Below are 72,089 nucleotides of genomic sequence, written 5' to 3' on the forward strand. Positions count from 1 at the left end.
TGAAATTGATTTCAACTTGTAGTCGTGATGTTGTTTTCTGAGATTTTAAATTATATTTCTTCTTGTGATTTTTTTTTTCTATATGGAACTATGAGAATCTTGGATTTTTACCGATCTTGTGTTGAATTACAAGAATCTAGGATTTGGTTTGGAACTTTTTCTTGTTAAAATTTTAATTTCTGCATTGTTTTAGCTTATAGTTCGAGATCCTTCATTCGAAGTTTTTTTTGTTATTTTTCTGTTCCTGCACTGAAATTGATTTCAACTTGTAGTCTTGATGTTGTTTTCTAAGATTTTAATTATATTTCTTCCTGTGATTTTTTTGTTTCTGTATGGAACTATGAGAATCTAGGATTTTTACCGATCTTGTGTTGAATAACGAAAATCTAGGGTTTGGTTTGGAACTTTTTCTTGTTAACATTTTAATTTCTGCATTGTTTTAGCCTATAGTTCGAGATCCTTCATTCCAAGTTTTTTTTGTTATTTTTCTATTCCTACACTGAAATTTATTTCAACTTGTAGTCTTGATGTTGTTTTCTGAGATTTTAATTATATTTCTTCCTGTGATTTTTTTGTTTCTGTATGGAACAATGAGAATCTTGGGTTTTTACCGATCTTGTATTAAATAATGAGAATCTAGGGTGTGGTTTGGAACTTTTTCTTGTTAAAATTTTAATTTTAACATTGTTTTAGCCTATAGTTCGAGATGCTTCCTTTCAAGATTTTTTCTTATTTTTCTGTTCTTTCACTGAAATTTATTTCAACTTGTAGTTTTGATGTTATTTTCTGAGATTTTAATTATATTTCTTCTTGTGATTTTGTTGTTTTTGTATGAAACTATGAGAATTTAGAATTTTTACCGATCTTGTGTCGAATAATGAGAATCTAGAGTTTGGTTTGGAACTTTTTCTTCTTTAAATTTTAATTTTTGTGTTGTTTTAGCCTATAGTCTGAGATCCTTCTTTCCATGTTTTTTTTGTTGTTTTTCTTTACCTGCACTGAAATTTATTTCAACTTGTAGTCTTGATGTTGTTTTCTGAGATTTTAATTATATTTCTTCCTGTGATTTTATTATTTATGTATGGAACTATGAGAATCTAGGGTTTGTACTAAAAGTATAATGAAAAATTAACTAAAAGAAACTTTTCACCCCTTAAGTTACCTTGGACAACCCCCCTATTCATGTATATCTTCTATTTTAACTAAATGAGAGGTATTTTCAAATAAAACTCTTCAGGGGCGACATTACAGGGATAATGCACCCTCCTTTTTGCTCTAGTGTAAAAACTGGCTGGCTTACAGGATATTTCACTCCCCATTTGCACTACAATTCTAATTCGGCTCGTCTTATTTGGCAAATCTCATCCTATTTTGACAAAATCTTGCAGGGAGCTAGCTGGGACCATAAGCTACCCTAAGGTTAAATTTGGGACCCTAGATCACTGATTTGATGGAATTTTGCTCAAACAAAAGGATAAAGAGTTCGGTCAAAATGGGGTGTCTACAGTACCCAACATGCGCCAATCTCGCATGCCATAATTCCGCATTCTCGTTCTTTCGGGTTCTCTGTCCAAATGCGTCCTTAGCCGACATCATGTAAACAGAGTCTACTCCTTTCCCCTCCATAAGAGGAGTGTCCGATACAGATATCAAGTTCCTCTTCATGTCTGGAACATGGTAGACATCCTTCAATAAGTTGAGCTCTCCACTAGATCAGGAAACATTACTTGTGTGGGTAATAAGCAATTTCATATCATTCGCTGTTTCCGACTGCCTTTGTATTCGGTCTTTATCATAAACTTTTGCTCATCACCGGTCATGTGATTCGAACATCCCGAAACAACTATCCAATTAGGGCTGGCAATTTCACCCGTTAAAATGAGGATCCGCCCCGCCCCGAATGGGGCGGGGGACGGGGCCTTGAAAAATTCCCCGAAGCGGGGATGGGGATGGAGATGGACCCTCCCCGCCCGTTTTTAATATGCAAGCCATTATTAATATCCTCTTACTTTAGTATTGTTTTAGTGTTTTTTAAGTTAACAGTAAATATTTGTTTATGCTAGTGATATAGGCACTACCATAACACAGCTTGTCTTTTTCTTTTATTGGGTGTTAAAAAGCTTTTTTGAGGTGATCATATTTGTGTGAGGCGGGGATGGGGCAAGGATGGGGATTAGGTATTCCCCGCGGAGCGGGGACGAGGATTCGCCGCCATCCCCGAAGCGGGGACGGGGAATACAACATCTGGCCCCGCCCCGCCCCGTTGCCAGCCATATATCCAATCTTTGGAATAGTCTATTCTTCCATCTTTGTTTGTGTCCACCGAACTAACGACATCTACGACTTCTATAGTCATAAGAGCAACTTCACACACTTCAGTTTGCTCTTCTGCGATGGAGAGAAGAGAACATGTACCACTCCTCGTCGCTATCAACCTTTTGGAGATCTTCAGTTGTTGCAGAATTACCTTCTTCATTCTTGTTTGGTGCACGGTAATCTCTGGGAAAGTGGCCCGGCTTACAATAACTGTAGCACTTCCATCTTTGTACCTTGTTCCCAGGCTGTCTGTCATAACCACGACTACTTGAGTCTCCCCCTTGATCAGAATTTCCTTCCCTTTGATATGATCTGGCCTTTCGCTTAACTTTCTGATTCTTGAAATTCTGAAACTTTCTTCCTCGCCCATCGAAGAGAACCTCCTTGTTCTCCTTTATCGTAGATCCAACCATCTGCTTAGCTAGGCTCTCTTAGTTTGCCAAGAGACTCTCCAATTCCACTAGGAAAGTTGATGCTCTAAAACCAACCACAACCAGACTCCTATTTTAGCTATAATTTTAAACACCAAATAAGATTGCAACGTAACTCTAAAGCAAATAAGGAATCCTATGTTGACTAGTACATAAGTCCTAAAAGTGTGTGCTCTGATACCACTTGTAGAAAACCAAGGATCAAAGGCAAATAGCTTTTGATCTACTTATTAAACAGAAAGAATTTAAGAAAGAAGCAATACCCACAAAAGACCAAAGGACAAATCACAGATCAGAAGAGAGAGATGGAGAGAGAGAGAGAGAGAGCAAGAGGGAAAGTTTACTATGAATATATTATTTCAAAAATTGAAACCATACACCACTTCTTCACTCACTATTCACGTTTTTACAATTTTCTCCTCTCTGGCGTGCAACCTATTCACCTCCAACTCAAACTTACGTTAACTCTTCTCTGTGCTTTTATAAACAAATAAAAGACATCCTCTTCAAACTCTAACTATAGAAACAATTCTAAACGGACTTGGACTATACTGAAACTAAGCCATTAGAATCCTAATCTAAATTTCAAAAAAGAAAAGAAAAAAAGAGTCCTAATCTAATAACAACTCTAACCACAAACTGAAATACCGGATTAAACTACAACTCTTATTCAACTAAACCTCCTAGTTTAATTAGGATTTACCCATGTGGGCCCGCACCATGCCACACCAAGCCGCCCACGTCGCGCCGCGCCTGCGTGTCCCTGTCCCCTCCTTCACAATATGTAGAGAGTCAGTGATGACTGTCAACACCCTTCAGTCTCTCATTCCTCTTTGAAATAATCTAGATTTGTCTCAGATCCAAATCTAAACATTAAAAATTGAGGCCAATCTATCTACAAGCCCACATCCAAATCCGAGATTTATATGGTGTGAGCCCTTATAGTCGAGTATTTTTTCAAAAAGTACTGTAAGGCTTACACCATTGGATGATCCAAATCGTGCATTTGATGGGCCACTCAGTAAATAGGTTGGTGTTCAGGACCGTAGGTAATGGCATATATATACATCGGTGGTCCTGTATATCTGCCGGTACAAGCTTTGGGGAAACCTCATTTAGTGTCGGACTATGGACAGCCCTTAATCCGTCGGGGCTTTCACTGGTGGATAATGGAACTTTTACGAGCGGTCATGACCTGGTAAAATCTCACTTTCTTGTATTGTGATCAAATGCGACTTACCTTGTTACCAAGCACAACTTATATTATTTCCAACCTCAACTTAGTCCGTGACCAAACTCAACTTACTTTTTTTTTACCAAACATGACTTGCCTTGTGCCCAAACACAACTTACCCCCATAAAAATGATTAACATATCTATTATTATGAAAAAAATCTTTAAGCCATATATAAAATCTATTAAAATTGGCACAATAGTTCAATAGATGAGACTAGTGGAAAGAGAGAGTAGGCGTGAAAAGGGATGTACGTGGCAACTTTTTTTATTAGGTAGATTACCGGTAGGTACCCAAGCCAGTAAAGGGGTAGAATGGCAAAACTTTTATTTTTCTTTTAGTGACTCTTAGTTAAAAATTTAAGAGAAAATTACATATAAACCCCCTGTGGTTTGGAAGTTACCAAAGACAACCCTCAACTTCCTGACATTTTTAAGTAGACCCCCTCTGTTCATGGTCTGTTAGTTTTACCTGACGGAATGACTAAAACTGACCATGAATAATATTTTGAGGACAGAAATACCCTTTATCACTGGTTTTAAGCCATTTGCAAAGGGATTAGGGTTACGCCATTTCCCACTGATATATATATATGAGAAAAGTGTTCCTGCTCAGATAGCTTATCTGAGCAGTTGCTTCAAAAACTCATGTGGCCCACATTTTGGGGGTGATCCAAAGCATTCATTTGGAAGGCCCTTCCATGGATAGGGTGTGTACCAAAAATCAGCCCTTTAGGATCATCCTAATCCTGCCATTTGTGGAGGGAAAAATGGTCAGAAACAGTGTCTGTCCATTTTCCCCTCCACCTTTGATTGGGTTAGGATGATCCTATAGGCTTGATTTTTGGTACACACTCTATCCATGGAAGGGCCTTTCAAATGAATGCTTTGGATCACCCCAAAAATGTGGACCACATGAGTTTTTGAAGCAAGTGCTCAGATAAGCTATCTGAGCAGTTGCGCAGGAACACTATTCTCTCTCTCTCTCTCTCTCTCTCTCTCTCTCTCTATATATATATATATATATATAATATCCATGCCATTGATTACTTTGTATCAATTAGTTATTTTTTCTATTTTTATTTGTAGTTATATATAAAATACAATGCCGAGGGAGAGGGATCAAATGTGGGAATATGCAGAAGAAGACGGTTCAAGAGCTCGTTGCAAGTTTTGTGGCGCAACATATGCTGGAGGGATTTCTCTGTTAAAGTACCATTGGGCACAAATCAAGATACGTGATGTTGCAATATGCTCGAGCGTCCTTGAATTTGTGAAGAACATTGCTGTTGCATCAGTGCGGGAGATGGAAAGGAAAGGCAGCAAGAAGAAAGCTAAGACTTCAGATTATATTATGAAATCATCAAGTTCATCATTCCCTAGTGGAGATTCGACACAAGCAGGTTCTTCTCCTCATTCCACTTCTTCTTTAAAAGGACAACCAACTATTACAAGTATGGTTAAGAAAAAGGAAAAAGAAGTGGTAGATTTATTAATAATGAAAAGTATTATTATGAATAATCTACCCTTCAACTTACTAAGGTCCGACGAATTTAAAGAGGAACTTGTTGCTATTGCAAATCATGGACCTGGACATGTTCCTCCTAGTAGTGAAACAGCGATAACAAAACTATTAGGAACATTGAAGGAACAAGTTGAAGAATACATTGAAGAGGTGAAAATGTCGTGGACAAAGACTGGTTGTACACTTATGTCTAATATTTGGACTGATGGAAAGAACTGCCCACATATTAATCTTTTAGTTGCTTCTCCAAAAGGGGTTATTTTCTTGAAATCAGAATGTTGTGTGGGAAAGGTGAAGGATGCCAGCTACGTAGCTAATTTCATTTCTTCTGGCATTGAAGAAGTTGGACCAGAGAATGTAGTTCAAGTTGTAGCTGATAATGGTTCTAATTATGTGGCAGCAGGTTATATAATAGAGACCAAATATCCAAATATTTTAAAAACTAATTGTGCAGCACACTGTTTGGATTTGATCTTGGAGATCTCTATAAACTGCCTTTTGTGCAACTTGTCATTGTGAATGCACAAAAAATTGTTAAATTTATCTATAAATATCATGCAACAGTGGATCTGATGAGGGTGCATACTAAAGGAAGAGACTTACAAAGGCCTGCAGTGACACGATTTGCGACATACTTTTTATGTTTGCGATCAATTTTAAAGCAGGAAGAAGGATTGAGATATATGGTACCATCTCCTGATTGGAGGAATTTAAATCAGGCCAAATCAGATGAGGGGAGGGAAGTTACATAATTATTACAGGGAGATAAATTTTGGCAAGATAGAAAGGAGATAATCGGTTCCATCGTACCTTTTATTAAGGTATTAAGAATGGTAGATAGTGATAGATCTACAATTGGATATTTATATGAATCAATGGACAGAGCGAAGGAAGCGATAAAAAAGTTTTATAGTGGGAGACTTGATAAATTCGTGCCATTATGGAATATTATAGATAAACGATGGAATGATAATTTGCATATAGTGGGAGACTTGATAAATTCGTGCCATTATGGAATATTATAGATAAACGATGGAATGATAATTTGCATAGCCCTCTGCATGCAGCAGCTACTTATCTAAATCCTCAATTATTTTATAATAATATGGTGAGCATGGATCCAGAGGTGAGGACTGGACTTGATAAAGTTATTGAGAATATGGTTTCAGGAATAGGCCACAGTAAAGATTTAGCCGTGGAACTCACAAGGTATCATGGACGGGATCCTAAGGTGTTTGGAGGTCTTGCATTAGCATGTCTTGATACAACTCATCCAAGTAAGTTTGTATTTGATTTATTTGATTTAATGACATTAATTTTATTAGAATGATTACTATTATTATTATTTTTCCTTTATGTAGTACTTTGGTGGGATATGTACGGTTCAAAACTTCCCATTCTTCAGGAGGTAGCTGTTAAAATATTATGCCAACCATGCAGTTCTTCAGCCTGTGAGAGAAATTGGAGCGCATTTGAGGCAGCCCACACCAAGAAGAGATAGATTACAGCCGGAAAAACTACATGACTTAGTGTATGTGCGGATGAACTTACATATCAAGAAGACCAGTGCAGATAAACAAATGCGTGATGCAATGCCAATATCTATGAAAGATTTAGAAGCATTTACCGATGGCGATACAGATCCTTGGGAAGGATTAGAATTTCATCCGTTCTATGCCAATGAGAATGAAGATCCAGGAGAAGGAAAACGAGAAGAAGAAGATGACTCTGAAAATGTTGAAGAATTTTTTATTTGATGCATATAATTTGTAATGATTTTAATTTGCGTACTCCGAGAATTTATTTGATATTTGGTTGTTTATAGCAATGCGAATTTTATAACTTTTCTTCACATTAATAGAATTTAAGGTTCTGGCCCGGGTTCCTAAATAAAGTTGAGGTTAAAAAAAGTTACATATGTGTGTGTGTGTGTGTGTGTATATATATATTTATAAATAATTATTTTTTGAATGGTTTTATCCCATTAAAAATTTTTAAGAAGTTTTTTTAATTTAATATTTTTAAAGAATTTTATTTTTTCCCTATAAAAACCCAAAAAAAACAAAAAAATTTAATATTTCCCGAGATTTTCCCTTGCCGAGAAATTCCCGAGATCGAGATTTGTGACATAGGCTGTCGGGGAGATAATAATTATATGGGGAGAGTATAATATTGAATGGACCGAGGAAAAGGAAATCTCCATGTCAGGTACGGTTTCGAACGGCGAGGAGCCTAGTCAAGTGGAAATTATTGGTACTTTATGGACCGTAAACGGCTAGACTCCAAAATAAGGTTTTGGTCTCAACTCTAGAGGATTTATGATGGTTGGTATGGGCCATGGATTGTCAGTGGGGATTTTAACACAATTTGATTACCGCACGAAAAGAGTCTGGCTAAGAGAATCACTAAAAGCATGTGAAACCTATCGAAGTTCATTCTTAAAAGCTTAAAAGCAAGTTGGTGAGCCTACCCTTGGAAGGTACAAATTATACTTGGGCGAACAATTAGTCTGATGTTATATTTTGTCGACTGGACCAAGTTCCGATATCCAAAGAGTGGGAGGAAAAACCATTTCAAAAATAAAGAGTAGAAGGAAAATTTCCCGATGATAATGCGAAGTGTCTCGCCGCACCCAATGTCTCTGATCATTGGCCAATCCTTCTCGAGATGCGAGATCATGATGGGGAACCTAGACCATTTAAGCTAGACTTGGCTCTTTTCGAGATTCCCGGCTTCAACAAAAAGGAAAAAAGAACGGCGGGGAAAGATCAAAGTAGTGGGTTGGAAGGGTTTTGTCGTTTGCAAAAAAATGATAATCTTGAAAAGCAGGATAAAGGATTGGAAGAAGGCTTATGATGAGGAAAACAAGTTCAGGAAAGAGATGGTATTGCGAACCATTAACGATTTTGATAGGAAGGAGGCGAACCACAGACTAGAGAGAGAAGGAAGAAAATGAGGAAAGAAGTAGGGCTGGCAATTTCACCCGAAAAAGCGGGGATCCGCCCCGCCCCGCCCCGTTTGGGGAGGGGATTCCCCGATTTGAAAGGGGAAGGGGAAGGGGAATATAAAAATTCCCCGGTGCGGGGAGGGGAAGGGGAAGGGGATGGAGTTGTCCCCGCCCCGCCCCGCTAATCAATGCCATTTTTTTGTAAATTTTTAAGTGTTTTTTTTAAAGAAAACTACTAGAAACTCTGTGGATCGGCTACAAGATTCCCCCAAACATAAACTTAGCTTGTCTTTTCCTTTTAATTAGCTTCTGAGAGCATTTTGGGAACTATAATAACCTTTTCACAGATGTTGAAATAATAAAGACAAGCTGAGAGCCTGAGATGCTGAGTGTATGCAATTATCAAAAAATCGTAGTGCCAACAGAATTTTAGGGTTGGATTGCAAGTTTTAATTTTCAACAAGAAAAATTTAGCTACTAGAAATTTGTTTCATGTCAGCACTAGACTGAATTGCAGTTAAAGAAATAAGTCATTTGTTGATTTTGTTCTCTTCTCCATTCTCATTTCTCATGCTCATCTGGGGGTTAACATGCTATACAGAATGAACTAATGAACATTATTTTGCGTGTGTGAGCGCCCACTTATGGACTTTTAAAGTTCATTGTGACTACTGAAATAGTTACTTTTTGCACATTGGCTGCCTGTTAATGAAGGTAATCCTGGTGCTCATTTCCTATTTATCATTCCATAATTTATGCAGAAAATTGCTGAAAGATGAGGTCTTGTTATTATTTATGTTTGTTGTCTCATCCATGCATTTCTGATTTTGTCCATCTGTTTGTTGATCACATGAATAGAATCATAGCATTCATCACAATATTGTCTGTAATGGACGTAGAAGAAAGAAGCTCTGTTTGCTGGTTTGGTTGGGTTCCAAAGAGGGGGCGGGGCGAGGATTTTGTCCCCGAAGGATGCGGGGAGGGGAAGGGGAAGGGGAAGGGGAAGGGGATTAGATATTCCCCGCGGGGAGGGGAGGGGGATTCCCCACCATCCCCGCAGAGGGGAAGGGGAAGGGGAGGGGGAAAATTCCCCGCAGAGGGGAAGGGGAAGGGGACCCCAACATCCGGCCCCGACCCGCCCCGTTGCCACCCCTAGAAAGAAGGGCACTAAAGGTGGAATATGAAGAGCTTTCGAGAAGGGAGGTGATCAATTGGCACAAAAAATTGTGCACCATCTGGCTCAGAGAAGGGCATCAGTGCTCCAAGTTCTTCCATAGATTGGCAAGGAGCAAAGAAGAATTAATACACTTAATTGCATTGTAAAAGGTGAGGAGCTACTCTAAGCTATGGAACAACTCAAGAGTTCAATCGTTCAATGCTTTTCAGTTTTCAAAGCTAAATAGAAAGGAAAGTATGCGATTTGGCACAAAATGGAGAAGTTGTTAAAGGCATAAATATTCAACGCCATCTTTTTCCGCTCTGGTCAGTGGCACCCGAACCTGTTTTGTTGGAGAGTTCAAGGGGTATAAGACATGGGGACCCCTTATTACCAATTCATTACGGTTGCGGAAGCTTTAAGCTCCTTGCTCTCCAAGGCGGAAGAGAAGGGCTTTATTGTAGGCATGGAGCTTAGCAATAATGCACACCTCTCCGTAGAGCGTAGGATCGCACTAAGTATGGCAGCATGGGAGAATCTGCCCAAGTATTTCCCATCCCTCTAAAAAATACCTCTAAGATGGCAAAGGGGATTGGAAGTTGCAAAGGACTTCTTACGGGAAGGTAATTAAGAACCTAAAACATCCATTGAAATGGAAGGTGTACAATGTGTAGATTGAAGGCACAAGGGGGTATCGGGACTGGAAGAATATGATTAAGGAACAAAGCCTTCTAGGAAAATGTCTTTGGAGATATGGTGACTAGGAGGAGGCTATTTGGCATAGAATATAGGGGACACGTACGCTCAAGTTGGGGGGAATTGGGAGAGTAGGAACCCAGTTTTGGGAAAAGGTTCAAGTGCATGGAAGTTCATTTGTGAATCCAAGTCCTCATATGAGTCTACGATTAGATTTAGAGTGGGGAGGGGTAGGGCACACACTTTTGGGTAGATTTGTACTTAGAGGAGTCCTTGTTGTGCTATGCATTCTCACACCTATACTGTCTAGCGACCGATAGAGGAACCAAAGTATGCGACTACTTAGGTGGGGCGGTGTGGGTTCTTATGGTTAAGAAGAAACCTCAAGGATAATGAGATCGAGAGTATATCTTTCTTTCTTTTTTAAATTGATAGTTTATTTCTTTCAGACATCTTTACAAGAGTTGGGACCAGGAGTCCCAGGAACAGAACAAAAGATACCCTATGCTATGATCTTGTACATGCAAAAAACTTCCTCTAAACCTCCGCATTTGCACTTATGTCCCCAAAAAGAACTAATCTTCTAAAAAGTCCTGAGAGCTATGGGAACCACCCTCCTTTCAAAAAACTCCAGCAGCAACTCACCTTTAAATGGCTCGTCTATGCCGAACACTTCTCCAACTCCTCCATGATATGCTGGATTTGGAAATTCGGCATATTAATGAGGAGTTCCTCCGGAACCCGCTCCAAGAATCCAGGGTTTTTTCTGCTAGCGATCCTATCTTCCACCATCCGGATGCCTACCACCTTGTTAGCTTCCCAATTCAGCTTCCTCGCTGCCCTTTCTTCATTCAAAATCAATTTGAAGAAAGGGTGTTTATACAACGGCGAGTGGGTATCTTTGACTGCGCCTGTGCCACAGAGGCTGTACAAAGTGAAGGGGCAGGCTTGAGTCTCTTGCTTAGATGATTTCCACTGCTTCCGGTGAAGATCCCTCGACATCTCTTAGTGGGTTGGGTCATTGATGGAAGCCCTCTCTTCATCGTAGGTCATCGTCCTCTCATCCTCTTGAGAATATTTTCTAAGACCAGAATCTCCATAAATAACCTTTTATTCCGACCTCCAGAGCAAGAAGACGATTCGTGCGTATTACCTTGGTTATCCTTTCCTGCTTGATTGAGGATGAGAATAGATCGCCCAAACACCAAGTAAATCCAAAGAGCTCTACTTTATGCTTCTTACTTCTCTACAAGAAATTGTACTAGTGATGCCCTATAATTCCATTCCCAAGACCTTACAACTTCCCGCTCCTAGATGAAAGAGATAAGTAAAGGGAGTTACGCTCAAAACACGGGGAAATATCTGCAATATGTTTTAGCCTCTATAGCCTCACGCTTACTGAAAGTACTAAAAGGTGGGGCCCCCATTTCCAAAGATCCAATATCTTCTAGTGACTGGGGGAAGCTACTAGTGATTTATCCATAAGCAAAACCTACCCTGGGCGAATGAGAAATTAGTTTGAGAGATTTTGGAAACCGGCTACTATTTTTCCCCCTTACCCCTACTAAAGTAGCTCCCGAAGATTTCTCTAAAATGCTTATGAGCAACTTTTCTTTTGATCTTGCCACCCTAGCCTTGAGTTTTAAACCAAGATAGCTCTCGCCATGATAAGTGTTCCTTACTTTTGAATAATAACCAACTTTTTTACTCATCTTGATGGACTGATCTAGCCACGCAACTTTCCGCCTAGGGGCAGGAGTGTCATTTGACTTTGGCCCCACCAAAGATAGCCAAGATTGACCAAAACTCATGTTTCCAGGTCCTATCACATCTTTCTCTAGACCTTTCTCAGGTCCATCCTTGGACAGCGTGCCAATGAGATTTGATTGGTTAGGTTTGAAATTTGAATTCAGCAAGGGGTCCAAGGGATCACCAGGGAGCCAACCCTGAGCCTTCGAAGGGCTTTCAACCAGTGGTGATGGCGAATTGCCCGAGCCAGGAGGACCTGAGGAGGTTTCAACCAAAGAAGGCGGTCGGTTACCCGAGGAGCTGAAGGGCTAAAAAATGGTTGAGCACTCACCTATCTGTTCCGGAATTTCAATCCCGATGGTATAGACATGATCTAGGATCCTAATTTTAACGAAGGAACCTGAAACGGGGAGCTAGGATTTTGGCCGAGGCAAAACTCATACAATTTGGTGATTGCCTTCCATCTTTGTTTCTTGGACCTTACCAAAAAAACTCCTTATAGCCTCCACCGTTGATATGGCCCAAGCATGTAATGGAATACCGTAGAAATTAACCTAGAGAGCTTCCTCGCCTTGAATAAACTCCCTATTCCACAGTGTGTGTGTGTGTGTGTGTGTGTGTGTGTGTGTGTGTGTGAGAGAGAGAGAGAGAGAGAGAGAGAGAGAGGGAGCAATTGATTCCCTAGTGCCTCAGGTCCCTTAGTGAGGATCTGTGAGGCCTGCAGTTCTGATTCAAACATAAACAGGAGCTCATCGTCCGCCAAGATACAGGGGCATTGTAAAGATGAAATATCCCAAGACTTTTGAGCCCAAAGCCAAAGGTCCTCTAAAGATCCATTGTGGTCTTTCTTTTTCCCTATTAGACAGGCTGTTAGGGTATCCATTCAAGCTTCCAGTTCCTTACCCGAGATGGAGAGGATCGAGTTCCCTCCAACCTTATGTGAGAAAATATGACCAAAGTCAGGCCACCGTTCGCCCTCACCACAGTCAACCTTCAGAGGAGGTATTGGGCTAGTACAAGGTACCAATTTGGAAGGGTTTCTAAACCGTTGGCACCAACGACATTTATCCCGCCACTTGAAGTTGAGCTTCTTACAAGAGGGCCAAAACCAGTCCCCAAAGCTATTGCCTACCCCTAGCTCAGCTTTCCCTTTAAGATCTCACACACACACACACACACACACAACATCACCCCCCCCCCCCCCCCCCCCCCCCCAAAAAAAAAAAAAATAAATAAATAAATAAATAACGAAGCCGATGGAGAGCTCGATTTCACTTTAGCTTGCTTGTAGGTTCTGCATCTTTTCCGCTAGCTGAATTATGGTAGTGGCAATGGAGACACTGCCAGCCAACCCTCCATTGTTTTGCCACCTAGGGTTTAGTTGCTAAATGATTTATTTGTACTCGGATGGTAGATCTTTTGGCTAGATCGAAGGTATATCTGGCTTGCTTTGTCTCCTTGGTACCCACTGTTGCTCTCCTTCTTGTCTTGATACAAGAGTATGGTCCCTTACCCTACTAGTTCTTATTTTGTTCGCTCTTTTTTCCACAAGTTGATTGGTGGCGTGGGGCCTAGGACCCACTTGACTAACATATGATGATCATCACCCCCCACTCGGGTTGCCGCTTTCGCTTGGACGGTGGCGAATAAAGGAATCAACACTTGTGATCGACTCAAAAGAAGAAGGATCCATCTCGCTAGTCGTTGCATCCTATGCAAGAAGAGTGAAGATTTCCTGGATCATCTTTCTCCATTGCTCATTCACACCGCAGATCTTGAGCTTCATCATTGGAAGTTTTAGTTTGTTTGGGTTTTCCACAAAGAAATCAAGAAGACAATCCTACATTGGATTACCGGACCTTTTGGTAAAGCAGGGTGGAATTTTTGGAAGTTAGCACCCTTTGTTGTGATTTGGCACCTACAGAAGGAGAGGAACAACTTTATATTTGAAGACAAAAAGAGAAGCATTGGGAGAATCATAATTGAAATTCGGATTGACCGTGTCTCACGGGATAGAAATTTTATCCTATTATAACATGGGGGACAGCCTAAGAAATTGGAGCACAGTCGTGAATGAAAAAAGGAGGAAGCTTGTAATCACACCTAACTGGTGCCCTCCACCCTTAGGGTGGGTGAAGTTTAATTTTTATGGGAGCTCCAAAGGCAACCCAAATCGAGCAGGTATCGGTGCGGCATCTTCCACGATAATAGTTGTCGTGCCATATTTTCTTTCTCCGGCCCATCTGGGGAAGGTGATTTCAATTAGGTGGAAGCAAGAGCTCTCCTTTGGGAATTGAGATGGTACATGAGATCGATGGTGTGGCCTCTAATCATCGAAGAGGACTCACCAAGCGTGTTGGCATTGGCATCTAAAAGTCTCCTCGCCCCTAGAAGTTACACGTAAGTTACAAGTATCTTATTGGAAATCTTTGGCCTTGTACAATCATTCGCCCGAAGTTTATTCATATGAAGATGTCTGAAAACGAGCCAGCTAACAAGTTGCGAAAGATGGCGTGGACAAGGAAGTGTTGGTCACATATGACTCTAGATGATGATAAACTGCTAGCGAATATGGTTGATTCACTTGATTGCATAGGAGATCAAAAACTGTTAGGGTCTTCTATTGTAGTCATCGGGAAGAGAGGTGGGTGTGGGTGTTTGGGGAGGGGGGTGGGTTACGTCTAGTCCTTGATCATTCTTTATCAATAAATGAACTAGTAATTTTTCGAAAAAAAAAAAAAAAAATTATTGATAGCAACCTGAGAAAGCTTCTTGGTTCATGTTTGATTCTTGCCTCAAATATATGTTTTTTTTCTTTTTCTGTCATTCGATTTTCTCCACTAAGCCAGTTCAGATTGTGTTGCGACATTTGCCATTTTCTGAAACTACTAACTCCAACGCTTGCTTGAAATTCTTCTGCCTTTGACATCTGTGGCTATTCTCATAATACTCATATTATGCAGGAGTTACTACAAATGCACAAACAATGGATGCCCAGTTAGGAAGCACGTTGAGAGGGCATCACATGATCCGAAGGCCGTTATAACCACATACGAGGGAAAACATAACCGCGATGTACCCGCCGCAAGAACTAGTAGCCACAACACGCCTGTGCCCGTGATATTAAATGAAGCCAGTGCACTAAATGTTCACATGTCAGCAGCTTTGAACAGCATGTTGTGTACTGACGACACTGCAATGGCAATTCCTCAGCACTACAACCAAACAGAAGAAACCGATGGGATTAGCCTTGATCTTGGTGTTGGGATCAGTTTGAATTCTGAAAATAGATCAAACAAGAAGCAGCAAACACCAGATAAAGAACAAATCCGAAGCCATGTCCAAATAACTGGAAGTTCCGGTTGTGGTAAGGTGATTCAAGCAACCCCAATTGCAGCATATTATGGAAGTTTCAGAGATGGTAGGGATCATTATGGATCTAGAGAATTTCAGGGAGAATGTTTTAGCTTCAATGCTCCATCTTTAAGCCATTCATCCAACTCGTATCGACAAAACATTGGCAGATTAGTACTGGGTCCCTGAGATTGATAAATACAGGTCGCAGGAAAAACCAGTATAACTGCTTGCATTATACGACTGCAGACTGATTGGCATTGTTCTTCAATTCTGGCTAAAAACAAGTTACATTGATCTTCTGCGGGGAAGGCGTGAATCGCATGTTGTAATATAACTGTGGGTCGGAACACTCTTCTTGTGTGATAGCTTTGTTGCTTTATCATGTAATTGTCCATTAAAATCTGCTATTTGCATGTTTGAAACAGTGTTTAAAAACTCCTTGACTCGACAAGGAACTCCCCCGAGTCGACTCCTTTTTGCCTTGGCCGCGTTCCGCATTGCACCACATCCGCATTCCGCGTTTTGCCCTAATTAGTCATTAAACTCCTTTGACTCTCCCAAGTTATGACCGCGTCAACCGCGTTGTTGGCCGCGTCCGCGCCGAGTCGACAAGGATTTTTCCTGGCCGCGTTCCGCGTCAAATCCGTGTTTTTAAACACTGGTTTGAAAGCCTTTTGTTGTCCTTGCAAGCAGATGATTCTGTACATATTCTAAAATTACTGCAGGAAAGATGTGTTGGGCAAAGACTGTTATCTACCTACTCTGGATCATTTGGAAAAGAAGCTGGCTGGAAAAAATCCCTCTTTGCAGATTATCAAAAGGCTTCATAGTCATACCTAATCTGCTATATATTTAGAGCTGTCTACGGATGCCACAAAATTTGATCCTTACCTTTGGATAAGTTTATTTTAAGTTAATCTCATTGTATATGGGACATTAAGGCCTCTTTGGATGTCATTAACTATATCATTTAGTGCTGTCTGCCTGTCTTTGGGTCCTCGTGTTTGAGTTTCTAATGGGGGGCTAAAAGAAATTCGGATTTGGAACAAGCTTGGGTTTTAAATCAATGGTTTAGATTGATTTTAAGCTAAAATATATCTTTTTAGACTAAAAACCAATGTGTGAGATCAAAGGCCTAAACGCCACGTTTTTTTAAATGAATATGTATTGGCCAAGTTAACTACTGTTGCTGCTGAAATCTGGACAGATTGCCAGGAGTAGACCCGCATTGAGCTGGCTATGGAAGAACGACCTGCAAAAAACGGAAGAGCATCAGAAAGAGGGCTAGAGTTGGACTCCTTGTAACTCTCCGATGCCCAAGTCAGATGCAACAACAGCAACATGAGCTAGAGAGAACTGAATGAGAATGAATTGTTAATAAGACTTTGAAGTTTGTCCTAGAGTCCAAGGCATTAAAGGAATCTTGTCTTTTGTGGAGTCTTGTTGATTGGGTGAGTTTCCTGGAATATCAGTTTCCAAGTTTATCCCACTAAGGTGGTTCGTAGTTTCTTGGGCTTCTGGAAGGGCTTTGCTTGCGAAATTACCATTTTATCCTAACCGAAATTTACCCCCAACAAGTATGTTTCTAGACTTTAGAAGATGTATAAAATGCAAGGAAAGCTGATTAGAGGTCAATTATCTGCCATTTAATGTGAAGATTATCCAAACGTTGGCTTTTAGTTAGGTCAGTTTTGAGTGCTGGGTAGAGAGGGAGAGGCTTGACAGGGCCGGAATGAGGGGAGCATAAAAAACCTCTTGAAAGCAGGAGAAACAAAAAACCAATTTGCAGGTCATTTTTTCCATTGTGTCCAGGGATTTCTCATTCTATCTCTATGCTCTATCGACTAGTGCTCTCTTAAACCTCTCCCCTTTCCCTCCTTTTAAGCTTTCTCTTTGGCAATTGGCCTATCAATATTCCATGAAATAATTTTTCATGGTTTCCAAACATGCCCTATATATGCTCTTTTGACTGTTCATTTTTCACTTATTTCCTCTACATTTTGACCTTCGCTAACCCCATTTTAGGCCGCTTTTAAAAGTTTCTAACCACTTTCAATCCATTTTTGACCCGTTTGTGCTCGGATTTAAATGTTTTTTTACTATGTACATCGCATTTTTTACGAGCTCATTCGATTGTTTGAAACCATCACCATTCTTCTCCGAGAGGAAAGAGTTCGCAGTAGAGACAGATAAACCCACCCGAATAGAAGCGGGTACAGGTTTCTATCTACGGTATTGGGATCGGAGAGCTGATCCTTGAAAAGACAATAATCTATGATAGGAGGGATGAGGTCACCTGTTACGAACCCGGATTGGTTCGAAACGTGATTTGATCTTCTTAGAGGGAAGATCAACCTCTTGATCCACTTCGAGGGAAGGATCAATCCTCCTCTGTGTACAAAGACATGAAATAAGTTTCTTCGTTAATTTGAACATAGCCAATTACAACTTATTTATACGACTAACAAGCAAGAGACCTAATCTTATGAAACTCTTAAAATATAACTACTAACCCTTATCCAAATAGTCCCACTAAATTTAAAACTTAACACAAAATCCTAGGTACGTAACATTCTACCTCTCTTGAAATCAACCTTGTCCTCAAGGTTGGAGATTAAGCCACATGTGAAAAATGAAATCTTCTTGCGCAAGCCATTCCAAAATTCCTTTCTCTTTTCTTTTTCTTTTCGCTTTGTGCTCATTTTCTGCTTTTCTTTGCCTTGCGATTAGTCATCATGATCTCATCGTGCAGTTCATCGAATCTCCTTGGTTGAGCTTTTTTGAAGTAATTTATATTTTGATGACGGATGGTTGTGGGTGAGAATCTTTTCGATTGCGTTTGACAGATTGAGAGGAAGATGAACGGTAAACTCCTCGGCAATGACCTTTCTTTTGTGCCTTATTCTCCTTTTTTTCTATCTGCTTTCTTTCTCTCTTCTTTTCTCCCATTTTTCTGTTTCTTCTTTTCTTTTTCATCACACAAGCTTTCTCGACGATCCTCTCATTGAATTCTTCATTCAACTTCTTCAAACACAGGGGCTCCTCTATCTTTACGCCAAGCGAGAGTGCCATCTTGTTGAACTTGGCATTTATGGAAGCTAGTTGCCTTTTGATTTCTCTTCGTCTCATCCCGCGGATCCATTGTTCCTTCGATTTTCTTCTCCATGGCGCCGGATCGTGCTGCTCTGATACCAATTGTTAGAAACCCTGATTGGTTCGTAACGTGATTTGATCTTCTTAGAGGGAAGTTAGCCTCATGATCCACTTTGAGGAAAGGGTCGGTCCTCCTTTGTGTACAAAGACACATCTTGGAATAAGTTTCTTCGTTAATTTGAAAATAGCCAATTACAACTTATTTATACGACTAACAAGCAAGAGACCTAATCTTATAAAACTCTTAAAATATAACTACTAACCCTTATCCAAAGAGTCCCATTATCTGTAAAAAGTAACACAAAATCCTAGGTACGTAACATCACCCCGGATATGAGGGATGGCTGAGGGTCCAAGGACCGACCACAAGACTACGCAACCATTAGCACCAGGCATTCAACTTAGGGTCCCGTAGTACTCTAGTGATCTCATTACGGGGACAGATTGCCCTTTCTTAGGGGGGGCAGATCCCCCCTCTCCCTATTCAAAGCTTCACACTGAGTAGCGAGGTATTCTTTTAGGGCAAGTTTTGCTACCATGAATTTTTTTTCATGATAGATTAGCTTCTTCATATGGTCAAGGAGGCTTGGAGAGGAATTTGTTTTCCGGAATACGAGAGGGACTCAGTGAGGAGAGGGCAAGAAAAGCCTGAAAAAATCTGGAAACAAAAAACTCCACTTTAAATGTCATATTTCCCTAAATTTTTAGCCACTTACCCTCATCTCATTCCTGCCCTCTCAAATCTCTCCTCCTCCACCTGCCTTACCCCTCTTACTCTACTTGGAGACACTGATTTATCATGGAAAAAAAAATTCCCAGACTGCCGTATATGGCCTTAAGGTCTGATCTCTCCTTTCTTTTAAAACCTGCACATTGCTTTCGACGTGTAATTCCAAGCTACATGCTTCCTAATAACATGTTCTAAAACACTTATTCGTGAGCACACTGTTGTTTTTAAGTGTGATACTCCTTGTGCTTTACATTCATGCTAAACTTGTTTTGCCATGCACTAAGGGCACGTTTGGCTTCCAGGAATTTGTTTGCATGACAAATCTGTAGACTGCAAGGAGAGAGGAGGGTGGAGACCGTGGAGTTGCTAGAAATCAGTGAAGGAAATCCAGGAATGGGTGTCTCTAGCAATGAGATGGGGCTAAAAATCAGGAAATGAAAAACTCTACTCAAAATCCGGCCAACCTTTTCCCTACTTTTAGCCGCATTTCATCCCCATTTCTGGATATCCTTTCCTGATTTTTGTCCGGCCAACCTTTTTCCCCATTTGTAGCCGCAACTCATCCCCATTTCTGGATTTCCTTTCCTGATTTTTGGCAACTTCACGACTCATCTCTACTTGAACACTACCAATTTATCCTCAAAACAAATTCCTGGTGGCCATACAAGGCCTAATTGTCTCACTTGTGCAGACACTTGTACAAAATACTTTTAGTACATTTACAATAAGAACCATAGTAGGGCTGAATCGATGGCCATTGGCCGATTCCGGTCTTGGCTGGCCGATCGGTTGGCCGATCGGCCCATGGATTGACGATCGGCCAGGATCATCCAGATCGACCACAGAGCACTCTACTTACCATTTTCATCAGTTTATGTGCATTCAAACTGTACTTTTTCTTGCCGCGTACAGGGTTTGCATGAGAGGGAGCAAGAGAAGGCCCACAAGGCCGAACTCAAAGAGATGCTTGAACATCAAGCATATAGCTATAGCGGGTCAGAGGAACGTTTACGGGGTTTGATAAAGCAATTTGAACACTTTCACCTTACAGACCAACAAAAAGAAACTCACTAACACAGGTTATCTACATAGCTGGGATCAAAAGTTTTCTAGTGTGCTCTTTGCATGCCATTCCTTCCAAACTAGAACTTCAATCCAGTCCCCCAAGGTTCTCCTTTTCTTGGGCAAAAAAATTCGTTTTACACCCATTTTATAATCCAAAGAAACAGAGGCTAATCAAATTCTATCACAAAATTCCTCACAAACAAAAGGCACAGCAAGAATTTGCATGACCTTTTGCAGAACATTAAATGAGAATTTGCAAAAGGGGAGCACAGCAAGAATTAGGATAAAAACTGTTGCAGCATAATCATCAAGTCCATTACTAAAATATAAAGAAGGGTCTTTTTTTAAACATTGTTTGTCAGTAACAATGTTGCCAAAGACGGTGCAAGCAACTTGCACTGAGAGTAATAATCTAGCTAGCAGAAAACATACCTGTTTCAATGCGACTGAAACATCGGATGAACATGCCATTAGCATCAACACCAATTGCCTTCTTTAGTTCTCCTTCCACACCTCAGACGAACATCGCCAACTCCGGCCTGCTGTATATATTACTATCCTCATCGTCCAACACGGGATATGCAGCCACGAGAGCGTCTTGGGATCCAATATACAACGAATTATATATCTTCCAGTACACCTCCCTCACCTTCCTCGCCGGATGAAACAGTCCTTGAAGACAGTAGTTCAAAACTGCAGCAGCACCCAGTGCAACTCGCATCCCTTCTATGGCTTCCGTGACTGCATTTATAACGTGGGGAGATGTCTCAAAAATGTTTGGCCACACATAATTCAGTAAATGAACCAAAGCGTCCTCACAACCCAACCCAGCAACACCCAAAGCCATGTGTTTAACAGCCGACGCAGCAGTCTGCCTATGAACAAGATCTCTATCCATGAGAGCATCCTCAAGAAGGGGTGTCACTGCATAAATATAATCCTTCCCCATCTCTCCTATATATTCGAAAAGGAAGGAGAGAGATTTCAAAACCCCGTTTTGGACATTTAGCTCTGGTACGCGGTACTCATTCATTAGAGCTGGGAGGACTGTGAATGGAGAGCAAGTTTCGGCAACTATTGCAATAGCCACTGTTGTACAGACACGATTTTGGCGCTCTTGTACTTTCAGATTGTTCAATAGTGTTGCCAACACGTCTTGGGGCCCAATTGCTTTTGCGATGTATCCAAATGTGTTGACAGTTGCTCGCCGGATCCCCTTCTTGTGGGCTTTCAACATATCGAGAAGCTCGAAACATATCCTCATCCACTCCCGTGCGGGGACAAACTCTGCTCCACGATCAGCAATTCTACCCACAAGGTCAATACAATTCTCCTGCACTTTTTCGTGCCTGTTCTTCAGAATAGGCGTCAATCGGGGAAGCAAATCCTTTATCGGAGGAGTCATTTTCGTCATACCAATGACATTAACAATGGCCTTCAGTGCTCCTAGTATAGAGCCAAGGACCTCAGGGTACTCTTCTCCTAAGTATTCATATAAGACAACACCCAAATGACCCATCAACTGTTCTTCTTGGCATTGCTTCATAACGACCGCAATCCTCGATATGAGATCCGCTGCTTGTTGCCTCACCTTTGCACTCTTATTGTTCAAACGCCATTTTATAGTACCACAAATCTGAGGAAGGTATGGTTTCACCCTCTGTCCAAGGGAATTCACCACTGCACCAAATCCATTGAGCATCACATTAGCATCATCACTTGTCTGTTCTTGGAAAGCATACAAAATCCCATCAATCAAAAGCTCTTCCAAGCGGGCATCGATATCTGATGCCCCCAAGTTCGCAACCACTTTTTCTATTGTCTCCATCACCATTCGCCGGTACGGTTCACTCTCATCTTTTAAATCCTCGACGATCCTTCCTACAATATCTGCAACACCAACCTTGTTCGCAATTTCAACAGTAGTTTCCACAAGATGCCTATAGTTTCTGCGATCCAGTGCCATCCTCCTAACCCAGAAATTCCGAAAGAACTCAGGGAGAATATCACTGCGAATATAGTCGGCCTCCACCCCATCCGTACTAACACATTGCTTAACCACTTTCAGTACGATCTTCTTCATTTCTTCATCCGGCGATTGGAACTCGCGGATCAATATAAACATCACTTCCTTCGTGTAGTAACTTGCATACATTGCATCCATGAGAGGAATAATAAAACCAATTGATTTCAAGAAAGCGGCCAACACCTTCCCCCGGTGTGACCTAATACCCTTCCACAGAGGCTTCAAGACCGAATCAAAACTCTCAATACCATACGGGGCAGATGCCTCAGCAAGGGCGGCAAGAGACAATGCCGTAATTGTTCTCACTTTCTGGTTTTCATCATTGAGACCATGTTCTATGATTTCCACAAGCGATCTTAGATGTGGAAGAACTGCACATCCCATTAGAATCGCAATTTGCTGTACAATTTTAATTCCCGTGTGTCGAGCTTGCCAAGATTTCTTACTCTGACACACGGCTTTCAAAAATGGCAAGAGCGCGGGAATACCCAATGCGGATGCAACGACACTGAAAGCCCTTGCGGTGGTATTTCTAACATATTCATCAATGTTGTCAATATCTGGTCTCATGGCGGCAATCATAGTGGCCAAGCCAGCTGCTTTACTGAGATTGGAAATGATCTCTCTTCCTTCAACGCGAGCATAGTAATCCTCATCAATCAATAGAGGTTCAATCACCACAAGAATTTTGTGAACAAATGGCCGAACCAGCTCGTCCAATTTATACAATACCCTGTCAATGACCTTAACCAAAAGGTGGCGCTCTTGATCTTCAAGAGTTGGTTGCATCAACAATGGGAGAATCCTGTTGAACAAAGGACCAGCACCAAGCTCTCGAGCTTTATCGGTGAGCTGCCGCAGGGCCGTTTTTCTCTGCGGGGGAGTTCCATTCTTAACCTTGAGCAATAGCTTCATTATCTTGCGCTCTTTTTGCTCGTCTGGAGATAGCTCTTCTTCGTCATCTTCGTTCAACAGTGCACCAAAGTACTGGTAATCCTCTGGTTTCATAAATGGCAGCCCACCAGGTGCTTCTTTTGGAACATCAAACTGCTGGCCACGATTTTCTTCAGGAATTGCATAAAGAGGAGTCCCTAACGGGGTTGGGGTGGCAAGGAGCTTTCTTGCTGGCGTTCTGATAGGTACATATGACGCTGGGGGGTCTAGAATCTTATACCCTTCTTGTGGGAACATTGCATCAAGTTCTTCATCAGTCAACGGCCGGTTTCTTTCTTCAATGTCCTTCTCCCATCTCAGTAGATTATATTGCTCGGGCGTAAAGGCACCACGGAGATTAAGGCCTCCTGGGGTTGGAGTCGCTAGGTCAATTCCACCGACTGGGGTCACACCAGGGGTGAAGGATGCAGCTGGAGTTGAGCCGGGCAGTGGCGTTGCACTCCCCATGGTTGCAGGTGTCTCATCCCATCTTGATCTCTGACGTTTCGGAGTCGGGGTAGCGAGCCCCACGAGCTTAGGTGTTGCGTCCCAAGTCATACCAGCTGGTGTGGCACCAGGAGTGACTCCACCAGTGGCAGGGGTGGCATCAGCGTCGGCTAAACGTCCAGGTGTCGGCGTCTCATCCCATCGGTTCCGCCGTGAAAGTGATGGTGTCGCATCGGCAGCCACCCTACCAGGCGTTGGGGTCGCATCCCATCGGCCAATCCCTGGGGTTGAATCCGGCATATCCCAATCCGATGCCGACAAAGAAGATTTTGCTTTCTTAGTACTATTCTCTTGTTGTTCTTGAGATTGATCCCATCTATTCCTTCTCTTCTGGGTTCCCTGAGTAGGCGCCGACCCAGCATCCTTCTCTAAAGCCTTATTCTCCTCTTCCTCTTTCTTCTTCTTTGCGATTGCTCTCAACGTCTCTTCCTTCTCTCTCTTCAAGGCCTCCTCCCTCATAACATCTGCATAAGTCCTTACCGACACATCGGGTGTTTTATCCCCCATTGCAAAGGCATCATTTCTATCAGGAGAGATTATCCGATTAAGCCTCCGCTTCCTATAATCATCTTCCCTATCGATGATTTTTTGTGGCTTCTTAAAACCCAAATCATCATCATCATCTCCACCCATGCCTCTCGGTAATTCTTTCAGTACCGACTTAGGTGCCGTATAAGATGCCAGTTTCCTAGCCACTTCTCGCACCCCCAAATCTTGATCTTCCTCATCTTCGTTGACGGCGATAGAGCGCTCATAGCCCTCAAAACGGTTACTGCCCCCGTACAAATCAGCATCAAAAGTGACTGCAGTGAGAGATGCGAGCTCCTGCTCTTTCTTTTTCCTCTCTTCTTGGATTTTAGATATATCATCTTCCATCGTTTCAATCTTTTGCTTTCTTTTTCAACCTACAATTCAAACTTCACACCCCTTAAGCCCTAAATCTGCAGTAACATCAAAAGAACACAAGAACTATAGTCAGAACATAATTCAAACTAATCACAATTTAGGAATGGCTATAAAACTAACCATAAATCTGTAATAACATCAACAGAACACCAAAACTCAAATCAGAACAGAATTTAAACTAATCACAATTTAGGAATGGGCTATAAAAAAATTGAAACTCAAAACCAATTCCTTAAAAAATAAACAAGACCCAGCTAGTAAAACAGAAAAAGCAATACAGAAACAGAACTAAAAAAGAGAAATCTTAAATGTCGACTTGTGAATATGTGATTCGACTATGAACCTAAGAAAACCTAAGGCTTCAGAAACAATGTTACAATAAATAAAAATCCTAGATTCTCATAGTTCCATACAGAAACAACAAAATCACAGGAAGAAATATAATTAAAATCTCAGAAAACAACATCAAGACTACAAGTTGAAATCAATTTCAGTGCAGGAACAAAAAAATAACAAAAAAAACTTGGAAGGAAGGATCTCGAACTGTAGGCTAAAACAATGCACAAATTAAAATTTTAACAAGAAAAAGTTCCAAAGCAAACCCTAGATTCTCATTATTCAACACAAGATCGGTAAAAACCCTAGATTCTCATAGTTTCATACAAAAACAACAAAATCACAGGAAGAAATATAATTAAAATCTCAGAAAACAACATCAGGACTACAAGTTGAAATCAATTTCAATGCAGGGACAGAAAAATAACAAAAAAAACTTATAAGGAAGGATCTCGAACTATAGGCTAAAACAATGCACAAATTTTAAATTTTAACAAGAAAAAGTTACAAACCAAACCCTAGATTCTCATTATTCAACACAAGATCGGTAAAAACCCTAGATTCTCATAGTTCCATACAGAAACAAAAAAATCACATAAAGAAATATAATTAAAATCTCAGAAAACAACATCAAGACTACAAGTTGAAATCAATTTCAGTGCAGGAACAGAAAAGTAACAAAAAAAACTTGGAATGACGGATCTCGAACTATAGGCTAAAACAATGAAGAAATTAAAATTTTAACAAGAAAAAGTTCCAAACCAAACCCTAGATTCTCAACACAGAGATCGGTAAGGGGAGAAGAAACCTAAAACCCTAGATCTGAAAGTGCAAATTGAAACCCAAGATTCTAACAGTTGAAAGAGGAAACAGCAAACTGAAAAAGAAAATATTGCAAGAACCCAAGATTTCAAGGAGAAATTTGAAGCTTGCACTTAAAAAACCCTAATTTTTAGTAGAGAAATGGAACTTAAAACCCTAGAATTTGAGGATGTCTTACCTTTGGAGGTTCTGTGACGTTGAAACGAAACCCTCTCCCTCGGAAAATAAGATATGGACGTTGGGTAAAGAGTGGTTTATATAGTGGAGATTTTATATGGTGTAAGGCCTTATAGTCCCGTATTTTTTCAAAATGTATTCTACGGATCACATCATAGGATGATCCAAACCGTCCATAAGATGGAACACGGTGTAAATAGGTTAAAACCCAAAAATCATTTCCATAGGATGATCCCAACCCTCCGATCGATAGAGGAACTGCATATTATGGAAACCTCTATAGAACTGAGGGCTATGATCATCCTATGGAATTGATTTCCGGGGAACACCGGAACAACTTATTCACGTTGTGTTCCATCTTATGGACGGTTTGGATCATCCTATGATGTCTGGACAGTACTTTTTGAAAAATAAGGGACTATAAGGGTTTACACCATCTTATGAACGGTTTGGATCATCCTAACTTTTGAAAAATAAGGGACTATATTAGTTGCCTGGATGCGATCGGTAATATTTTAGAATCCTATTATCAGAATCCAAATTATGTCCATGGATCCTAGGAGTGTGTCTAGCTCCAGTCCATTAAACTTCAGATTCGGATAGTCCATCGGACTGTCTGGATCCATTAACATCCCTGAATAGGTTGTGCCCCAAAAATCATATTTATAGGATGATCCCAACCGTCTGATCTATAGAGATTTCTATAATATGCAGTCCTCTATAGAACAGAGGGCTAGGATCATCCTATGCAAATGAATGTTTTTGCATAACCTATTTACTGTGTGGCCCATCAAATGCACGATTTGGATCATCCTATGGTGTAAGCCTTACAGTACTTTTTGGAAAAAATACTCGATTATAAGGGCTCACACCATATAAATCTCAGACTTGGATGTGGGCTTGTAGATAGATTGGCCTCAATTTTTAATGTTTAGATTTGGATCTGAGACAAATCTACATTATTTCAAAGAGGAATGAGAGACTGAAGGGTGTTGAGAGTCATCACCGACTCTCTACATATTGTGAAGGAGGGGACGGGCAGGCATGGCGCGCCGCGGCGCGACGTGGGCGGCTTGGCGTGGCATGGTGCGGGCCCACATGGGTGAATCCTAATTAAACTAGGAGGTTTAGTTGAATAAGAGTTGTAGTTTAATCCAGTATTTCAGTTTGTGGTTAGAGTTGTTATTAGATTAGGATTCTTTTTTTCTTTTCTTTTTTGAAATTTAGATTAGGATTCTAATGGCTTAGTTTCAATAAAGTCCAAGTCCGTTTAGAATTGTTTCTATAGTTAGAGTTTGAATAGGATGTCTTTTATTTGTTTATAAAAGCATAGAGAAGAGTTAACGTAAGTTTGAGTTGGAGGTGAATAGGTTGTACGTCAGAGAGGAGAAAATTGCAAAAACGTGAATAGTGAGTGAAGAAGTGGTGTATGGTTTCAATTTTTGAAATAATATATTCATAGTAAACTTTCTCTCTTGCTCTCTCTCTCTCCATCGCTCTCTTCTGATCTGTGATTTGTCCTTTGGTCTTTTTATGGGTATTGCTTCTTGCTTAAATTCTTTCTGTTTAATAAGTAGATCAAAAAGCAAGTTGCCGTTGATCCTTGGTTTTCTACAAGTGGTATCAGAGCACACACTTTTAGGACTTCTGTCCAAGTCAACATAGGATTCCTTATTTGCTTTAGAGTTACTTTGCAATCTTATTTGGTTGTTTAAAGTTATAGCTAAAATAGGAGTCCGGTTGTGGTTGGTTTTAGAGCATCAACTTTCCTAGTGGAATTGGAGAGTCTCTTGGCAAACCAAAAGAGCCTAGCTAAGCAGATGGTTGGATCTACGATAAAGGAGAACGAGGAGGTTATCTTCGTTGGGCGAGGAAGAAAGTTTCAGAATTTCAAGAATCAGAAAGGTAAGCCAAAGGCCAGATCAGATCAAAGGGAAGGAAATTTTGATCAAGAGGGGGACTCAAGCAGTCGTGGTTCTGAGAAACAGCCTTGGAACAAGGGACAAAGATGGAAGTGCTACAATTATAGTAAGCCGGGCCACTTTGCTAGAGATTGTCGTGCACCAAAGAAGAATGAAGAAGGTAATTCTGCAACAACTAAAGATCTCCAAAAGGTTGATAGCGACGATGAGTGGTACGTGTTCTCTTCTCTCCATCGCAGAAGAGCAAACTGAAGTGTGTGAAGTTGCTCTTACGACTACAGAAGTCGTAGATGCCACTAGTTCGATGGACACAGACAAAGGTGGCCGAATAGACTATTCCAAGTTTGATAAAAAAAAGGCACTTCGGAGTGTCTTTACTGGGTACGACTCTGAAAGGAAGGGTTGGAGATGTGTGAACCCAAAAACTGTTGTGTACGTTTCAAGAAACGTAGTATTTGACGAAGCTTCATCATGGTGGTCTTCCGATCAAGTTATTGTTGGAAATTTTAAAGAATTTGAAAAGTCAAAAGTGATTTTTGCCTTGTCTTTAAGATTTAGAGGGAAAGATTCAAAATTTGGTTTCCCTCTTGTTTCAAAAGCTAGTGACTTTTGAGTGCTTTATTGGGTTTAAATAAAGAGATCTTTTTAATGCCCAAACGGTTTGTATTTTACCCTTCGTTTTGTTATGGACACCCCCATTAATTGCTAAATGTTTTTATTGACACCCCAAACGGTTGTGATAATAACACCCATTAAAGTTGAAAAACCGTTTCATCTCCAACGGTCACAAATGTGAATGTTGGAAGAGAAACGTTCAAGGCTCTTAATGGTGGCTTTTCTCAACATTAATACCCATAAATGGTGGCTTTTTCCAACATACACTTTGGTGTTTATAAAAAAGAGAAGAGAATAAGGTAAGGCTAAGAGTTTTTTGGGTCTACGTTTGGGGTGGCTTTTGCCAACAGAAAAAGAAAGAGATTTACACAGAAAAAAGGATATATTTTCTGGTTTTGCTTCATCTCCTTCCTTCCGTTCCTTTCGTGTCTGAGCAAAGTTCTAAGGTGGTTCTAGGTGGACCAGCCAGCGAGTGCACGTGGACTGATTGGAGCCATATTTGGCTGTTTTATCTTGGAGCGTCGGTTCGCAAATCCCGGTTGCACCGATAGGGGGCGGATACGATTCTTAAGGAGAGTGACCAGTGGCAAGACTCAGCCTTCTCTCTTTAAATCTGATTTTTCCAAACAGTTTTCATCAAAAGAGATAAGTGCAACATGTTTTTTCCATGTTTTATTTCAATTATGGTTTGATTTACAATACATGGATTTTTGGATTCGAGTTGCACTGTTTTGAGGTCGAGTAACATGTTTTCAGTTCAAGTAACATCTTTTAGCTTCGAAAAACTTGTTTTGACTTCGACTTTCTGTTTTGGGTTCGATTAAGCCATATATAATTTCTTCATCATTTGTTTATAAGAAATGTAGAAATCTGATCCGTCCATTTTATCCAACGATCTTAAGAACCTAAGATATGGATTTTTCCAACAGTCTTAAGAATCGTAATATTTGGACTTCTTAAGATATGGATATTTTCCAACAATCTTAAGAATCGTACTATATCAGATTTATTACTTCTCTTATGAGGATCAGAGTTGTTACTGATCTATGATCTATGGCTTTCTAGAAAACCCATTTTTTGAGCAAACGAAATCAAACGATATGTTCATATTTATCAAAAAGAAAATAGAACATTTTAATGATTTTTAGTCACACGTTATGATGTTGATTGTAGATCCATTTATGTCTGCTCTTTAAAAACATGAACAGTTCCATAATTTATTTTAATTACAGTTTCGAAATTTCACATCCTTGGTTGAAATTCATATGATGCTGTTTTCATCCATTGGCTAAAACTCTTTTGATGTTTGGAACTAAAATTAATGGATCACATGGATGTGGTTTGTGAAACACTTTGTTTTTAAATTAGTATAAAAACCCATCTCTTATTTGGTTGGGCAAATTAAAAAGTTGAGTACCTTAGGACCCAATATTGTTATTGGCACCCAAAATAGTAGATTATACTTGTTTGGCTTTGATGATGGATTTCCTTATTGTATCTTTATACAATTGCCTCAACATGTTAAATTTCTGTTTTTAAGAAATTTTGATGGTTTGTTGATAAAAGAAAAGGGAATTCATAGTTGATCATCATAGGAGCTTGATATTTGAACCGTTTGTGGTGGCTTATAAAATCAGTAGCCTATGTTTTGATATCAACACCCATTTATCTAGTTAAATGTTTTGACACTTAATTGTTTTGATAATGGTACATGGGTAAAAATTATGCTTGTCAAGTGTTTGCTAAAATGCCTTTAAGAGATAAGCATGTCTTGTTGAATGTTTGCAAATGAATCTAATGGCAATATGAGTAATGATTTATTTTCAATGAGAAAAAATCTGCATTACTTGAATGGGAATGATACATAGTTCATTTGCAATCAAAGTTTAAAGTTCTTGTTCTTGTTATGGAACTTCGTGTATTGCCATCATGTATTGAAAATGATGTTTTATATGTACCATGGCATGGGAACTCTAATAGGCATGTTGGGTTTGGCATTACTCCGTCTAAAGAATAATTGATGAATTAACATATAATACATGTTAAAATGTCATTCTAATTTTCTGTATCTTTTGGAAAACAAGTAGATTTGGCATATAGGAACACAATTTGAACATTATATGCATATGTGCCTATTATATGCATATTCTGCAGGTTGTAGAAAGTAAGTCCATAAAAATACTTATATAAAGATTGGGCTACTGAATGTAATTGCATGTGTAATTATGTATGTATTGTATGCACATGACTCTAAATTCTTGGTTGGGAGGCTAACCATAATTTTTTAGAGTATGGAGCCTTAAAATGTAAATGTCATGCACTCACTTATGGTTTGTTGCTTAATAGGTACATCTGTACATTAGATTGGGATGGATAGTACCTGGTAACTCAGAATTGAGAGGTAATTGTTTAAATTGTGGGGGTCCTGCTTTTCAAGAAGGCTAAGTTGTGCTAATTGGATCTCTAACTGAGAGAATCCAGGTATACCAGTGGGTACTTATTCACCTTAAGTGGTGGAGCGATTTCATGTGAATCGGTTAAACAAATGTATTGTAAAGTCCCACTATGATAGCAAGATTATAGCCTTATCCTTAGCAAGAGGTGGAGCCAAATGGCTCAAGTTATGTTTTTATGGCAGATGGGCTGTTATGGCCAAGACCGGTTCCCTCAGTAATTTTATATAGTGTCTGCCAAAAAATGCTTTAGCCAAGGCCAAATGTAAGACCTTAAATGGCAAAAGGGGCATGTTTGCCTCAGGCATAAGTCGGTAAAGCAGATGAGGGACAATAACACTTGACTTTGTAAAGTCGAAGAGGAGTCTGCAGATCCTCTGGTAAAGCCACATAAAGTGGTGTATAAGGCATCGGAAAGGAATGGGGTTAAAGCCCAAGGCATTAACCATTAGTGATGGACACCCAACCTATGTGAAAGGGGATCCCTGGAATTAGGTTCAATGCGTACTAACAAGTCACCGGATGGTTTGTTAACACTATCATCCCCTACCCCTAGATGCAAAATGTTGAAGGATAGTGTTCACTGCAAATGAGGTAGGATGAGTTTGAGACTCTTAATCAGTTCATAAGCTGAATTTGGTGGTATGTTACTTGTAGTGCATACTTGATGACTGACCTAAGTGAATGTGGAGGTGAGGCCGCTTCCTATGAGAATGTAACGGGTAATTCTCTAGAACATTCATAAGAACCAAGAGGGAAAAAAGGCCAAAATGTTCCATTACTGTGAATGAATCACTAAGGAATCGAAAGTAGGGTGTGGGTAACAGGTTAGCCAGTTACACCTACGAGGAAAGGTTGAAGGACTCTAACTCTACCCGTACTCGGTAACGTAATCTGTTTATCCTAATATCGGTTGAAGTCCAAAAGACATCGGCATGAATCCACTCTATTTTTCTAATGTGCTCAGGTGCTTCCGTTTTCAAATTATAATCGTATTTTAATCTTGTGGGGGATTGTTGGAAATTTTAAAGAATTTAAAAAGTCAAAAGTGATTGTTGCCGTGTCTTTGAAATTTAGAGGGAAAGATTCAAAATTTGGTTTCCCTCTTGTTTCAAAAGATAGTGACTTTTGAGTGCTATATTGGGTTTAAATAAAGAGATCTTTTTAGTGCCCAAACGGTTTATATTTTACCCTACGCTTTTGTTATGGACACCCCCATTAATTGCTAAACGTTTTTATTGACACCCCAAACGGTTGTGATAATAACACCCATTAAAGTTGAAAAACCGTTTCATCTCCCCAATGGTCACAAATGTGAATGTTGGAAGAGAAACGTTCAAGGCTCTTAATTGTGGCTTTTCTCAACATTAATAATACCCATAAATGGTGGCTCTGTCCAACAGACACTTTGGTGTGTCTATAAAAAGGAGAAGAGAACACGGTTTGGGCAAGGCTAAGAGTTTTTGGGGTCTACGTTTGGGGTGGCTTTTACCAACAGAAAAAGAAAGAGATTTACACAGAAAAAAGGTTATGTTCTCTGGTTTTGCTTCATCTTGTGGACCCCGATCCTGAGAGGACGGGTGCCGAGGACACGAGATCCCCTGCAATCCTCAAAGATCTCCACAACGTGAAGAAGAGCTCTACAAAGGAACTCTCGAAATGATGCCACTCTCATAGCATAGCATGAGTGGCGATACAAAATGAATGAGATACCTCTTAATCTGGAGCCAGGACTCGAAACCAAGACGTAACTAAAAATAACTCAGAGTCGCCATCCATGGATACGCATGGAACCAAAATAAATGCTCTGTCTGCAACGGATAACCAAAGATACAACAGGTTCGGGCCTGATTACGAATAGAGAAGGTCCGAAGAGCACCCAAAATTCGTCCGAGTGCAAGTACTTGGTCTCTTATGCCATTTATTTATTAACCTTGAAGAGTTTTGGGCGAAAATCATGTGAAATGGGAACGAAATGTCCCCGAGTGGACGTCTACCTAAACATGCACGACCCGGGGATAAAATAATAAGCACACACAAAATAAATGGAAGAAGTGTCGCCTAATCACAGCTAGGTTATGAGTGACATGCCTAACTGGTGTCTAAGTTATGGTGGACAAACACATGCATACTACAGCTAAAGGTATAAGGCCTGTACAAGAAATTAATAGATATGATAATCAGTAAAGCAGTAAAGCGTTACAACAAACTGACAATCAAAGCAAGTAATTACTACAGTTAAACATGCAAGTAAAACAGGTAAGCAGGATAATGCTACAGCTAAGCATGCGAGTAAGCAAAGAAATGAACACACACTATCATCCTATGCAAAAATATCACCAATAGGCAAACACAAACCCTAAAGTGCTAACAACAGATCCTAAAACTCTAATGCATAAGCCCGAGTCTTTAGATGATCTGATGTTCATCCAAAGAAGCCTACGTATCCCCGCCTCCACGAGAATCAAGGCAACATAGTTCTTCGCACCTATTCTAAGCTATGATGCCTAAGACATCTAGACCTCTATCCTAGGCTCGACCTAAAAGACCGGACTAGTTATTGAAGCTTCTTACGCTATTATTTAAATTCCAGTGGATTGTGGATTTTAGGACACCCTATATGCCCTAACTAAATGCAGGTTAGCCCTAAGTTAATGCAAGTGGTTCCTACAACCTATGTGTAACTACGCTGTCTGTCCTAAGAAAAATAATGGGATCACTAACGCATCCTAGACCTAGTCATCAGTCGGCGATGTGAATCACCAACTGACCGGACAGAGGCGTAACAGACTCCTAACTCTAACACAAACACAAACAAAACACAACAATCGAACAACAAACTCCTAACTCTAAAACTCTCTATCTAGGACAAACTCCTAACTCTGGTGGAAGATCTTTTTGAAAACAAGGTTTTAAAGTTGTTTGAATGATTTTTGAAAGATTTACAAAATCTATTTAGAAAGTTTAGCTGGACTTGGGATAAAGATCTCAAGCTGCACTATGTACCTCGTGAAAGATGATCAAGCCAACGTAGTTCGAAAACGAACTCTCATAACCACCACTAAAACTTAACACTCCAAATAATTTAAAGCTTTTGATGTTTTCAAATGTTTTTGTTGTTTTAAATTTCTGATGTTTTTGTGATTTTAAATGATTTCAAAGTTCTTGTGATTGTAAATGATTTCAATGCTCACGGATTTTTAAAATTTCAAATGTTTTCACCCTTTTGGTCAAAAGCCAAAAGGAATTCACAAAGCAACACCTTAGGGTAAAGGGGAAACCCCAAACTAACAAACTAATATTCCAAAACAGGATATAACAATCCACAAACAAGCAAACAAGTGCCCCCAAGAACAGAGAAAATGATATTAAAAAACCAAGCAGGTAAACTCTGATAAGACTGAGTTAGTCTCTAGTGGAAAAACCAAGGTTGCCAAGGCGGGAACGAAAGCGGGATTCGATTCGGGATTCGAAAGCGGGAATTGAAGGCTCCTGGGATGGTTGGAAGCGGGAATCGTGGGTTTGCCAGAGAGACGACGGGGATTCGTCGGGGACTCGCCGGAGATTCGCCGGGGAATCGCTGAGAGTCGCTGGGGAGTTGGGATTCGATGGGGATTCGCAGGGAATCGCCTGGGAATCGGGGTTCCTATAAAGTGGGAATCGGGGTTTTCATAAATTGGGAATCGGGGTTCCCAAAATTGGGAATCGGGGTTCCCCAGAATCGGGGATTCGAATCGAATCACGGTTCGGATTCGCGATTCGGGGATTCGCGAATCCCCAACTCCAGGTACGAATCCTGCTTCTCTGGGAAAAACTCCTAACCAATAACGCTAGAGAGGGAGCACAAATGAGTCAGAGACTTTATAATAACACTACCAAAATGAAAAGAGCAAATAAGTCAGACTTGCTAGAAGAGGGGGGCTCTAACATGAGGCTGGGTAAGCCTCCTAACGAGGAAACTCTTTAAATGAGACAAAGCTTGTCTCCAAATAAGGGCTCTATGAATGAGGCAAGGTATGCCTCCTATGCACTAACTCTATACTAAAACATACTCCCTAAGGGATGGGCTCTAAACGACAAGGCTTGTCTCCAAAGGAGAACTGCCTAGTCAGACGAAGGATGTCTCCTAATGAGGGCTCTAGATGACTCTTTCATTGCCCTTGCAATGAGAAGGGTTCTACTATCTAAAAGGTGTCTAAAAAAACTGTGCTAGTCTACTAAAAAAAAGAGGAGGGATGCTACTTGGACTGAGAAAGTCTCCAAATGATGGGCCTGGGCTAACGCCCTCATCGCATATCTTGACAAGCATTTCAGCTGCACACAACCCAGTAATGACTATTAAGTATCAGACATCATAAAGACAAATTGCCATCCGCATTACCTCTCTGAACTGAAACAATGCGAAACTATCCTGCTGCTTCAAATCAATAGTTAAAGCTCCTTATATTAATCATCAATACAGATAAAAACCAACAGACTCAGTACTTAATCCAAATATCTACATTATAGAACATTGATCAATTAATGTGATTCTATTCAATCTGAAACTATGAAAAAAGTAAAGAGATAAGCATAAACCATGTCTGTTGCTACTTTTTAATCAAGTCCTGTGCATTCATCTAAAATCAAAATAACCTTGTCAAGCATGCATTTCATCAAAGCATTTCTTTTGGCCACCCACTGCCCATTTTCAAAGAAAATACCCTCTAGCTTTATTAGAGATAACCTTCCTATCCCCGCTAGCAATTAAATCACCATCAACACTAAAACTGATAGTAAGGGTAACACACAATCGTATACATGAATTCCTTTTAGAAGCTAAGAAGCGTCAGACAAATAATAATACTCTTCATTATAACACAACTTGCTCATCGAGCCGTCTTAGGTAGAGAGGATTTATCTAACAAGATTCTTAGCTACTCTTACATTCTAATCTAACTGGTGACAGCCAAAACTCAGCACTATTGTAATATAACCTCCCCTTAATTAGCCTGCCATTTTCCTTTCCATTAGCCCACCTTTCATCACCTTTCAACCTTTTTTTAAAAACTGGTTATAATCACCTCCCTTTACACCCTGTTTTACAGCCCACTCTTATTATCGAAACTCTTTCTAGAAACCAATCTAGATTTTCCATACGTCACCCATGTTTAAACAAACATCTTAGAATCTACCCCCATCTCTTGCACCCCTCATTCACCCATCTGAAATAATCCGCAAGATTCAGCCCTTAAACCAGTCTCCCTATTCCATGATACTAAATCACCTCAATGCCTCTTAGATCTTATAGATAAACCTTCACCATCAGCTCTACACCTATTTCGACATATCCACAATCCAACAGCTGATGTACAACTTCATAAGCCATGCCATTTTAAAAAGAAAACATTTTGTACAAATCATTTTAAGATCAACCTTATACCATACAAACGAACAGATTCAGATTTTTCTCTCCGTCATAGAACTAAGCATGACTGAACCAAACAAACACCAAAACATAGAATCTATAAATGAAGGATTAGACCACTATGAGCTGTACTAAAACAGAGCTGAACCTGTGCAACAACAAGGCTGAGACAAGGACTGAACCAGAGACTAATATTATGCAAGAACTGGCTGAAACAAAGACTGAACCAGAGGCTAACATTATGTAAAAAATGGGCTGAAACAGGGACTAAAACAGAGACTTGATTGTGCTAGTAAGGGTTGAACCATGAACTGAAGAAGAATAATCAAGGACCTGATCCCATATTTATGAAACAGGGACTAAAACAGAGACTTGATTGTGCTAGTAAGGGTTGAACCATGAACTGAAGAAGAATAATCAAGGACCTGAACCCATATTTATATCATCAGGCTACTCACATAGCAGACATTTAGAGACTGTATAACTTAGAAATGCAAGTCAGGAATAAATGAAACCTTAATGATAAAGTATGACACACACATATACAAGCCTACAAATAACCAACAGTGAAGATGAATCCCGGAAAAGTGGGTGTCCGCTTGTGCATATTGAAGAACCCAATTCAATGTATATGTAAGGCGGGCTTTGCATACCAATACGTGAGATTAATTCAAAGAACATATGTGATTCCTGCGCACACTTCTCCTTTGTTAATCACCTAGATGGGTCAAGATTTATCATAGTGATCACCTGCCCAACTTAAGCAATTAAGCCCATGGCATCACAGTCAGCAGATTAATAGCTTGAAGGTGAATTGTCCCCTAAGATAACAACCTCAACAGGTTCGTATTTGCACAGACTCATCTTACATTTTCATGAATGCCCAGTCATTGAGATTCCTAGAGCAAGAAGAACTCTAGAAAACTTATTAAAATGAGAAAGATAAGATGCTGTACATTTACTCTGATTTGGGAGAGTTGATATCAAAGGAAAGCACTGCCATGAATACCATTGTATGAATTTGATCACTTGCAAGAGACAAATAAGGTAACTGATATCTTCCATTTTCAGGTTTAAAGCAAGCAAAGATTTATGAGTTAATGAAGACAGTTACTTTGAGACATCACTCCTAGCAATATACATGCAATGATTCCTTCACAGATTTATTATCTTACATTCACATGATCATTAAGCTTTACATGCGCAAACATCCATCATGAATATAAGCTACCATATTTTTAAAGCATCTGCCGGGCATTTGGAAATACTCAAGAAAGAATCTAAAATGGCAAAACCAGTTATGCCCATAAAGACACATTGGTTGTGTCCATGAAGACATAATCAGTTATGTCCAATTCGTTATTAACGCTCTATCCATCTCTAACTTCACAACCCACTGACCGTTCATCCAAACTATACAAAGTCTCTTAAAAGAAATTCAGTAAAGTTCCATATTAACTCCTATGATAACCAAAGCCAACAAGCACAAGGTGTTGGTATGTATTTTATTTTTGTTTTATTTATTTATTATTATTTTTTTAAGAAGAATGAAAAGAACAAGTTGCTCAGCATGCATAAAACTGGGTATTACAATTCCCTTAACAGAACAACACTGTGAAAGAATACAATAGCATAGTCAATACCATAATCATATTCTCTACCAGGTATATTAAGGGTCAATTGAGGAAAGAGTTATGTATCATTCGACACAAAAGTAGCACTCTCTTTGACAATGGCCATATAAATTGTAACCAAAACTCCGTGGAACAAACTAATGAAACAGATTTTTATCGTTTTCTTAAAGTAACTCTATTTCCATAAGGATCACCACATTTGTTTTCAAATCAGAACTTGCATGTAATGAGAACCATCACAACAAGATTACTATCAGTCCTGTAAAATCTAAATGAATTTTCCATGCCATGAAAACCTTGAAAATCAGAGTGACTCACTTCATATTCATCAGATGAAAATAACTCCCGTTATGGAATATGAAGGATTTATCAGAAATAAGGAAGCAAGGATCATAAATCTGCTTGAATTTTATATTATCCGAATGCACAACTGATGACCAAAACTACAGCTATCCACGTATTATCCAATGATCAAAGCTATCTCAAACCAGTAAATCAAGTTGTAATCCAATCCACACGTATCAAGCATCATTTTATCAAATGAAATAAAATCAACATGCAGAAATAGAGAAATGAAAGAGTAAAGAAGTGATACCAATATTAGATGAAACTAGAACTGCACTCCTTTCAATGATCCTCAAGGGAAAGTCACCATTGATTCTAATTTGCAAAAAATGCAGCTCACACGGAAGTGATGCAACTGAGACTTACAGATTTCGCCAGAAATTGAACAAACAGGTCTGATTTAGAATTTTAAATAGAAAATGTTCGGGTTCTATGAAAGGAAATGAGGAAAATGGTAATGTTTCTGTAGAATTGAATGAGGGTTGAAGAGATGGTAGCAAAGATGGATTTGAGAAGATGAGGTTTAGGGTAGAACTGGTGGTGGCTATGGGTTTGTAAAACTAATGAAAATGGGTTTTGGAGTTTGGGGAAACAGTGGATCTAATGGTGGCAAAAGATCTAACGATGGTGGTTGAGGATGAGATGGCCGGATGGGGCTAGGAGATTTGGTCGGAGAAGGTGGTCGGTGGAAAATGGAGATGGTTGGTTCGGACAGAAAGGGGTAAATCTAGGGTTTGGATTGGGGTAAAGGAGATGGAAGATGATGATGGTGGTGGCTTAGATGGTGGTGGGTTTGGGTGAAAGTCCGATCGGAGGTTGTGGATGGGGCGGCCGGATGGGGCTAGGAGATTTGGTCGGAGAAGGTGGTCGGTGGAAAATGGAGATGGTTGGTTCGGATAGAAAGGGGTAAATCTAAGGTTTGGATTGGGGTAAAGGAGATGGAAGATGATGATGGTGGTGGCTTAGATGGTGCTGGGTTTGGGTGAAAGTCCAATCGGAGGTTGTGGATGGGGCGGCCGGATTCCGGTTATGGCCACCGGAGAAGATGAAGATATGGCTGGGGGGATGAAAAAGGGTTTGTAAAAAATGGAGATGATGATGGTGGCTTATGGCGGTGTTGGTGGCTGAGAAGGTGGACGAGATGAAGGGAAGAAGATGGGGTCGGATTTGAGGGGGTTTGATCGGATTCCGGACGGTGGTGGTAGGAGAAGATGGAGAGGTGGTGGTGGAGGGTAACGGTGGCTGGCAGGATTTCCGACGGGAAATGAGGCCGGAGAAGAGGTTATTCTCCTTCTTCTTCTCCTCTCTCTCTCTATACCTCTCTCTATACCTCTCTCTCTCTCTCTCTCTCTCTCTCTCTGCTACCTCTGTTTTTTCAACGAGAATGGTTTTTTTTTATACAACGGGAAATGATGTATTTGCGCCCCCCCCCCCCCCCTATTTACTTGGATAGCCACCTCTAATGTAACTTTTAGCAACTTTTTAACCTACAAGGGGTGGCCCAAGTAGAAAAGGGAAATGATATATTCGCACCCCCTTTTGTTTTAAGGGACAGCCCCACCTATAGTGTATTTTGTAATTACTTTTCATACTGGCAGGGGGCCCAAGTAATAGCAGGGGGGAAAAATCCTTGCAAAAATATCTTCTAAGGAAGCTTCCTAGGATACCCTTCAACTAATCCTAGTCCTAAACTCTCATTAATCTAGATTAGGCTTTAAACAAAACTTGAAGAGAAAGAAAAGAATCTTCCATATTACCAAACTGCCCCGGTTCAGGGTAATACACCCCATAATTATGTTACACACTAATCCGCACACCCCTATATCACCCTGGACAGCCCATTACAGTAAATTTGAACTGGCTTTCAGGTCCCAGGACACCCCTCTTTCTGGCTAAATTGCCACCCTTATTCCTACACTACCACTACACTACTAACTTCATCCGTTTACTAGGCAAATCGTGACGGATTCGAATGAAATTTTATGAGGACCTAAATGAGACCCTAACTTACTATAGGAACAAATTAGGGACGCTAAAACACTAGTTTAGCAGGATTTATAATCTAACGACGCTATTAGGGTTCGGTCAAAATGGGGTGTCTACACATCTCCTTCCTTTCGTTCCTTCCGTGTCTGAGCACAGTTTTAAGGTGGTTCTGGGTGGACCAGTCAGCGAGTGCACGTGGACTGGAGCCATATTTGGCTGTTTTATCTTGGAGCGTCGGTTCGCAGATCCCGGCTGCACCGGTAGGGGGCGGATAACCGGATACGATTTTTAAGGAAACTGACCAGTGGTACGACTCAGCCTTCTATCTTTAAATCTGATTTTTCCAAACAGTTTTCATCAAAAGAGATAAGTGCAATCTGTTTTTTTCATGTTTTCTTTCAATTATTGTTTGATTTACAATACATGGATTTTTGGCTTCGAGGTGCACTGTTTTGAGGTCGAGTAATATGTTTTCGGTTCAAGTAACCTGTTTTAGGTTTGAAAAACTTGTTTTGACTTCAACTTTCTGTTTTATGTTCGATTAAGCCATATATAATTTCTTCATCATTTGTTTATAAGAAATGTAGAAATATGATCCGTCCATTTTATCCAACAATCTTAAGAACCATAATATTTGGGTTTCTTAAGATAAGGATTTTTCCAACAGTCTTAAGAATCGTAATATTTGGGCTTCTTAAGATATGGATATTTTCCAACAGTTATTCTTCCAAATAGTCCAGAGTTAGAGACTAATCTGCAAGAGAAGTTAAAAGCAGATGTTCCAAGTGGAGATGGTGTCGAATCAACGAAACCTCAGGAGAAGGTGGGGCCTAGACAAGAGAGTCCTAAAAGTCCAAAGCAACGAAGTCTATGAAAAACTGGTGTTCATGAGACAAGAATAGCTGAAGAGATGAGGCCGTCTCAACTACAGGAATCTGATGTTGAAGTGATCAAGCCAAGAAGGTCCTCACAAATCCGGAAGCCAAATCCAAAGTTTGCAAATGCGGCATATGCAGAAATATTAGGTAGAGATGTCGATATTGCAGAACCGACAACTTTGAAGAAGTTTGCAAAGGAACTTAGTGTGACCTGTAGAGAGTCAGTGCTGAGGGGGAGTGTTGAGAGTCATCACCGACTCTCTACATATTGTGCCGGAGGGGACGGGCTGGCGTGGCGCGACGTGGGCAGCTTGGCGTGGCATGGTGCGGGCCAGTGCGGGCCAACATGGGTGAATCCTAATTAAACTAGGAGGTTTAGTTGAATAAGAGTTCTGGTTTCAAGTTTTGAAATAATATATTCATAGTAAAATTTCTCTCTTGCTCTCTCTCTCTCTCTCTCTCTCTCTCTCTCTCTCTTCTGATCTGTGATTTGTCCTTTGGTCTTTTTGTGGGTATTGCTTCTTGCTTAAATTCTCTTTGTTTAACAAGTAGATCAAAAGCTAGTTGCCATTGATCCTTGGTTTTCTACAAAGGGTGGCCATGCAAAAAAAGAAAAAAGAAAAAATAATTACCCGAGTGCTTCTATTGGTCCTTACAAGCAAAGTGCATCTATGGTCATGGTTGTCAACTTCATGTCAATATTATTCTTTTATGCCTTAATTAGTGCACTTTCTTGCTATGGACTCGGGCTGCAAGCAACCAAACAGAGCATTAAAGTTAAAACTTCAAGTGTTAAAAAATAGAAATAAAGTAATAAACGACCCGAGTTGCTCGAGTCACGCACACGCCTCTTTCCCTCTTCTCTTCATTCCCCCTTTAGCCCTTGGGTTTCAAGAAGAGAGAAAAGAGGAAAAGACCATTACAGAGAAGGAGAGAGGAGTTGAAACCCACGACCAAATAATCGGTTAGGGTTTGTTGATCACCGTGGTGGAGATGATGGCGACTGTGGATTTTGGGCCTGCAAGAGCCTTCTCTGATTTCTTCTACCTCTATAAATCTCCTCCTCTATAAATCCGACCATTGGTGTGTTTGTGAAGATCACCATTTCCTTCTACAAGGAGTTCTCTAGGGTAGTTCTTTACTTCTCTTTTTTAGGTTTTTTATTTTGTTTAGGTTTGTTTTTCTTTCCCTTCTAGAGTTTTTCTTTTCTTCCATTTTTTTGGTTTTGAGATGATTTTACCCCTCGCCTGATGTTTTTGAGTTTTCAAATATTCCAATGTTTTTTTTTATTTTAAAGCTTTTCCAATATTTTTTGGATTTTTAAAATGCTTTAGATGTTTTTGGATTTTTAAATGTTTTCACCCTTTTGGTCAAAGACCTAAGGGACTACACAAAGCAAAACCCTATGGCCAAACCCTAGGGGTAACAGGGGAAACCCTTAAATCGGGTAAGATAGCTAATTATAAAGGATAATGACATGATCTAAGATCCCTAACAAGCAAGGCTCTAATGAGACTGTGCTAGTCTCTAAAGAAGAAGAATGACAACAAAATTAAAGAGAAACTCCTAACTAACAACACTAAGGAGATGAGCAAATAAGTCCAAGACTATCTTGTAACGCCACCAAAAGGACAAATAAGTCAAATACTCTCTAATAACACCACCTAAAGGATGAATGAGTTAAAGACTCTCTAATAATACCATAAAAAGGGGTAGATGAGTCAAAGACTCTCTAATAACACTATGAGTCAAAGACTTTCTAACACTCTACGAGGGGGCGTAAATGAGACTAAGCATGTCTCCTATATACAAAGGTGGGCTCCAAGTATCCCTATCATCGCCCTTGCAATGAATAAGCAAGGTCATGGCAACTAAAAAGACTAAGTTAGTCTTCTACTTATGAGAGTGTTCCACAAATGAGGCTAGGCAAGCCTTCTAAAAAGGTGAATTCTATAAATGAGACAAAGCATGTCTCCTATGAGCGGACTCCTCTAATGAGACCCAAGATAGTCTCCTAAAGGTTTGACTTTTCTGCTGGGACATAGCTTGTCTCTCTAAAGGGGGTGATTTTCTATCGAGAAATAGCTCTTCTCCTAAAAGAGAAAATATCAAATGAGACAAAGTATTCTCCTAAAAGTGGAGGCTCTGACTAGCGCCATCATAGCCCTTACAATGAGAACGAAAACCTATGGTTTAAGTGTCTTCAAAGGACTAAGTAAGTCTACTACACAAAAGAGGGGAGCACTACTTGGATTGAGCAAGTCCCCTAAGTATGGGCTTGGGCTAACGCCTTCATCGCCTACCAATTTATCTCTGTCCTTCGACTCCAAAGCTAATTTCCAAATGTATAATATACGAACTTCAAAAGAATGCTAACATCACCAAAGTGCACATTTCTTGATAAACAGGGAGAATGAAAAAATGTAAACAAGCTCATATTACTATGCAACTATCACAATACAGATGTATTAGTTGGCAAAAATTATCAGCAGATTTAAGGAGCAACCTGAAAACAATGCAAGTAGATAGTGCTATGACATATGTGAATATTAATAAACTAAGCTATCTCACTTGATTTCAGTAATATAACTCCAAAGTCATGTGAAGGAAACACATTTCATTATCATTGGCCTTCATGAGATCAAGCAAATTCAAATAAATGTACTCATTGTATTCTATAAAAACCCTGTCTTATGTGAGCAAGTATATGTAAATGACGAGGAATATTCAACATTAACAACAATTAGAAAGGAGTACTATTGTTCTCATATCATCAATTTTGTCACAGTTGTAGTAGAGGCTTATAGAAATTGCATGATGATTTCAAACTGAGAACGGCATTACAGGTAGAAAAATGATACAGCAACAAGTAATGCATCCAATAAAGTTAAAACGAAAAGCGGTTGGAGCATGATATAATAGGCTACAGATTATTATTTTTTTATCCTATGGTTTACACCACAAAGCTCACCAGTACAAGCTGCTTGAGTCCAAAACACTACTCATACAACAATGAAAAATTGGAAAATCAATTCATAAAATTTCCATCAAAACAGAGTTTATTTTTATTTTCTGCAAACCACTTTTAAAATTTGTATCACATCCTGAACATCCTGCAGTCTCACATATTGCAACCTTACTTTCATTTCATGGATGAGAAAATAACATAAGGATGTGGAACCCTAACACGACTAATATGTTCCCTGAAAATGAAAAATACTTTCACAAAGGTAGGTGAAAGCTGCGATTAAAATACTTTTACAATCCACATAATGTCTGAAACCAAATGAAAGAAGATCTCAGGGCACCTGGAAGAAATAGTTTTACTATCATTACAAATGTCTTCTTAGGGCCCAAAGGACAAATGAAAATTGAAAGAAACAGCTCTTATCTATATGTTCCTTAAATACCAACTACACACATTTGGGATTTCAAATCTTATTTAATTAAATGTCTTTGAACAGATTCTACAAACATATGAATATAAAACTATGAATCCAAAACTTAACAAAACCAAATCCTTTATATTAAGTCTATATAATTTCCAACACTAAAACTACAAAGGTATGAGATTAGAAAATATAAGCATGACAAACTAAAATATAACAAGTGAGATTCTAAACTGAAACAACCCCTGTTTCTCAAAATTACACTGACTCTAAAAGCTCCAAAGATCATCCAAGAATTCATATTTAAGACAAATTGAGTAAAGCATGGACACTATCATGTTTTGATAAAAGGATGGGCTGCTATGGACACCATAATGTCTTGACCACCACATTATATTTTGCTAATGAGAGCCATACCGCACACATACACATAGATACGCATATATACATTCATAGACACATGTACACACACACATATAATATTCTATTATCCAAAACAGAACTGTGACAAAACAGGGCTGAATTATTAAATTGAACTGTGACAAAACAGGGCTGAATTATGGACCGAACCTTGTGCCAAAGCAAGGCTAAAACATAGACTGAACCTTGCCAAGACATGGGCCAAATCATAGATTAAATTTATGCCAAAACATGAGCCAAATCAGAGGCTGAATTTATGTACAACAGGGGCAGACTTATGCAAAACAGGGAATGACTTAGTACTAAATAGGGGCTGACTCATTGTGACCTAAGTCTCTAAAGCATATTTCTGCCATAGTTTTTATGCTTCCTATTATGAAATCAGATCAATAAGGATAGTAGAATCTATACCCGCAATATACAGCCAGTTCTAACAAAAGAAAAGTCCATCATCTTAACTACAACATATGCAATAACAAGAACAGAGCTGCTATATTTCTACAACTATATTTCAATTCTACTCTATCCTTGAATCCAGCAATATGAGGTAGGAAAATGCATTAACAACATATGAATGAAATTCTCACAAGTTTCAGAGAAAAACGAAATTATAAGAGATGATCACTTATCAAAATAGGTAAAATGAGCCTTTAAAACATCACAGAACACCACAAACTGTACACGTCCAAACCGGAGAATCAAAGAAACTGAGTGAATCTTTCAATCAAAAGCAAAATACCATAAATCTTTCAATTATAAGCACATGAACATAAGAAACTAGCAATACAAACCATTCAAATAAAAAAATTGCAATGAAAAAAAAATAAAAATTACTTGTAATGGATCCTCGAATTTCTAAAGGGGACAGTACCTTGATTTTGCTAATAGAACTCCTGACTCTACTCTCTTCTTTCAAATGATGATGAAGATCTGAAGCTTGAAGTCTAATCTAGGGCTTGAAAGCTTAAAAATGTAAAGGATCTAAGGTTTAAGAAATTGAAGCTAAAATATAATGGATCGAAGATCTACGAACTGGAATTAAGGTTTAAAAGCTAGAAACAGGTTTGCGAATAGTAGAAGAAGAAAATGGATAACTAGGGACAGATCTAGGGTTTTTGGCCTTATAATAGGGTTTGCAATAGAGAAGGTAGGGTGAAGATGATGCCAATCGGTAATTTCCAGCTAGAACAATTAGAAGAAGTGACTGAAACGAGGAGATCTGAGGTTTTAGAAAGGGTTTGTATGGATCTAGGGTTTAATGGTGGCTGAGGGTTAAAGAAAAATGGATTTGGAGGTGAAATCTAAAGATTAGAAGCAAGGGAAGATGAAAAGAAAGACTGCAAGCTTTGAAAGCCAACCAAAACTCTGGCTGTCTTGACGGAGAAGAAGGTCGGATCTTCTTCTTCTTCTTCCTCTCTCTCTCTCTCTCTCTCTCTGATGAAAAATGAGATCCTTTTTCTTCTTCTTTTTTCGGTTTTTTTTTTATATATAAAAAAAAAAAAAAGCTGCCGATATTGGCACCACCACTTAATTGGCGCGCGGTTGCGCGGGAAAGTGATGGGCGCACGACTAAATCGTGTCCCATCTGCCCCATAATTCGTCTCTCACAGGATATGTTCACCCCTTCTGGAAGTGTACTACGCTCATTGGTTTGATTCGTTCGCTAGGCAAACACACTCGGATCATGACGAAATTTTGCAGGGACCTTAATCTAGCCTAGGATGAAGTTTGGGGTCCTAATTCACTGATTTGATGAGATTTTGCACAAGCAACTCGCACTTGGATCCAGTCAAAATGGGGTGTCTACAATTTTTCTTTCCCTTCTACAGTTTTTCTTTTCTTTTCTTCCAATTTTTTTGGTTTTGAGATGATTTTACCCCTCGCCTGAAATGTCAATTTTCATTTTCTTTTTGGTCATTTAGAAGCAATCCTGGATGAACGATTTTTCTTTTTCTTGAAGAGATCATCAAAGTAGTGCAGTTGTGCAGCTGTGCAGGTACCCAAATGTATATTCTCTCCTGGCTTAGTGGCTTACTAGTCGATTTGGCCTATGAAGAGTGACTGCTAGGGGTTTGTTGTTTTCTGACTGCAATTCTAATCATCCATGTGTGCTTGCTGTTGTGTGTGTAGATTTTAAACTGTGCTTCTCTTATCAACTTAGGTAATCTGCATTCGTTTAAAGTAACACATATGTATGCATTTGTGTAATAATATAGCATATGGTAGATGTTCTTTCTGAGTAATCTGGGATTTTAGACTTGCTTTTCTGGGTGAGAACTTCTTTAGATTGTCTAAATTAGATTGGATGTAAAAGTTCTAGCTCTTCATTGTGTTATTATCAAATGGATTGTAAATTGAAAGGTTGTAGCTTTTCATTGGTGAGTTGCTTAAAATTAAACAAGAGTTTTCCTTAAAAAATCGCGTCAATGTGCTGGACCCGACAGGAGACAGGACCCACACTTCTGGACTGTTTGCACTCACACACAAATTCAAGCAGGAAGCACAAAATATCAATAGTCAAGATTCCAAGGGGATTGATCTAGATGGGTTCTCCCTATTCCTAGATGTTTTGCTACCTCCAAATTTCAAAGTTCCAGAGTTCGAAAAATTCGATGGGACAAGATGCATCAAACTAGTTTGGCTAAAAATACTTATTTTGTTCATAGTAAAATGACACTTTGGAATGCCATAATAAAAAAAAATCACTCATTATTTAATCTTCACCATCAATGCCAATTTTGAGATCTTGAATTTATAACATTGCTCCATTTTTGTTCTGAATTTCCCATTTCAACCGATCCAATCCAACGGATATCAAATATCAGATTTGGGTGATTTTGGGGCTATGGATCTCCATGATGGGCCATTGGATCATCAAATTATTTGGGTCCCTTCACTGCACATTTATGTGATGAGCTATACACAAAATACATTGCATGCATAATCTGATGGTGGAGAATATCGGGCGCAACTCACCAATGGCGGGTCCAAGCAGATGAACGAATTGGATCATTGGACGAGTGGTCCCACTTTATTAGAATCGTTAAGAGTCTTAGGATAGAGAAACTGAGTATTTGAAACTAAAACCAGGAGAACTCTACACAAAATTCTTCTTTTTGCTATAGTAAAGTAGTTAGATGAATGGCTTGTATGGTAGTGCCCCCCATCCCTTCTATTTTTCACGCACATAATTTCACTAAATTTGTCTTTTTTGGTCTGTAAAGAAGCTTCAATCAAATTTCCAAACATACCCCTTGACTTATAATCTGAAAAAAAAACACATCTTTGAGGAAAATATAACAAAGATTAGGGGGTTGTTATCATCTATCCCTTTAATTTCTTTAATCACAGCCCACCTAAAGGGGGTCCCACAAATAAAAAAAATTCAAATCACAGCTTTAGAGTGAGTAACAAGAAGTTCTCTTGTTGGCAATGGTCTTTAAGGATTTTATATTTATGTTATTTACTTTTAAGGGTTTTATTTCCATGTTATTTGGGGAGTTTTTTTAATTTGTTGTCTATACATAGGCCTGATGTACTGAACTTTGCGTAGGTTATTTTTTATAGAATAATACTGATTACAACACTCCCCTCTTATTTCTCGTCTTCTCTTTCCCTTTTTCGTCCGTCTTCCTTGTTCCCCTCTTCTTCTCTTCTTCTTCCCTTCTCTTTCTTCTCTTCTCTTACCCATTCTCTCTTCTCTTCCCCCTTCGCTCCGCCCGCGTTTCATACTATGTGGCTTCGATGGGTTGCTAGTCCTAGTTCTAGAGTGGATCATCTATATATTTGATCCAACGGACTATCACGACGACAGGCTTAGTAGGGACTTGAGGACGAGTTCTTTTCAAAGAAGAGGAGAATTATGAGGATCGTAGCTACTTTTGGCCAACTTTTGGCAGGGGCACACACGTGGGGCCCAGTAATGGTATAATGGTCTTTAGGGATTTTATTTCTATGTTATTTACTTTTAGGAATTTTATTTTCACGTTATTTAGGAAGTTTATTTTTATTTATTTTATTTTATTTGTTGCCTATACATAGGCCCGATGTACTGAACTTTGGGTAGTTTTTTTTTTTTTTTTCGAATTATATTTTTTTGAATGGTTTTGAATAATATTGATTACAATTCTCTCTTCTTATTTCTCTTCTTCCCTTGTCCTTCATCTTCCTTCTTCTTCCCTCTCTTTCGTTTTCTCCCCCTCTACTTCTTCTCTTTCTTCTCCTCTTCCTCAGTCTTGCATCAGGGTGTTGATGGAACTGTATAACCTGAAATTTATTAAGGGAGTTCAGAATTGTATTTTTCAAGTACTGTGTATACGAGATGTAGTGCAGAATCAGGTTCACGAGATGTAGTGCAGAATCAGGTTCACGATAGCGACACACCACAATGAAGGTATACTTGACTATGTTCACTCAGATGTTTGAGAATCATCGTTAGTGAGATCATGGGGGTGCTATGGAGTACTTTATTACCTTCGTTGATGACGATTGGAGGAAGGTATGGGTGTATTTTATGAGAAGAAAGTATGAAGTCTTCTCCAAATTCAAGCATTGGTTGGCAAAAGTTGAGAATCAGATAGGAAAAAGACTAAAATGTCTATGAAATGATAATGGCATGGAATACAAGGAGAGTGATTTTTTAGCCTTCTGCAAAGACTATGGAGAAGGGTGGCAATACCGTAAAAAAGAGCAAGGGCAAGGGGATAAAGGAGCTAAGGAATTTCGCCCAAATTCGGGCTAGGGGAGTACTACTCATTATCTTCAAGACGAGAATCAATTTCTGGAATGTCAAGTGTTTGGGATGGGCGAAGAAACGGTCGGTCGTCGAGACTTGATACAGAACCATGTTGGATATCATGGTTATAGTGGAGTCGAAGGCATCGAGAGTCGATGATTGGCTCATAAATAATACATGGGGCAGATGGAATAGCGAGTGGCTGCCACTGATGTGAGAGTGGCTGTCAGCTATGTTACAAAAAACGGCGTTTGTTTCAATTTATCGCGATAAATTCGCGCTATTTTATTCTAGCGTTTGAAACCCGTTTTATACCCGTTAAAAATGAATTTATCGCTGAAATGTAATTTATCGCGATAAATACGCGGCCATAATATAACTTGTTTCCGATTTATAAAACCCAGTTGTCGACTTCTCATATTATCGCTCGACTAAAACCCACGTCTCTATTTCACTCGTCTCAATGTAAACCTAATACGGAAACCTAGTTCTGATAAAAGTAAAACCCTAGCCCAATAACCCAAAACAAATAAAAAAGAGGAAGAAGATCTCGAAGAAGATCTCAATGTAGCCACAACACGCCTGTGCCCGTGATATTAAATGAAGCCAGTGCACTAAATGTTCACATGTCAGCAGCTTTGAACAGCATGTTGTGTACTGACGACACTGCAATGGCAATTCCTCAGCACTACAATCAAACAGAAGAAACCGATGGGATTAACCTTGATCTTGGTGTTGTGATCAGTTTGAATTCTGAAAATAGATCAAACAAGAAGCAGCAAACACCAGATAAAGAACAAATCCAAAGCCATGTCCAAATAAGTGGAAGTTCCGGTTGTGGTAAGGTGATTCAAGCAACCCCATTTGCAGCATATTATGGAAGTTTCAAAGATGGTAGCGATCATTATGGATCTAGAGAATATCAGGGAGAATGTTTTAGCTTCAATGCTCCATCTTTAAGCCATTCATCCAACTCGTATCGACAAAACATTGGCAGATTAGTACTGGGTCCCTGAGATTGATAAATACAGGTCGCAGGAAAAACCAGTATAACTGCTTGCATTATACGACTGCAGACTGATTGGCATTGTTCTTCAATTCTGGCTAAAAACAAGTTACATTGATCTTCTGCGGGGAAGGCGTGAATCGCATGTTGTAATATAACTGTGGGTCGGAACACTCTTCTTGTGTGATAGCTTTGTTGCTTTATCATGTAATTGTCCATTAAAATCTGCTATTTGCATGTTTGAAAGCCCTTTATTGTCCTTGCAAGCAGATGACTTCTGTACATATTCTAAAATTACAGCAGGAAAGATGTGTTGGGCAAAGACTGTTATCTACCTACTCTGGAACATTTGGAAAAGAAGCTGGCAAAAATCCCTCTTTGCAGATTATCACAAGGCTTCATAGTCGTACCTAATCTGCCATATATTTAGAGCTGTCTACGGATGCCACAAAATTTGATCCTTACCTTTGGATAAGTTTATTTTAAGTTAATCTCATTGTATATGGGACATTAAGGCCTCTTTGGATGTTATTAACTATATCATTTAGTGCTGTCTGCCTGTCTTGGGGTCCTCGTGTTTGAGTTTCTAATGGGGGGCTAAAAGAAATTCGGATTTGGAACAAGCTTGGGTTTTAAATCAATGGTTTAGATTGATTTTAAGCTAAAATATATCTTTTAGACTAAAAACCAATGTGTGAGATCAAAGGCCTAAACGCCAAGTTTTTTTAAATGAATATATATTGGCCAAGTTAACTACTGTTGCTGCTGAAATCTGGACAGATTGCCAGGAGTAGACCCGCATTGAGCTGGCTATGGAAGAACGACCTGCAAAAACGGAAGAGCATCAGAAAGAGGGCTAGAGTTGGACTCCTTGTAACTCTCCGATGCCCAAGTCAGATGTTACAACAGCAACATGAGCTAGAGAGAACTGAATTGGAATGAATTGTTAGTAAGACTTTGAAGTTTGTCCTAGAGTCCAAGGCATTAAAGGAATCTTGTCTTTTGTGGAGTCTTGTTGATTGGGTGAGTTTCCTGGAATATAGTTTCCAAGTTTATCCCACTAAGGTGGTTCGTAGTTTCTTGGGCTTCCGGAAGGGCTTTGCTTGCGAAATTACCATTTTATCCTAACCGAAATTTACCCCCAACAAGTATGTTTCTAGACTTTAGAAGATGTATAAAATGCAAGGAAAGCTGATTAGAGGTCAGTTATCTGCCATTTAATGTGAAGATTATCCAAACGTTGGCTTTTAGTTAGGTCAGTTTTGAGTGCTGGGTAGAGAGGGACTCAGTGAGGAGAGGGCAAGAAAAGCCTGAAAAAATCTGGAAACAAAAAACTCCACTTTAAATGTGATATTTTCCTAATTTTTTAGCCACTTACCCTCATCTCATTCCTGCCCTCTCAAATCTCTCCTCCTCCACCTGCCTTACCCCTCTTACTCTACTTGGAGACACTGATTTATCATGGAAAAAAAAATTCCCAGACTGCCGGATATGGCCTTAAGGTCTGATCTCTCCTTTCTTTTAAAACCTGCACATTGCTTTCGACGTGTAATTCCAAGCTACATGCTTCCTAATAACATGTTCTAAAACACTTATTCGTGAGCACACTGTTGTTTTTAAGTGTGATACTCCTTGTGCTTTACATTCATGCTAAACTTCTTTTGCCATGCACTAAGGGCACGTTTGGCTGCCAGGAATTTGTTTGCATGACAAATCTGTAGACTGCAAGGAGAGAGGAGGGTGGAGACCGTGGAGTTGCTAGAAATCAGTGAAGGAAATCCAAGAATGGGTGTCTCTAGCAATGAGATGGGGCTAAAAATCAGGAAATGAAAAACTCTACTCAAAATCCGGCCAACCTTTTCCCTACTTTTAGCCGCATTTCATCCCCATTTCTGGATATCCTTTCCTGATTTTTGTCCGGCCAACCTTTTTCTCCATTTGTAGCCACAACTCATCCCCATTTCTGGATTTCCTTTCCTGATTTTTGGCAACTTCACGACTCATCTCTACTTGAACACTACCAATTTATCCTCAAAACAAATTCCTGGTGGCCATACAAGGCCTAATTGTCTCACTTGTGCAGACACTTGTACAAAATACTTTAGTACATTTACAATAAGAACCATAGTAGGGCTGAATGGATGGCCTTTGGCCGATTCCGGTCTTGGCTGGCCGATCGGTTGGCCAATCGGCCCATGGATTGACGATCGGCCAGGATCATCCAGATCGACCACAGAGCACTCTACTTACCATTTTCATCAGTTTATGTGCATTCAAACTGTACTTTTTCTTGCCGCGTACAGGGTTTGCATGAGAGGGAGCAAGAGAAGGCCCACAAGGCCGAACTCAAAGAGATGCTTGAACATCAAGCATATAGCTATAGCGGGTCAGAGGAACGTTTACGGGGTTTGATAAAGCAATTTGAACACTTTCACCTTACAGACCAACAAAAAGAAACTCACTAACACAGGTTATCTACATAGCTGGGATCAAAAGTTTTCTAGTGTGCTCTTTGCATGCCATTCCTTCCAAACTAGAACTTCAATCCAGTCCCCCAAGGTTCTCCTTTTCTTGGGCAAAAAAATTCGTTTTACACCCATTTTATAATCCAAAGAAACAGAGGCTAATCAAATTCTATCACAAAATTCCTCACAAACAAAAGGCACAGCAAGAATTTGCATGACCTTTTGCAGAACATTAAATGAGAATTTGCAAAAGGGGAGCACAGCAAGAATTAGGATAAAAACTGTTGCAGCATAATCATCAAGTCCATTACTAAAATATAAAGAAGGGTCTTTTTTTAAACATTGTTTGTCAGTAACAATGTTGCCAAAGACGGTGCAAGCAACTTGCACTGAGAGTAATAATCTAGCTAGCAGAAAACATACCTGTTTCAATGCGACTGAAACATCGGATGAACATGCCATTAGCATCAACACCAATTGCCTTCTTTAGTTCTCCTTCCACACCTCAGACGAACATCGCCAACTCCGGCCTGCTGTATATATTACTATCCTCATCGTCCAACACGGGATATGCAGCCACGAGAGCGTCTTGGGATCCAATATACAACGAATTATATATCTTCCAGTACACCTCCCTCACCTTCCTCGCCGGATGAAACAGTCCTTGAAGACAGTAGTTCAAAACTGCAGCAGCACCCAGTGCAACTCGCATCCCTTCTATGGCTTCCGTGACTGCATTTATAACGTGGGGAGATGTCTCAAAAATGTTTGGCCACACATAATTCAGTAAATGAACCAAAGCGTCCTCACAACCCAACCCAGCAACACCCAAAGCCATGTGTTTAACAGCCGACGCAGCAGTCTGCCTATGAACAAGATCTCTATCCATGAGAGCATCCTCAAGAAGGGGTGTCACTGCATAAATATAATCCTTCCCCATCTCTCCTATATATTCGAAAAGGAAGGAGAGAGATTTCAAAACCCCGTTTTGGACATTTAGCTCTGGTACGCGGTACTCATTCATTAGAGCTGGGAGGACTGTGAATGGAGAGCAAGTTTCGGCAACTATTGCAATAGCCACTGTTGTACAGACACGATTTTGGCGCTCTTGTACTTTCAGATTGTTCAATAGTGTTGCCAACACGTCTTGGGGCCCAATTGCTTTTGCGATGTATCCAAATGTGTTGACAGTTGCTCGCCGGATCCCCTTCTTGTGGGCTTTCAACATATCGAGAAGCTCGAAACATATCCTCATCCACTCCCGTGCGGGGACAAACTCTGCTCCACGATCAGCAATTCTACCCACAAGGTCAATACAATTCTCCTGCACTTTTTCGTGCCTGTTCTTCAGAATAGGCGTCAATCGGGGAAGCAAATCCTTTATCGGAGGAGTCATTTTCGTCATACCAATGACATTAACAATGGCCTTCAGTGCTCCTAGTATAGAGCCAAGGACCTCAGGGTACTCTTCTCCTAAGTATTCATATAAGACAACACCCAAATGACCCATCAACTGTTCTTCTTGGCATTGCTTCATAACGACCGCAATCCTCGATATGAGATCCGCTGCTTGTTGCCTCACCTTTGCACTCTTATTGTTCAAACGCCATTTTATAGTACCACAAATCTGAGGAAGGTATGGTTTCACCCTCTGTCCAAGGGAATTCACCACTGCACCAAATCCATTGAGCATCACATTAGCATCATCACTTGTCTGTTCTTGGAAAGCATACAAAATCCCATCAATCAAAAGCTCTTCCAAGCGGGCATCGATATCTGATGCCCCCAAGTTCGCAACCACTTTTTCTATTGTCTCCATCACCATTCGCCGGTACGGTTCACTCTCATCTTTTAAATCCTCGACGATCCTTCCTACAATATCTGCAACACCAACCTTGTTCGCAATTTCAACAGTAGTTTCCACAAGATGCCTATAGTTTCTGCGATCCAGTGCCATCCTCCTAACCCAGAAATTCCGAAAGAACTCAGGGAGAATATCACTGCGAATATAGTCGGCCTCCACCCCATCCGTACTAACACATTGCTTAACCACTTTCAGTACGATCTTCTTCATTTCTTCATCCGGCGATTGGAACTCGCGGATCAATATAAACATCACTTCCTTCGTGTAGTAACTTGCATACATTGCATCCATGAGAGGAATAATAAAACCAATTGATTTCAAGAAAGCGGCCAACACCTTCCCCCGGTGTGACCTAATACCCTTCCACAGAGGCTTCAAGACCGAATCAAAACTCTCAATACCATACGGGGCAGATGCCTCAGCAAGGGCGGCAAGAGACAATGCCGTAATTGTTCTCACTTTCTGGTTTTCATCATTGAGACCATGTTCTATGATTTCCACAAGCGATCTTAGATGTGGAAGAACTGCACATCCCATTAGAATCGCAATTTGCTGTACAATTTTAATTCCCGTGTGTCGAGCTTGCCAAGATTTCTTACTCTGACACACGGCTTTCAAAAATGGCAAGAGCGCGGGAATACCCAATGCGGATGCAACGACACTGAAAGCCCTTGCGGTGGTATTTCTAACATATTCATCAATGTTGTCAATATCTGGTCTCATGGCGGCAATCATAGTGGCCAAGCCAGCTGCTTTACTGAGATTGGAAATGATCTCTCTTCCTTCAACGCGAGCATAGTAATCCTCATCAATCAATAGAGGTTCAATCACCACAAGAATTTTGTGAACAAATGGCCGAACCAGCTCGTCCAATTTATACAATACCCTGTCAATGACCTTAACCAAAAGGTGGCGCTCTTGATCTTCAAGAGTTGGTTGCATCAACAATGGGAGAATCCTGTTGAACAAAGGACCAGCACCAAGCTCTCGAGCTTTATCGGTGAGCTGCCGCAGGGCCGTTTTTCTCTGCGGGGAAGTTCCATTCTTAACCTTGAGCAATAGCTTCATTATCTTGCGCTCTTTTTGCTCGTCTGGAGATAGCTCTTCTTCGTCATCTTCGTTCAACAGTGCACCAAAGTACTGGTAATCCTCTGGTTTCATAAATGGCAGCCCACCAGGTGCTTCTTTTGGAACATCAAACTGCTGGCCACGATTTTCTTCAGGAATTGCATAAAGAGGAGTCCCTAACGGGGTTGGGGTGGCAAGGAGCTTTCTTGCTGGCGTTCTGATAGGTACATATGACGCTGGGGGGTCTAGAATCTTATACCCTTCTTGTGGGAACATTACATCAAGTTCTTCATCAGTCAACGGCCGGTTTCTTTCTTCAATGTCCTTCTCCCATCTCAGTAGATTATATTGCTCGGGCGTAAAGGCACCACGGAGATTAAGGCCTCCTGGGGTTGGAGTCGCTAGGTCAATTCCACCGACTGGGGTCACACCAGGGGTGAAGGATGCAGCTGGAGTTGAGCCGGGCAGTGGCGTTGCACTCCCCATGGTTGCAGGTGTCTCATCCCATCTTGATCTCTGACGTTTCGGAGTCGGGGTAGCGAGCCCCACGAGCTTAGGTGTTGCGTCCCAAGTCATACCAGCTGGTGTGGCACCAGGAGTGACTCCACCAGTGGCAGGGGTGGCATCAGCGTCGGCTAAACGTCCAGGTGTCGGCGTCTCATCCCATCGGTTCCGCCGTGAAAGTGATGGTGTCGCATCGGCGGCCACCCTACCAGGCGTTGGGGTCGCATCCCATCGGCCAATCCCTGGGGTTGAATCCGGCATATCCCAATCCGATGCCGACAAAGAAGATTTTGCTTTCTTAGTACTATTCTCTTGTTGTTCTTGAGATTGATCCCATCTATTCCTTCTCTTCTGGGTTCCCTGAGTAGGCGCCGACCCAGCATCCTTCTCTAAAGCCTTATTCTCCTCTTCCTCTTTCTTCTTCTTTGCGATTGCTCTCAACGTCTCTTCCTTCTCTCTCTTCAAGGCCTCCTCCCTCATAACATCTGCATAAGTCCTTACCGACACATCGGGTGTTTTATCCCCCATTGCAAAGGCATCATTTCTATCAGGAGAGATTATCCGATTAAGCCTCCGCTTCCTATAATCATCTTCCCTATCGATGATTTTTTGTGGCTTCTTAAAACCCAAATCATCATCATCATCTCCACCCATGCCTCTCGGTAATTCTTTCAGTACCGACTTAGGTGCCGTATAAGATGCCAGTTTCCTAGCCACTTCTCGCACCCCCAAATCTTGATCTTCCTCATCTTCGTTGACGGCGATAGAGCGCTCATAGCCCTCAAAACGGTTACTGCCCCCGTACAAATCAGCATCAAAAGTGACTGCAGTGAGAGATGCGAGCTCCTGCTCTTTCTTTTTCCTCTCTTCTTGGATTTTAGATATATCATCTTCCATCGTTTCAATCTTTTGCTTTCTTTTTCAACCTACAATTCAAACTTCACACCCCTTAAGCCCTAAATCTGCAGTAACATCAAAAGAACACGAGAACTATAGTCAGAACATAATTCAAACTAATCACAATTTAGGAATGGCATATACAACAAACCATAAATCTGTAATAACATCAACAGAACACCAAAACTCAAATCAGAACAGAATTTAAACTAATCACAATTTAGGAATGGGCTATAAAAAAATTGAAACTCAAAACCAATTCCTTAAAAAATAAACAAGACCCAGCTAGTAAAACAGAAAAAGCAGTACAGAAACAGAACTAAAAAAGAGAAATCTTAAATGTCGACTTGTGAATATGTGATTCGACTGTGAACCTAAGAAAACCTAAGGCTTCAGAAACAATTTTACAATAAATAAAAACCCTAGATTCTCATAGTTCCATACAGAAACAACAAAATCACAGGAAGAAATATAATTAAAATCTCAGAAAACAACATCAAGACTACAAGTTGAAATCAATTTCAGTGCAGGAACAAAAAAATAACAAAAAAAACTTGGAAGGAAGGATCTCGAACTCTAGCTTAAAACAATGCACAAATTAAAATTTTAACAAGAAAAAGTTCCAAACCAAACCGTAGATTCTCATTATTCAACACAAGATCGGTAAAAACCTTAGATTCTCATAGTTCCATACAGAAACAACAAAATCACAGGAAGAAATATAATTAAAATCTCAGAAAACAACATCAGGACTACAAGTTGAAATCAATTTCAATGGAGGAACAGAAAAATAACAAAAAAAACTTGTAAGGAAGGATCTCGAATTATAGGGTAAAACAATGCACAAATTTTAAATTTTAACAAGAAAAAGTTCCAAACCAAACCCTAGATTCTCATTACTCAACACAAGATCGGTAAAAACCCTAGATTCTCATAGTTCCATACAGAAACAACAAAATCACAGGAAGAAATATAATTAAAATCTCAGAAAACAACATCAAGACTACAAGTTGAAATCAATTTTAGTGCAGGAACAAAAAAATAACAAAAAAAACTTGGAAGGAAGGATCTCGAACTGTAGGCTAAAACAATGCACAAATTAAAATTTTAACAAGAAAAAGTTCCAAAGCAAACCTTAGATTCTCATTATTTAACACAAGATCGGTAAAAACCCTAGATTCTCATAGTTCCATACAGAAACAACAAAATCACAGGAAGAAATATAATTAAAATCTCAGAAAACAACATCAGGACTACAAGTTGAAATCAATTTCAGTGCAGGAACAGAAAAATAACAAAAAAAACTTGGAATGACGGATCTCGAACTATAGGCTAAAACAATGAAGAAATTAAAATTTTAACAAAAAAAAGTTCCAAACCAAACCCTAAATTCTCAACACAGAGATCGGTAAAGGGAGAAGAAACCTAAAACCCTAGATCTGAAAGTGCAAATTGAAACCCAAGATTCTAACAGTTGAAAGAGGAAACAGCAAACTGAAAAAGAAAATATTGCAAGAACCCAAGATTTCAAGGAGAAATTTGAAGCTTGCACTTAAAAAACCCTAATTTTTAGAAGAGAAATGGAACTTAAAACTCTAGAATTTGAGGATGTCTTACCTTTGGAGGTTCTGTGACGTTGAAACGAAACCCTCTCCCTCGGAAAATAAGATATGGACGTTGGGTAAAGAGTGGTTTATATAGTGGAGATTTTATATGGTGTAAGGCCTTATAGTCCCGTATTTTTTCAAAATGTATTCTACGGATCACATCATAGGATGATCCAAACCGTCCATAAGATGGAACACGGTGTAAATAGGTTAAAACCCAAAAATCATTTCCATAGGATCATCCCAACCCTCCGATCGATAGAGGAACTGCATATTATGGAAACCTCTATAGAACTGAGGGCTATGATCATCCTATGGAATTGATTTCCGGGGAACACCGGAACAACTTATTCACGTTGTGTTCCATCTTATGGACGGTTTGGATCATCCTATGATGTCTGGACAGTACTTTTTGAAAAATAAGGGACTATAAGGGTTTACACCATCTTATGAATGGTTTGGATCATCCTAACTTTTGAAAAATAAGGGACTATATTAGTTGTCTGGATGCGATCGGTAATATTTTAGAATCCTATTATCAGAATCCAAATTATGTCCATGGATCCTAGGAGTGTGTCTAGCTCCAGTCCATTAAACTTCAGATTCGGAAAGTCCATCGGACTGTCTGGATCCATTGACATCCCTGAATAGGTTGTGCCCCAAAAATCATTTTTATAGGATGATCCCAACTGTCTGATCTATAGAGATTTCTATAATATGCAGTCCTCTATAGACCAAAGGGCTAGGATCATCCAATGCAAATGAATGTTTTTGCATAACCTATTTACTGTGTGGTCCATCAAATGCACGGTTTGGATCATCCTATGGTGTAAGCCTTACAGTACTTTTTGGAAAAAATACTCGATTATAAGGGCTCACACCATATAAATCTCAGACTTGGATGTGGGCTTGTAGATAGATTGGCCTCAATTTTTAATGTTTAGATTTGGATCTGAGACAAATCTACATTATTTCAAAGAGGAATGAGAGACTGAAGGGTGTTGAGAGTCATCACCGACTCTCTACATATTGTGAAGGAGGGGACGGGCCGGCATGGCGTGGCATGGTGCCGGCCCACATGGGTGAATCCTAATTAAACTAGGAGGTTTAGTTGAATAAGAGTTGTAGTTTAATCCAGTATTTCAGTTTGTGGTTAGAGTTGTTATTAGAATAGGATTCTTTTTTTCTTTTTTTTTGAAATTTAGATTAGGATTCTAATGGCTTAGTTTCAATATAGTCCAAGTCCGTTTAGAATTGTTTCTATAGTTAGAGTTTGAATAGGATGTCTTTTATTTGTTTATAAAAGCATAGAGAAGAGTGAACGTAAGTTTGAGTTGGAGGTGAATAGGTTGCACGTCAGAGAGGAGAAAATTGCAAAAATGTGAATAGTGAGTGAAGAAGTGGTGTATGGTTTCAATTTTTGAAATAATATATTCATAGTAAACTTTCTCTCTTGCTCTCTCTCTCTCTCCATCTCTCTCTTCTGATCTGTGATTTGTCCTTTGGTCTTTTTGTGGGTATTGCTTCTTGCTTAAATTCTTTCTGTTTAATAAGTAGATCAAAAGCTAGTTGCCGTCTGTTATCTTTCAAAAAAAAAAAAAAAAAGCTAGTTGTTGTTGGTCCTTGGTTTTCTACAAGTGGTATCAGAGCACACACTTTTAGGACTTATGTCCAAGTCAACATAGGATTCCTTATTTGCTTTAGACTTACTTTGCAATCTTATTTGGTTGTTTAAAGTTATAGCTAAAATAGGAGTCCGGTTGTGGTTGGTTTTAGAGCATCAACTTTCCTAGTGGAATTGGAGAGTCTCTTGGCAACCAAGAGAGCCTAGCTAAGCAGATGGTTGGATCTACGATAAAGGAGAACGAGGAGGTTATCTTCGTTGGGCGAGGAAGAAAGTTTCAGAATTTCAAGAATCAGAAAGGTAAGTCAAAGGCCAGATCAGATCAAAGGGAAGGAAATTCTAATCAAGGGCTACTCAAGCAGTCGTGGTTCTGAGAAACAATCTTGGAACAAGGGACAAAGATGGAAGTGGTACAATTATAGTAAGCCGGGCCACTTTGCTAGAGATTGTCGTGCACCAAAGAAGAATGAAGAAGGTAATTCTGCAACAACTATCTCCAAAAGGTTGATAGCGAAGATGAGTGGTACGTGTTCTCTTCTCTCCATCGCAAAAGAGCAAACTGAAGTGTGTGAAGTTGCTCTTACGACTACAGAAGTCGTAGATGTCACTAGTTCGATGGACACAGACAAAGGTGGCCGAATAGACTATTCCAGAGATTGGATAGTTGATTCGGGATGTTCAAATCACATGACTGGTGATGAGCAAAAGTTTGTGATAAAGACCGAATACAAAGGCAGTCGGATGGTGGTAACAGCGAATGATATGAAATTGCTTATTACCCACATAGGTAATGCTTCCCGATCTAGTGGAGAGCTCAACTTATTGAAGGATGTCTACCATGTTCCAGACATGAAGAGGAACTTAATATCTGTATCGGGCACTCCTCTTATGGAGGGGAAAAGAGTAGACTCTGTTTATGTGATGTCGGCTCATGAAGCTTAAGGACAGAGAACCCGAAAGAACGAGACTACGGATTTATGGCATGCGAGATTGGCGCATGTTGGGTACTCAAAGCCGAAGGTGATAATGAAAAAGCAATTGGTGAAGGGACTTCCTGATCTAGAGGTTTGGCATGATACAGTGTGTGCTGGGTGTCAATATGGAAAGGTGCATCAAGAGGATTGTTGGCGGCCTCGAGGAACCGTATCACACGTAGCGGGCTCAAGCAATAGTCTGTAGCTTAATAGGCTGAAAGGTCTAAAAGGGAAAATTTACATCAAATGTGACAGTATGGTCACGAAAGCAAGTTCTATATCAGATTGAAATACAAAATCTGTGGCTAAAGTGGATGGCATATACTAGTGTGAGAAAGACTGAAATAAGAGTATGTAATCAGTATAAATTGAAGTGCCTTGAGATAAATATTAAGAAAGTGAAAACGTTGTGACAGAGAATAATGGCACAATCATGAACTGATTTAAGTAATGTGAACATAAACAAGTAACAAGACAAGATAAATGAAACCGACTTTCAGTGAGCAAGTGACGAAATCTTAGAGGTGATATGGACAGATCCCAATGTTCAGCTTCAAATAAATTGCACTACAGATTCAATGGCAGTTGAGCCTAATAATATTGCCCAAAATTAAGTACTTATAAAGAGGCCTAAAGCTAACAATGAGTTGAACAGTACCAGGTGATGGATAGTTAAGATCTGATACAAAAGTCACAATGTGAAACAATGAGGACTAAAAATCTGCTTCAAAATGACAGGCCTGTTTAACGGCAAATGTTCGTAGTCTCAGGTTTAATATTCTTCTTTTGGAGTTAGGCGCTGAAGTAGCATATAAATAAATATTCAGTTTTGAATACTGATTCGTTTGAGTGTCTGCAAACAGATTATGCGTCAATGTAGAAAACTTATATGATGAGTTCAAGGAAACAATGCTTGGGTGACTGAGAAAATGCCTATAAAATTGTGTGGAAATTATTGGTTTGCTAACACGGTAAGTAATGAATGTTTGAAATAATGGGTAGGCTCTGAGCTACAGAAAAGAATCAGTAATCTAATGCAATCCAAGATAAAGTATGCCTACTCTATTCTCTTCATAAGCAATTAAAGAGTGACAGAGGTATTATGTTGGTTAGAGACAATATCTCAAAACACAGAGGTGGCAATATATAGATAATAACAAAGGGAAAATCAGAGAAATAGACAAGTTTGCAGTAATGACTCAAAGAAATTGACCGATGAAGATATTAGTAAGCAAAAAATATAAAGAACAAAAGGTTTAGGGCTTCCCCGTTTCGCAGAACTCCATGTGGCAGACAGACCGGCGAAGCGAAAGAGGCGAGAGGGAGCTTTGATGGTACTTCTGTGATGGCTAGGGATGGATGGGCCGTTTCAGGGATGTCGAAGACCTTTTGAGACAAAGTCCAATCTGCTGCCCGGGTGAAAAATGTGAAGAAAATGGTGTAAAATAGAGAAAAATGTTTAAAGCTTGAATGAGAGCATGTTTGAAAGCTTGTTTGTGGGCTTTTGGCCTTCAGATTTCGTGTCTTAGAGGGTTGTAGGGCGGCCTATTTATGGGTGAAAGAGGGGGAAATATGCTATTTTGTGGTTTCAATTAGGGTTTCTTTGAAATCTGATTTGATTGGATTTTTGGTGAAATTTTGGAATGAAATCAGTGCAAAATGGGTTGCTTGAAAGGTATTTAGCAAGGTGACAGAATATTTGGGTAGGAATTAGGGATTTGAAAGAGATTTGGGCATTTAGGGAAGGTTTTTAAAGGGGGAAATCTGATTTTTTTGTAGAAAAAAAGGAATCTCTGGCATGATTTGGGATCATTTGAATGCATTTGGCCATTTGAGGAAGATTAGAGGGAGCAAATAGGAAAGGATTGGGCTGGCTTTCTAATTTTGGGGAAAAATACGTTTGAGATTGGAAAATCTCATTTTTTTTAAGGGTTGAGTGGCATGCAAACGTAAATTCAACGGGTTTTCTGAGCTTTTGCATACTTAAAAGAGAAGCGGCATGGCTGTAAATATACATAAAAGGATGTGCTTTTCTAAAGCTCTAAGGAGAAGGATATGGGTTGTTAATCTTTAGAAAATGATGGCATTTTTTTGGCTTTGTTTCAGAAGAGTGGTTTTAAAAAAAGATGAGCTAATTTAGTGAAAAGTGGTTATTGATTGATTGGGCAGATTTGTGAGCTAGTTGAAGGCCAGATCAATTAAGCTTTGAGGAAATAGTTGTAAGAGGAGTGCATCATTATGTTGTATGGTCATGCATTTAATTAAAAGTGACTTTAAGTGGTGACCTGGGTCTCCAGTGGCATCATATAAAGCGAATTGGGGAAGTATAAAATTTGGTGGAAATGATAGATGTGATAGATTGAGGGTAGGGAAGAGAGCAAAGATCATGGATTAATGTGGATTGAGGGGCATCAGTGTTGTTTGCAAGTTGTTCTGCAATAAGGTTTTTAATAAATTTTTGGAGTTGATCGTTGGTCATGTTGCTTGTTGAGTGGGTAACATTTGAGGGGGAAACATTGTAAAGTATGTCTTGCATGGTGAAATGTCGTGACATAGGGATGTGTTAATGAAGTTATATAGGGATTGGAATAAGTATTTTTGAACAAATAGCAGAAAAAAAATGATTGAATAATCAGGAGTATGCGAGAGCTCGGGCGTGCCAAATGAAAACAACAAAAATTTTAAACTTGTTCAAAATTTTTGTTTTAAATGAGATAAAACGAATCTGGGCCAGGATCTTGTGAAACAGTAAACAACTAATATAAACCTATGTAATTTTCAGTGTGTAATGACGAAACAAATAAAATGCTGGAGAGGTTGATATTACAGAATTTTGATAGAAGTTGAGCAATTGGGGGGAAGAGAATACAAGTATTGTATTCACCCAATCTAAGGCAAAATATGTTGAATTTTTTAATCATTTAAAGCTTTTAATGCTTTGGCTTTAAAGATTTTTTCTTTTGTCTTATGTGAATCAAATTTCAAACGGTTGAAATTTCATCGTTACTATGCAATCTTTAAATGCCTTTGAATATTTTATACGTTTTTATTTTTTGTCTTTATTTTGCAAACGTTGTGTGCATTAAGAGAGATAAAGAGCCGTTGAAGAGTGTTAATATATACACAACAACAGTGTATACAAGAGTAGCTCTCTCTTTTCCTCTTACACACACACGTTTTCCTTTTCTTGAAGTTTTGTTCATTCTTTTCTATTCTTGAGTACTGTTTCGAAAGTTTCAATCTTTTCAAAGCTTTGCAAGTTTATCTTTTAAGTGGGCAATTTGATTAGCATCAACCGTTGTTCGCAAGGTCCGAGCTGGTGCGTGCACACCGTCAAAGACAAGTATAGTGGTGTTGTATCCTGGAGATAGGTCGCAAGAGAACCTGATTGCATACCATTCGTGGAGGGGGCGATAATCTATCTTAAGGGTAGCGTTAATCCGTAACGTGCCTCTACCACTCATCCCTATTTGAAATTTCATTTCATTTTTATTATTATTTTTAGTTTGGTTCTTGCTAACGGGTTTGAGGTTTACATTCAAGATCATCAAAAGTAATTTCAATTTCATTTTTCCCGGAATACATATTGAATAGATTGTTGAACTAATCTATTTACCCAAGATTATTTCCAACAATCTTAAGATAGATTATTGGATTAGTTCAACATGGCCAGTGAAGATTACACTCGTCCAGAGAAGTTTGACGGATTGAACTTCAAGCGTTGGCAACAACGCTTATTCTTTTGGCTTTCAACTCTTAAAATTGCCTATGTCTTGACCACACCCAAGCCTAGTCCCGAAGAGCATGAGCCCTCTCAACTGAGGTTACTCAAAAATGGGAAAATGATGACCTTTTGTGTCGTGGTTATATACTTAGTGCCATGACGAATTCCTTGTATGACGTGTATTGTGGAATGAAGACCGCCAAAGAAATGTGGGAAGCTTTAGATAAAAAGTATAAGACCGAAGATGCCGGAGTGAAAAAAATATGTAGTTGGAAACTATCTTAGATTTGAGATGGTAGATGGAAAATCCGTCTTAGGACAAGTTCATGAATTCCAACTCCTATTGAATGAGATCCTAGCGGAATGAATCAAAATGGATGACCGTTTCCATTCGGTGGCCATTATTGATAAACTTCCACCTTCATGGAACGAATTCGGAAAAAGTCTTAAACATAGAAAAGAGGAATTATCTTTAGAAGATCTCATAGTAACACTCCGAATAGAAGAAGAACATAGGAATCGTGATCAAAATGACAAAGAATCGGAACTCCTTTCTAAGGCCAATCTCGTTGAGACTAGTGAGAAGAAAACAAATAAAAACTTTGGGTCTCATCAAAACAAGAAGAAGATGGAGAACCGAAACCACTTCAAAAGTAACAAAAAGATAGACAAAAATAAGAAGAAAGAGGGTTGTTTCAATTATGGAAAACTTGGACACTATGCTAGACAATGTCGACATAGAAAGGGGAAAGACACTTTCCAAAATGTCAAAAACTCTCAAGCGAAACCCGCTCCTCAAGCCAATATGGTGGAATCCGGATATGTTATTCACGGAACCGAAGTGAAGAAGCTTATAACCGTAGAGTCTGAAGTGAACATGGTGTTCAATGTGAGTGATTAGTGGGTAGACACTGGAGCCACTATACATGTCTGTTGTGACAGAAGTGCGTTCATCACCTATCATCAAGTAGATGAAAGCGAAATGCTTTTCATGAGGAAAGGGAAGGTTGATCTCAAACTCACTTCCGGCAAGGTTCTCACACTGCACCAAGTTCTCTATGTTCCAGAAGTCAGGAAGAACTTAATTTCTGGCTACTTGTTGAACAAGCACGGTTACAAGCTCGTCTTCGAATCTGATAAGTTTATTCTCACCAAGGGTGGGATGTTTGTTGGAAAGGGTTATGCTTGTGGAGGTTTATTCAAGTTCAATGTATCCATCAATGAAATCAATAAAATTTCTGATTTTTCTGTTTATATTATTGAATCGTATGATATGTGGCATGGTAGATTAGGACATGTAAATTTACAATCTATAAAAAGAATGGTGAACTTAAGTATGATTCCAAATGTTTCTATTGAACAAAAATCAAAGTGTCAAATATGTGTTCAATCAAAATTTAGCAAAAAACCATTTAAATCAATAGAAAGAAATTCAGAAATTCTAGAACTAGTACATAGTAATGTTTGCGACCTAAAGAACACTATTACTAGAGGAGGAAATAAATATTTTATTACCTTCATAGATGATAAATCAAAATTTGCAATGGTATATCTTCTTAAATCTAAAGATGAAGCTTTAGAAAAATTTATAACCTATAAAACTGAAGTGGAAAATCAGTTAGAAAAAGGAATTAAAATACTTAGATCAGATCGAGGTGGTGAATATACCTTAAATGAATTTTCTAAATATTGTAGAAAATATGAAATTATTCATGAGGTGAGGCACCTTATTCTCCACAACAAAATGGAGTTGCAGAAAGAAAAAATAGGACTCTAATTGACATGGTAAATGCCATGCTAACTAGTTCAGGGCTACCACTTAACATGTGGGGGGAAGCCTTATTATCGGCTTGTCATATACTAAACAAAATACCCTATAAAAATGAAAATGGAACTTCATTCGAGTTATGGAAAGGTAGAAAACCAAGTCTTAAATACCTTAAAGTGTGGGGGTGTTTAGCTAAAGTAAGCTTACCTTCCCCTAAGAAAACAAAGTTAGGATCTAAAACATTGGATTGTGTATTAATAGGGTATGCACAAAATAGTGCGGCTTATAGATTTCTGGTGGTAAAATCTGAACATAATTCCATAGATGTAAACACTATATTAGAGTCTAGAGATGCAGAATTTTTTGAGGATGTGTTTCCTCTTAAACAAACTAGTGTGAGTCAATCTCTAATACCTCAAACAGAAGTTGCATCTAGTAGTCGTGGTATTCCTCAAATAAAAAACCAAGAACCTAAAGGAAGAAAAAGAGGTAGAGAAGAAGGTAACCTAGAAATAGAACCTAGAAGAAGTCTAAGAGCAAAGAAAGCTACTAACTTTGGCTCTGACTTTTATTCTTTCTTGGTGGAGGATGATCCATCTACTTTTAAGGAAGCTATGTATTCTTTGGATGCAAACTTCTAGAAAGAAGCTATAAATAGTGAAATAGAATCCATTATGTCAAATAACACATGGGAGTTAACGGATTTATCTCATGAGTGCAAACCAATAGGTTGTAAATGGATTTTTAAAAATAAACTTAGAACCGATGGATCTATAGAAAAATTGAAGGCTAGATTAGTAGCCAAAGGTTTTAAACAAAAAGAAGGGATAGATTTTTTTGACACCTATTCTCCTGTAACTAGGATTGCAACAATAAGAATGTTGATAGCTATAGCATCAATCTATAATATAGAAATCCATCAAATGGATGTTAAAACCGCTTTCCTAAATAGAGAATTAGAAGAAGAAATTTACATGGAACAACCTGAGGGATTTGCAGTCCCAGGTCAAGCACGTAAAGTGTGTAAACTTATAAAATCTCTTTATGGTTTAAAACAAGCACCAAAACAATGGCATGAGAAATTTGATAAAGTAGTGTTATCAAATGGTTTTACCATAAATGATTCTGATAAATGTGTATACAGTAGATTTAAAGGTAATTCTGGAGTTTTATTCTGCCTGTATGTCGATGATATGTTAATCATTGGTACGAGTCTAGATGTTATAAATGACACCAAGAATCTTTTGTCAGAGAACTTTGACATGAAAGATCTTAGGGATTAAGATAATTAGAAATTCAGAAGGGATTATTTTAACACAATCTCATTATGTTGAAAAGATCCATAGAAAATTTAGCAAATTTGATTGTACTCCCTTGAGTGTACCATATGATCCTAGTTCAAAACTTAAGAAAAATACTGAAAAAAGTATATCCCAATTAGAATACTCCAGAATTATAGGCAGTTTAATGTATCTAATGAATTGCACTAGACCAGATATAGCTTATGCAATTGGTAGGCTAAGTAGATACACTAGCAACCCTAGTCAAGAACATTGGGATGCACTTATCAGGATTTTAAGATATTTGAAAGGCACAATGGAGTTTGGACTCCACTATGGTCGTTATCCCGCTGTATTAGAAGGATATAGCGATGCAAATTGGATTTCAGATTCAGAAGAAACTAAATCCACAAGTAGATATGTTTTCACTTTGGGTGGTGGTGCTGTCGATTGAAAATCTACCAAGCAGACCTGTAGATCACGTTCCACCATGGAATCTGAATTTATTGCTTTAGACAAAGCAGGTGAAGAAGCGGAATGGATTAGGAATCTGTTAGCAGATATTCCTCTATGGTGCAAGCCAATTCCAGCTATATCTATTCATTGTGATAGCCAAGCTACAATAGCAAGGGCTAAGAGTAGAACATATAATGGTAAATCCAGACACATACGTCTGAGGCATAATAATGTGAGGCAATTGCTTTTTGATGGAGTGATTGCAATTGACTTTATAATGTCAGAGAGAAACTTGGCAGATCCACTAACCAAAGGACTAGCTAAAAAGCTAGTGGCTGAAACATCAAGAGGGATGGGGCTAAAGCCTATCAAATAGAATCACCAATAACGGCAACCCAACCTATATGACTGGAGATCCCAAGAACTAGGTTCAATGGGAAAAATAAGTTATTCGAGTGATCGGTGAAAGCACTGTACTTAAATTATCAAGAGAATGAAAGACTTCTCTTGGCCTATCCCTAAGATATAAATAGTACTAACTGTAACGATATGGAGGAAGAGCTTTGCTCTGAATGGGTCTATAGCTGTTTATAAGCGGGGTTCGTGGTTACAGGTACTCTTGATGGACTCACCTATATGAGTGTGGAAGTGGGGCCGCATCCTATGAGAATTAAGGCTTGTTCTCTAGAGCGCTCATGAAACAGGACCAGCGCATGGCCGAAATGTGCTACCCCGATAGAACACGGTTACATTGCCGATATCGTGTGTAATATATGAAGGTTTATTACTCAAGATTCTTAGTTCAAGACATAGTTCACTTGGAATCTTTATAGACTGGAATATATGAACACTAAGTGGAGGTTCAAGTCCACAAGACACCTTCACCCATTGCATGATATTTCAAATTTGCCCATATTTGATTTAATATATTTAATTTGAATTTTGATTCATGTGGGGGATTGTTGAATTTTTTAATCATTTAAAGCTTTTAATGCTTTGGCTTTAAAGATTTTTTATTTTGTGTTATGTGAATCAAATTTCAAACAGTTGAAATTTCATCGTTACTATGCAATCTTTAAATGCCTTTGAATATTTTATACGTTTTTATTTTTTTTCTTTATTTTGCAAACGTTGTGTGCATTAAGTGAGATAAAGAGCCGTTGAAGAGTGTTAATATATACACAACAACAGTGTATACAAGAGTAGCTCTCTCTTTTCCTCTGACACACACACGTTTTCCTTTTCTTGAAGTTTTGTTCCTTCTTTTCTATTCTTGAGTACTGTTTCGAAAGTTTCAATCTTTTCAAAGCTTTGCAAGTTTATCTTTTAAGTGGGCAATTTGATTGGCATCAACCGTTGTTCGCAAGGTCCGAGCCGGTGCGTGCACACCATCAAAGACAAGTATAGTGGTGTTGTATCCTGGAGATAGGTCACAAGAGAACCCGATTGCATACCATTCGTGGAGGGGGCGGCAATCTATCTTAAGGGTAGCGTTAATCCGTAACGTGCCTCTACCACTCATCTCTATTTGAAATTTCATTTCATTATTATTATTATTTTTAGTTTGGTTCTTGCTAACGGGTTTGAGGTTTACATTCAAGATCATCAAAGGTAATTTCAATTTCATTTTTTCCGGAATACATATTGAATAGATTGTTGAACTAATCTATTTACCCAAGATTATTCCAACAAAATAAACATATATGATTCCATGTATTATTTTGTAAGAAATATTTTTTGTTGATCACTCATAAAATCAAACAATTTTCAGTAATTGATACTTTGTTCATGAAGATTATGGCATGCAGATGGAAAGAAAATCAAAAGAAAGGGGCTTTAGTCGTTCCCTGTTAAAGCGTCGTTTGGCGATGGAATCCGCGGAGCCGCTTCCTTATGCTTGACGATTGCCTTGTGCTAGAGGAGGATGGATGTTGGTGAGTCCGTTGGAATGTTCAAAGACTATGAGATGATGTTATGTTGCTGCCTAGGATTAATAAAATAGCAAAAATTGCAGAAAAAGGGAAAGAAAAGAAGAAATCGCTTAAAGAGAATAAAGAGAGCTTATAGTTGTGGTTTTCTCGTGTGAGAAGATGTTGTTTTTTAGAGGACCCTTGTATGGGTTGTTTTTATCGAGTGGAAATGGGCAAAAATAACCGTTGGGGGAGGATCCATTGAGAAGATTTTAGGGTTTTTCAAAGAAAAACGAATTTGTGTGGGTTTTTGGAAGGAAAATTGATTTAAAATCAAGAAGCAAGCTAGATTGATTGAGATTTTCGGTGGAAATGGAATGTTTGGCTAAGGATCTTTGATTTGTATTGATTCTTGCCTTTTGAAGAAGGTTTTTTTTTGGGGGAAATGGGATTTGGGGCTTCTTTGGCAAAAAATGAAAATGGAAAGACGAAATAGTCGTTTTAGGGCTCAATGGCACTCTTTTGTAAATTCTATTTTCTTTACACTTAAAGTGACAAGGGTGTGGGTTGTAATAAAGTTCAAAAGTGAGGGCCTTTGCCTTTGTTTGATTTTCTTCTTGAAAAAAGACGTGTTTACATGGAGGGTCTGCTTAATTGGTTAAAATAGAGAGAAAGAGAGGCTTAACCGCTTTATATATATATATATATATATATATATATATATATATATATATATATATATATGTGAGAAAAGTGTAGCTACACACTCGTGTAGCTAACTTAGCTACACCGTCGGCTTAAAATACAATGGGCCCACATTGTTTGGGTGATCCAAACCATTCATTTGATAGGCCCTCACATTGATAGGGTGTGCCCAAAAAATCAGCCAGGTAGAATCATCCCAACCCTTCAAACTGTGGAGGCAAAAATGGACAGATTTGTGAAGGTTTTTGCACGTTCATTTTTGCCTCCACAAATCGTAGGGTTGGGATGATCCTATGGAGCTGCTTCACTTTCCTCTCTCTCTCTCTCTCTATATATATATATATATATATATATATATGGAGAAACATGATACCTCAGATAAGTTATC

At 39.3% G+C, this 72,089-nt stretch overlaps 3 protein-coding genes and 1 pseudogene across 4 annotated transcripts; 2 read left to right on the top strand and 2 right to left on the bottom strand.

Moving 5' to 3' along the window:
- Window positions 1-5,085: 5,085 nt before the first annotated feature.
- On the top strand, window positions 5,086-6,257 carry LOC143850339 (uncharacterized). Its single transcript, XM_077359597.1, has 2 exons — window positions 5,086-5,908; window positions 6,070-6,257. Exons 1-2 carry the CDS (start codon window positions 5,086-5,088, stop codon window positions 6,255-6,257), a joined length of 1,011 nt encoding a protein of 336 aa, XP_077215712.1.
- A 7,880-nt stretch (window positions 6,258-14,137) lies between these two features.
- Window positions 14,138-15,809, top strand: LOC143851904 (WRKY transcription factor SUSIBA2-like). The gene is made up of 2 exons (XM_077361397.1): window positions 14,138-14,453; window positions 15,017-15,809. Exons 1-2 carry the CDS (start codon window positions 14,359-14,361, stop codon window positions 15,594-15,596), a joined length of 675 nt encoding a protein of 224 aa, XP_077217512.1. The 5' UTR covers window positions 14,138-14,358; the 3' UTR covers window positions 15,597-15,809.
- Window positions 15,810-20,651: 4,842 nt separating this feature from the next.
- Window positions 20,652-46,555, bottom strand: LOC143851943 (uncharacterized). Of its 2 annotated transcripts, none has more exons than XM_077361455.1 (2): window positions 45,986-46,555; window positions 20,652-24,765 (listed from the first exon to the last, which is right to left on the bottom strand). In XM_077361455.1, the coding sequence occupies exon 2, from the start codon at window positions 24,698-24,700 to the stop codon at window positions 20,873-20,875; it is 3,828 nt and encodes a 1,275-aa protein (XP_077217570.1). In that variant the 5' UTR covers window positions 24,701-24,765; window positions 45,986-46,555; the 3' UTR covers window positions 20,652-20,872. The 2 variants fall into 2 exon arrangements, with proteins under 2 accessions (XP_077217570.1, XP_077217571.1); XM_077361456.1 differs by lacking the exon at window positions 45,986-46,555 and adding an exon at window positions 26,067-26,207.
- A 7,049-nt stretch (window positions 46,556-53,604) lies between these two features.
- On the bottom strand, window positions 53,605-59,418 carry LOC143851434 (uncharacterized; annotated as a pseudogene).
- Window positions 59,419-72,089: the final 12,671 nt, after the last annotated feature.

This window comes from Tasmannia lanceolata, unplaced genomic scaffold (assembly GCF_043159265.1).
Source record: "Tasmannia lanceolata isolate RefF3 unplaced genomic scaffold, GAP_Taslan_0.1 ptg000018l, whole genome shotgun sequence".
NCBI classification, from domain to species: domain Eukaryota; kingdom Viridiplantae; phylum Streptophyta; class Magnoliopsida; order Canellales; family Winteraceae; genus Tasmannia; species Tasmannia lanceolata.

What these genes read in the sequence shown, in the direction of transcription:
- LOC143850339 (XM_077359597.1), top strand. Translation starts at nt 5,086, where the DNA reads ATGCCGAGGGAGAGGGATCAAATGTGGGAATATGCAGAAGAAGACGGT. An exon ending in TTCTAATTATGTGGCAGCAG is followed by an intron (nt 5,909 to 6,069) that starts GTTATATAATAG and finishes ATCATGCAACAG; the next exon opens with TGGATCTGATGAGGGTGCAT.
- LOC143851904 (XM_077361397.1), top strand. Translation starts at nt 14,359, where the DNA reads ATGAGATCGATGGTGTGGCCTCTAATCATCGAAGAGGACTCACCAAGC. An exon ending in CTCGCCCCTAGAAGTTACAC is followed by an intron (nt 14,454 to 15,016) that starts GTAAGTTACAAG and finishes CATATTATGCAG; the next exon opens with GAGTTACTACAAATGCACAA.
- LOC143851943 (XM_077361455.1), bottom strand. Translation starts at nt 24,700, where the DNA reads ATGGAAGATGATATATCTAAAATCCAAGAAGAGAGGAAAAAGAAAGAG.